The sequence below is a fragment of the Salvelinus fontinalis genome, chromosome 4 (genome assembly GCF_029448725.1).
Source record: "Salvelinus fontinalis isolate EN_2023a chromosome 4, ASM2944872v1, whole genome shotgun sequence".
Lineage (NCBI taxonomy): Eukaryota > Metazoa > Chordata > Actinopteri > Salmoniformes > Salmonidae > Salvelinus > Salvelinus fontinalis.
Window position 1 is genome coordinate 18,050,976 of NC_074668.1, and position 72,089 is coordinate 18,123,064.

Sequence of the window (72,089 nt, forward strand, 5' to 3'; positions counted from 1 at the left end):
TTTCCATGGCCAAGCAGCCGCACACAAGCCTAAGATCACCATGCGCAATGCCAAGCGTTGGCTGGAGTGATGTAAAGCTCGTCGCCATTGGACTCTGGAGCAGTGGAAACGCATTCTCTGGATTGACCATTTGGCAGTTCGACCAACAAATCTGGGTTTGGCGGATGCCAGAAGAACGCTACCTGCCCAATTGCATAGTGCCAACTGTACTGTTTGTTGGAGGAGGAATATGGTCTGGGGCTGTTTTTCATGGTTTGGGCCCCTTAGTTCCAGTGAAGGGAAATCTTAAAGCTACAGCATTCTAGACATTTCTATGCATCCAACTTTGTGGCAATAGTTTGGGGAGGGCCCTTTCCTGTTTCAGCATGACAATGCCCCCGTACACACAGCGAGGTCCATACAGAAATGGTTTGTAGAGATCGGTGTGGAAGGACTTGACTGGCCTGCACAGAGCCCTGACCTCCACCCCATCGAACACCTTTGGGATTAATTGGAACGACGACTGCAAATCAGGCCTAATCCCCCAACATCAGTGCCCGACCTCACTAATGCTCTTGTGGCTCAATGAAGCAAGTCCCTGCAGCAATGTTCCAACATCTAATGGAAAGCCTTCCCAGGAGAGTGTAGGCTGTTATAGCAGCAAAGGGGGGACCAACTCCATATTAATGCCCATGATTTTGGAATGAGCTGTTCAACAAGCAGGTGTCCACATACTTTTGGTCATGTGGTGTATATATCATTTCCTGATCATTCTTATGTATCTCAGATACAGGACAGACACTTCAAAACATACTTCCGTTTGATAATTTTTTTCTCTCTCTATTTTGCCATGTATGAGTCTGTTATTCAATGTGTTTCTATCAGCTAAGAGCAGTAAGGCCAAATTCAATATCTCATCAAAAACTTCATCAACGTTTTTATACCTACAGGGGTCCTACACTTCAAAATCAATTAGCTAAATGATCCTTGTTTAAACATCTTAAAACAATTCCATATGTTAAGTTAGTAGAAACTGTGCTCTGTGCCATTAGATAAAAGTCCAATGATGCAGTTTTTATGTCAATATCAAATCATTTCTGGGTTTCAAGAATTTTGCTAGAACTGTCTGGGAGTGTTTTGAGTGGGGAGCGGAAGCAGTACATTTGCTGTTATTGGCAGAGAGGTTTTGGAACATTCTTTCTTATTGGCCTATTAGATAATTTATGTCATGGTGATGTCACCATGGAAGGCCAAAACTCCCTCCCACCAAAACAGGCTGAAATTTCAGTTCTTACACTAAAAGGCTATTGTCATTATTTTCACAATTTCACAGTATTATTCCAACCTCATAGTGTGGAAATACTGTATATACTGAACAAAAATATAAACGCAACATGCAACAATTTAAAATATTTGACTATACAGTTTATATAAGGATATCAGTAAATTGAAATTAATTCTTTAGGCCCTAATCTATGGATTTCACATTACTGGGAATACAGATGTGCATATGTTGGTCACAGATACCTTGAAAGAAAGTAGAGGCATGAGTCAGGATACCAGTCAGTATCTAGTGTGACCACCATTTGCCTTATACAGCGCGACACTTCTCATTCACATAGAGTTTATCAGGCTGTTGATTGTGGCCTGTGGAATGTTGTCCCAATCCTCTTTAATGGCTGTGTGAAGTTGCTGGATACTGGCGGGAACTGGAACACGCTGTCGTACACGTTGATCCAGAGCATCCCAAACATGCTCAATGGGTGACATGTCTGGTGAGCATGCAGTCCATGGAAGAACTGGGACATTTTCAGCTTCCAGGAATTGTGTACAGATCCTTGCGACATTGGGCTGTGCATTATCATGCTAAAACATGAGGTGATGGTGACGGATGAATGGAACGACAATGGGCCTCAGGATCTCGTCACAGTATCTCTGTGCATTAAAATTGCCATCGATAAAATGCAATGTGTTCATTGTTCGTAGCTTATTCCTGCCAATACCATAACCACACCGCCTCCATGTGGCACTCTTTTCACAATGTGCACCTGTTTAATGATCATGCTGTTTAATCAGCTTCTTGGGATGCCACACCAGTCAGGTGGATGGATTATCTTGGCAAAGGAGAAATGCTCACTAACAGGGATGTTAACAAATTTGAGAAATTAGCTTTTTGTACATCTGGAACATTTGTGGGTCATTTTATTTCAGCTCATGAAACATGGGACCAACACTTTACATGCTGTGTTTATATTTTTGTTCAGTACATGTAAAACTCCCTGGAATGATAAATCCCTATTCTCTGATTGATAACACACCACACAGGCCCCTATCTTCATCAAGTCCTGCCCACCTCTAACCCTTACCTTTTGACCTCCACCCTATCAGAGGGATGCTTGACCAGAGACTTTTACAGGAGACCAATAACAAATCACTGGGGTACGCCCCAAAATCCTCTTACTGTCTGTTTCACAGGGGCAGCACTAAGCACTTTAATCTGGAGATAGCGACTATATGGATGTGGGTGGTGGGCATGGGTAGAAGAGCGGGGGCTCATGTTTTTAACCCCTTGCTCGCCCTCCTCTTTAATCCCAAGTCTAGCATGGGGATTAGAGGGCAGTGGGCCGCACCACTGTTTGACATAAAGCAGTGTTTCTTATGGCACATCTATAAGATTACGTCTATAAGCAGTTTACCCTTTCCGCACTGTGAGAATATTACAGTCAGCACGTGGCTAAGGCTAATGACTTTATATCAAATCAGAACATCCCTCCATACATCCACCATGCAGCATCGGGGCCTGGTGGATGTCTACAGAAGTGTGTGTGTATATGTGTGTATTTGTGTCAACAACAGGTGTGCCCATCAATGTGGCCCTGTCACTCACTCACTAGACTAGAGAATCTGGCTTCTCCCTTTTCATTCTCTCCGGCTCACTGGTAACCCCCCCTCACCTCCCCTACCAACACGCACACCCACCCCACCATGCAAATACGAACCACACCGTTAACTGCTGGGGGATGATTTGACATCTCTCTTGGTTTGGGCTGACGTAAAACTAGTCTGTTGGTCTATTCATCTGTAAGGATTAAGAAGTAACAACAATCCCCCATGGAGTGTGTGTGTGTGTGTGTGTGTGTGTGTGTGTGTGTGTGTGTGTGTGTGTGTGTGTGTGTGTGTGTGTGTGTGTGTGTGTGTGTGTGTGTGTGAATTTAATGACATTAGCAGATTTTTGTAGAAAAAAAACTAACTTGACATGATAAAATACATTTAGATAATATATATAGTAAGAATTAAGCCAGAAATTATGCTAAATATTTTTGTATTTCCAAATCAGTCCCAGGTTCATCAGCTCTGTCTTGGCATGAGATCTGATGTTAAGATTTGACCTCACACAACTCTTGATGTTGTTTCATTTACAGTATGTTGATCATCTGACCACACGGAGGATAAGTTCCTTAGTAAGACACAGTAATAAGGGTTTTGGGATCGCTAATGTGACAGAGTTTAAAATGAGAAGGGGACGCATCAGGGATTACATGATTGTTCTCTGGTATTACATACGCTTTGATGAGCATCTACTTAAGTCTTATGTGCTGCTGTCTGGAACACACACACACACACAAAGTACCCTGTTCCATTCACACATACAAACACCATTAGTACAGTCCAGCTGATACTCTCAATACACAGAAGAAAGGAGAAGAAACATGTCAAGTCTTTGTCTTCCTCTGTCTGGCTCATTCATTGTCTCGCTTATAGAAGGAAGGATGGGAAAGAAAAAGTGGACAGATTTATTCATTGAAGTTTATGGTTTTAAGTGGGAAACACTTGACTTTACATTGGCTATATTGAGCCATTTCATAAACAAATACACACCACTAGTATACTAGACGGACCTCAAGTATACTAGACGGACACAAATAAACCTTTGTTGTTATCATATTCATTTTGTTGTGCTGAAACACAATTACCATTGTATCAAATGCAGCTGCTCATCATGTAAGTAACATGTAACCTGCATTATAGACTTTTAACACGTTTTGGAATAATAGAATATTATGGTTTTCTAGATATCATTACAAAATAATTGTTGAAACTGTTTAGTTTCTCTATCAAGAATGTGGTAACACTTTACATCAACTGTAAAGTATGTGGAGGTCTCGCTCTAAACGGATTATAAACATGATTAAACACAGATTCACTTCCGGTTGAAAAGGTTTTTTCTCTCTCTCCACAGCATGGCGCGAGCACAATTGCAAGCTTGATTGGCTTCTAACACTGCAAGACAGTTGAGTGAGTTTTAATATCAAAGTCACAAGTCATAAGTATTTTGCTTATGAGGGGCAGTCTGAGATTCTGGGGATGTTCCAGAAAAGTTGCTATCTTCAAGAGACGATTTGCATGGAGCGATAGTTTTTAGATGCGGTGCTTCGAGAATTCACAAAACTTGTGCCACAAAGGCTCAATGCAATGCTCAATGCTCAACGCAATGCTCAATGCTCAACGCAATGCTCAATGCTCAACGCAATGCTCAATGCTCAATGCAATGCTCAACGCAATGCTCAACGCAATGCTCAATGCTCAACACAATGCTCAATGCTCAACGCAATGCTTGTTCATGGGAATTGCAAGGGAAATCGGTTATACCATCCAGGTAATATTATTTATCTCCCAGCCTCTGTTAATTTTAATGGTAACACCAGTGTGGCTTCAAGAACGCACTCGAAGTTCACAAAAAGCACACGCTAGGGTTTGTACAGAAGGGCAAGAATCTATTTAATTTATTGGCAATATATTTTAGGCGGGCATGAATCCAAACATTTATGGAAGGGTATGTTTTGTTTAGTCCATATGTGTAAATGATTTATGATTATATAGGCCCAAATGTATTCACAAAATATTAATTAATACATGAAGGAATACCATGTAATGATTTACTAACAGTTTAGGAATATTAACAAGTAATTTGATACTGGCATATTCCACAGGCACACCATCAAACTAAGTGTTACCAAAGATGCAAATTGCAAGGGTTTGACATACTGTATATAAACCATTTATGTATTTTCTATATAAATGTATTAATCTGTTACAAAAGATCTATAAAGTATCTATTCTTGCCTTTCAATAGTAACTACTGAACTACTGAACTGCTTACACCCTATCAAACCTTGATTGATACTTTAACAAGTGTTACCAAGGGGATTAACACAGGCATTCCTTTGAGTTGGGCTTTAGAATATTTTGTTACGCTGTTCAGTGACATAATGCTGTACGCACTCCAATCTGTCTTCTCCTGGGGTGTTTTTTCTTCTTCTGGGTTTTGTTCCACATACTTAACAATTTTTCTCATTTTGCTTCAGTGACTTCCATCTCTCCGCATGCCCTGCTATCCCCCTTTGGACCTCGTTCTGAATTATCCATACCGATCTCTCTTCTCTTCTTCATCCCCCTTTTTCCTGTCCTCATGCCTGCATGTCTACAGTACACCTCTCTCCCTCTCAGCCTCACATCCCCCATCTCACTTTACTCTCTCCTCCTCTCTCTGCTCTCTCTCTTCAGTTGCTCTCCATTTCCAACACTCTATCACAGCCCTTCCTCTGTCTCTCTCTCTCCTTTTCTCTCTCTCGCTCTCTCTCTCTCCTTTCCTCTCTCTGTCTCTCTCTCTCCCTTCCTCTATGTCTCTCTCTTCCTTCCTCTTTCTGTCTCTCTCTTCCTTCCTCTTTCTGTCTCTCTCTATCCCTTCATCTCTCTCTCTACCTTCCTCCCTCTCTCTCTCACCTCTCGGTCTCTCTGTCTCCCTTCCTCTCTGTGTCTCTCTGTCTCCCTTCCTCTCTCTGTCTCTCTCTCTCTCTGTCTCTCTCTCTCCCTGCCTCTCTCTCTCCCTGCCTCTCTCTCTCCCTTCCTCTCTCTGTCTCTCTCTCTCCCTGTCTATCTCTGTCTCTCTCTCTGTGTCTCTCAGTCTCGCTCCCTCTCTCTATCTGACTCTGACTCTCTCTCTCTGTGCGGGTGTGCAGTGTAACTGTAGGATATAGGTCAGCAGGGTGGCTTGGCTGGCTCGTGTCTAGACTCAACCTCAGTCTTGGGGGCATGCAGTCCCACAGTGAAGCACATTGACCAGCACAATCAGCAAAGCACAGAGCTGCTCCAATGCACACTCCACTGTGTGTGTGCATGTGTGTGTATGTGTCTGACAAGCATGAAACCTCACTTCCCTAACAGAAACAGGAGGGAGTACTAGACACGAATGCCAAAAACATCTGCACAAACATCTGCACAAACACATACACTCAGGCATTTAACACACACACACACAAACACATACACACTCAGGCATTTAACATTACATTACATTACATTTAAGTCATTTAGCAGACGCTCTTATCCAGAGCGACTTACAAATTGGTGCATTCACCTTATGACATCCAGTGGAACAGCCACTTTACAATAGTGCATCTAAATCTTTTAAGGGGGGGGGGGGGGTCAGAAGGATTGCTTTATCCTATCCTAGGTATTCCTTAAAGAGGTGGGGTTTCAGGTGTCTCCGGAAGGTGGTGATTGACTCCGCTGTCCTGGCGTCGTGAGGGAGTTTGTTCCACCATTGGGGTGCCAGAGCAGCGAACAGTTTTGACTGGGCTGAGCGGGAACTGTACTTCCTCAGTGGTAGGGAGGCGAGCAGGCCAGAGGTGGATGAACGCAGTGCCCTTGTTTGGGTGTAGGGCCTGATCAGAGCCTGAAGGTACTGAGGTGCCGTTCCGCTCACAGCTCCGTAGGCAAGCACCATGGTCTTGTAGCGGATGCAAGCTTCAACTGGAAGCCAGTGGAGAGAGCGGAGGAGCGGGGTGACGTGAGAGAACTTGGGAAGGTTGAACACCAGACGGGCTGCGGCGTTCTGGATGAGTTGTAGGGGTTTACTGGCACAGGCAGGGAGCCCAGCCAACAGCGAGTTGCAGTAATCCAGACGGGAGATGACAAGTGCCTGGATTAGGACCTGCGCCGCTTCCTGTGTGAGGCAGGGTCGTACTCTGCGGATGTTGTAGAGCATGAACCTACAGGAACGGGCCACCGCCTTGATGTTAGTTGAGAACGACAGGGTGTTGTCCAGGATCACGCCAAGGTTCTTAGCGCTCTGGAAGGAGAACACAACGGAGTTGTCAACCGTGATGGCGAGATCATGGAACGGGCAGTCCTTCCCCGGGAGGAAGAGCAGCTCCGTCTTGCCGAGGTTCAGCTTGAGGTGGTGATCCGTCATCCACACTGATATGTCTGCCAGACATGCAGAGATGCGATTCGCCACCTGGTCATCAGAAGGGGGAAAGGAGAAGATTAATTGTGTGTCGTCTGCATAGCAATGATAGGAGAGACCATGTGAAGTTATGACAGAGCCAAGTGACTTGGTGTATAGCGAGAATAGGAGAGGGCCTAGAACAGAGCCCTGGGGGACACCAGTGGTGAGAGCACGTGGTGAGGAGACTCTCGCCACGCCACCTGGTAGGAGCGACCTGTCAGGTAGGACGCAATCCAAGCGTGGGCCGCGCCGGAGATGCTCAACTCGGAGAGGGTGGAGAGGAGGATCTGATGGTTCACAGTATCGAAGGCAGCCGATAGGTCTAGAAGGATGAGAGCAGAGGAGAGAGAGTTAGCTTTAGCAGTGCGGAGCGCCTCCGTGATACAGAGAAGAGCAGTCTCAGTTGAATGACCAGTCTTGAAACCTGACTGATTTGGATCAAGAAGGTCATTCTGAGAGAGATAGCAGGAGAGCTGGCCAAGGACGGCACGTTCAAGAGTTTTGGAGAGAAAAGAAAGAAGGGATACTGGTCTGTAGTTGTTGACATCGGAGGGATCGAGTGTAGGTTTTTTCAGAAGGGGTGCAACTCTCGCTCTCTTGAAGACGGAAGGGACGTAGCCAGCGGTCAAGGATGAGTTGATGAGCGAGGTGAGGTAAGGGAGAAGGTCTCCGGAAATGGTCTGGAGAAGAGAGGAGGGGATAGGGTCAAGCGGGCAGGTTGTTGGGCGGCCGGCCGTCACAAGACGCGAGATTTCATCTGGAGAGAGAGGGGAGAAAGAGGTCAGAGCACAGGGTAGGGCAGTGTGAGCAGAACCAGCGGTGTCGTTTGACTTAGCAAACGAGGATCGGAAGTCGTCAACCTTCTTTTCAAAATGGTTGACGAAGTCATCTGCAGAGAGGGAGGAGGGGGGGGGGGGATTCAGGAGGGAGGAGAAGGTGGCAAAGAGCTTCCTAGGGTTAGAGGCAGATGCTTGCAATTTAGAGTGGTAGAAAGTGGCTTTAGCAGCAGAGACAGAAGAGGAAAATGTAGAGAGGAGGGAGTGAAAGGATGCCAGGTCCGCAGGGAGGCGAGTTTTCCTCCATTTCCGCTCGGCTGCCCGGAGCCCTGTTCTGTGAACTCGCAATGAGTCGTCGAGCCACGGAGCGGGAGGGGAGGACCGAGCCGGCCTGGAGGATAGGGGACATAAAGAGTCAAAGGATGCAGAAAGGGAGGAGAGGAGAGTTGAGGAGGCAGAATCAGGAGATAGGTTGGAGAAGGTTTGAGCAGAGGGAAGAGATGATAGGATGGAAGAGGAGAGAGTAGCGGGGGAGAGAGAGCGAAGGTTGGGACGGCGCGATACCATCCGAGTAGGGGCAGTGTGGGAAGTGTTGGATGAGAGCGAGAGGGAAAAGGATACAAGGTAGTGGTCGGAGACTTGGAGGGGAGTTGCAATGAGGTTAGTGGAAGAACAGCATCTAGTAAAGATGAGGTCAAGCGTATTGCCTGCCTTGTGAGTAGGGGGGGAGGTGAGAGGGTGAGGTCAAAAGAGGAGAGGAGTGGAAAGAAGGAGGCAGAGAGGAATGAGTCAAAGGTAGACGTGGGGAGGTTAAAGTCACCCAGGACTGTGAGAGGTGAGCCGTCCTCAGGAAAGGAGCTTATCAAGGCATCAAGCTCATTGATGAACTCTCCGAGGGAACCTGGAGGGCGATAAATGATAAGGTTGAAAGGGCTGGTAACTGTGACAGCATGGAATTCAAAGGAGGCGATAGACAGATGGGTAAGGGGAGAAAGAGAGAATGACCACTTGGGAGAGATGAGGATCCCGGTGCCACCACCCCGCTGACCAGAAGCTCTCGGGGTGTGCGAGAACACGTGGGCAGACGAAGAGAGAGCAGTAGGAGTAGCAGTGTTATCTGTGGTGATCCATGTTTCCGTCAGTGCCAAGAAGTCGAGGGACTGGAGGGAAGCATAGGCTGAGATGAACTCTGCCTTGTTGGCCGCAGATCGGCAGTTCCAGAGGCTACCGGAGACCTGGAACTCCACGTGGGTCGTGCGCGCTGGGACCACCAGGTTAGGGTGGCCACACACACACACACACACACACACACACACACACACACACACACACACACACACACACACACACACACACACACACACACACACACACACACACACACACACACACACACACACACACACACACACACACACACACACACACACACACACACACACAGGGCAATAGTGCTTGTTAGGAAGCCTCACAGCACACTGAGCATTACCAAAAACATTCACACCGTCTGCGAGGACAAAAATGTACCCAGTCAAATGTCAGTGAAATGCCATTAGTTGATATTTACATCAGGGCTAACTACAGGCAGTCTTTAAAGTGATATGAAATTCAAAGAATGCATCCATGCAAATCTACATATTCATGAATACAAAGTGTACATGTAAGCATACAGTGTTTTCCATTTTGTTTGAATGGCAATAGAAATAAAACCCAGCTATTTAAAATAAAACATTGAAATCTGCATGTCTACAGAACACATAGTATAATGTAAGATAATTGTATTGTAGGTGTGTGTGTGGGGGCATGGGGGGGGGGGGGGGGGAGCTATATGGCAGTGGGTGCTGCAGGGTGTAGGATGATGTGGGGAAGGGTAGAGGGGGGCAATGTGGAGGGGGGGCATGATTCATTAGCGTGAATCTAGCCATGTAACCCCATCCACTTTTCTTCCCTCGCCCCTTTAAATCTATATGTCCAGATGTGATCCCCCTGTGTGTGTGTGTGTGTGTGTGTGTGTATGTGTGTGTGTGTGTGTGTGTGTGTGTGTGTGTGAGTAGGTATTTTCTTTTGATATTGCCATTTATAAATTGTTCCCCATTTAATGTTATTTTTTTACATTTTGACTATAATCAGGGTGATGACAGGAGAAAATAAGTGATTCAGTCTAGCAACAGCAGTTTCCCCTTAATGTCATGCTGAAATATTGATAGGTGAATTATGAATGGAGTAGAGTGGAGGTGTGGGTGAAATGTGAGTGTGAGTGTGTGTGAAGGAGTGACTTTTTGCATGTATACTGGAGAAAGAGAAGTTACTGTATGTTGGTTGTAAGTACAGTATTATCCACTATACCACCACCACTACCACCACCACCACTACTACCCCCCCCCCCAACACCACTACTACTACTACCAACACCCCCCCACAACACCAACACTACTACCACCACCAACACCACATACATGCAACAACTCACTCCTTCACTGTATTATGATGCCAAGATCAATGATATGAAATCTTCTGCGCACTTTAAATGAAATTATGGGTAGAAAGATACATTCAAGTTCATCTTTCATCGAATCAGATGGCTTATTCATCACAACACCATTTGATGTTGCCAATTATTTTAATGATTACTTCATTGGCAAAGTGGGCAAACTTAAGCAGGAAATGCCAACAGCACACAGTGAGCCATCCTATTCATGCTTAAAAATAATAATAATGAAAGAAAAGTTTACATTTTGTAAAGTTAGTGTAGGACAGGTGGGAAATGATTGTTATCGATCAATAATGACAAACCTCCTGGCATTGACAACTTAGATGGAAAGCTACTGAGGATGGTAGCTGACTCTATGCTCACTACTATCTGACATCTTTAATCTGAGAGTAGAGGAAGGTGTTTGTCCTCAGGCTTGGAGGGAAGCCAAAGTTATTCCGCTACCCAAGAGTGGTAAAGCGGCCTTTATTGGTTCTAACAGCAGACCAATCAGTTTGCTGCCAGCTCTTGACAAAAGACGTTCAGCATGCTTATAGAGAAAGGTACTGCACTGACACAAATGAATGATGACTGATTGAAAGTAATTGATAAGAAGAAGATTGTGTGAGCTGTACTGTTAGATTTCTGTGCAGCCTTTGATATTATTGACCATAAGCTGTTGTTGAGAAAACATATGTTTTATTGCTTTTCAAGCTTTGCCATATCGTGGATTCAGAGCTATTGATCTAATAGATCTAATAGAACTCAGAGGTTTTCTTTAATGGAAGCTTCTCTAATGTCAAACATGTAGGGTGTGGTATACCGCAGGGCAGTTCTCTAGGCCCTCTACTTTTTATATTTTTACCAATGACATGCCACTGGCATTAAAAAAATCCTGTGTGTCCATTGATGCTGATGATTCAACCATATATGTGTCAGCAACCACAGCTAATGAAGTCACTGAAACCCTTATCAAGGAGTTGCAGTCCGTTTTGGAATGGGTGGCCAGTAATAAACGGGTCCTGAACATCTCTAAAACTATGAGACTAAGCATTTGGTGCAAAATCTTCCCTAAGCTCTAGAACTCAGCTGAATCTGGTGATGAATGGTGTGGCTGTTGTACGAGTTGAGGAGACTACATTACTTGGTTTTACTTTAGATTGTAAACTGTTATGGTCAAAACATATAGATTCAATGGTTGTAAAGATGTGGCGAGGTCTGTCCATAATAAAGAGATGTTCCGCTTTCTTGACTCCACACTCCACATAGCAAGTCCTGCAGGCTATAATTTTGCCTTATCTTGATTATTGTCCAGCCATGTGGTCAAGTGCTGTTAAAAACAACATAGTTAAGCTGCAGCTGGCCCAGAACAGAGCAGCACGTCTTTCTCTTCATTTTAATCAGAGGGCTAATATAAATACTATGCATGCTAGTCCATCTTGGTCCCTCTTGGCTGTGTCGTGACTTGACTTTAACCTGTCTAGGATCAGCGTGGCGCTAGCGGGACGTTTGACAAGAAAAAAAAAAAAAATGGCGGAATGTCATAATTATAAATATTTAGCTTTAATTAAATCAGAAGTGTTATACACAATATCAAATCTATACCTCTTGTTAATCTTGCCAATATGTCCGATTTCGAAAAGCTTCACTACAAAAGCGATTATCGATCAGTAAACAACACATTAGGTACAGTTACAACAAAGTACATTAGTCACAAAAGTCATAAATAGCAATGCAAAGCATCAATTACCTTAGGAAATTTTCTTCTTTTGGCAATCCTAAAGGTCACGACGAAACAATCAAGTGGCTTTTTGATCGATATAATCCATTTTTATAGCCTAAAACGAAACATTTTGTGAACGGCTTGTGTGGAAAATTCAGCGTCCATCAACTTTGGACGTAACATTCATTGTAATTACTCACTCTAAAGGGACGTTTATCAAGTCAAGTTCGGTTTCATTAGAATCCTCTGTTTGTTAGTAATACAACCAAACTTCGTGGTTCTTTTTCCGGGACATATTGACCGAAGAAATTCGATCTGAACACACCTACTAGCTACGTCATTACGCGCCAATCGATTGGCCTGTTCGTCTTTGATTGACTGTATCTCGGTCCAATGACCACTGATCTTTTTGAAATCTAGCTGGATAGATAGCCAATGAGCAGAGGTAAATAGGGATATCAAATGGTTCTACCCGGAAATAATAGGCATCTTTGTAAAGCCATGCGTGTTCGCAGCTATTCCCCATTGAAAATCAGAAAGTAAGGAGCTCACCGTTTTACGCGCCGCGAAAGTTTGTTTTGGAGCATTTTCAAGGATCAATCATGGCAAATAAATCAGCCAAATCAACGACCAAGACGAAGTACACAGATGTGCAAGATATAATTAGTGAAATTGACCGTGAAAGTGAAAATGAGCATCTAATTGATTCCAGCGAGGTTGAATCCGTTGATTCTGAATTCGAAGACATGTTTCTACACGGTGAAGACCCAGTTTTGGATCGGTGAGTAACGTTGTTTGGAATTAGTAATATCATATATAATTCATTTGAGTTGTTTGATATATTTGTATTTTATTTGCCTTATATAAAAATATGACTAGGGCATGAAATAAAGGCACATTGTGTATTTCTAATAGGTGCTATTTACACACACACATATTGCAGTAGCCATAAGCTCACCATGGTCACACATTGTGCATTTCTAATAGGTGCTATTTACACACACACATATTGCAGTAGCCATAAGCTCACCATGGTCACACATTGTGCATTTCTAATAGGTGCTATTTACACACACACATATTGCAGTAGCCATAAGCTCACCATGGTCACACATTGTGCATTTCTAATAGGTGCTATTTACACACACACATATTGCAGTAGCCATAAGCTCACCATGGTCACACATTGTGCATTTCTAATAGGTGCTATTTACACACACACATATTGCAGTAGCCATAAGCTCACCATGGTCACACATTGTGCATTTCTAATAGGTGCTATTTACACACACACATATTGCAGTAGCCATAAGCTCACCATGGTCACACATTGTGCATTTCTAATAGGTGCTATTTACACACACACATATTGCAGTAGCCATAAGCTCACCATGGTCACACATTGTGCATTTCTAATAGGTGCTATTTACACACACACATATTGCAGTAGCCATAAGCTCACCATGGTCACACATTGTGCATTTCTAATAGGTGCTATTTACACACACACATATTGCAGTAGCCATAAGCTCACCATGGTCACACATTGTGCATTTCTAATAGGTGCTATTTACACACACACATATTGCAGTAGCCATAAGCTCACCATGGTCACACATTGTGCATTTCTAATAGGTGCTATTTACACACACACATATTGCAGTAGCCATAAGCTCACCATGGTCACACATTGTGCATTTCTAATAGGTGTCTGTCTTTATTTCACAGTCGCAGCGATTCTGATTGGGAGCCAAGCTGCAAATCCCCCACTGAAGCTGGTCCATCCAGCTGGACCCCTGCTGTATCCGGCACCACACCTACTCCCGCCCGGCCATCAAGGGGTGGTAAGCCGGCGTCAAGGAAGCGGAGGAAGGGCAGCGTGGAACCGTCCAGCGTGGAACCTGCCAGAGCGGAGGAGGACCGTTGGCACACTGTTCTTGAGGAGGATGTGGCCCCACCAACTCCACTTTTCCGCCCAAAACGCCCAGTAGGCCCTCAATTGGACCTGACTTCCAAATACACCCCCATGCAACTTTTCCAGTTGTTCTTCACCTCGGCAGTTCTTGATACCCTGGTGATGAACACTAATAGATATGGGGCAAAGAAGCAGGAGAAATGGAAGGACATTTCCATTTCAGAACTGTTTTGCTACCTGTCCATGGTCATTTACATGGGGGTGGTGAAGCTGAAGAACCTCAAACACTACTGGAAAACTGCACCACTCTATCAACTGCCTTTCCCCTCAACGGTCATGTCTTGTACTAGGTTTCTGACAATTTCGCGGGCACTTCACATTAGTGACCCAGAGGTTGATAAGGACAACGAGGCGAAACGAGGCACAGCAGGGTTTGATAAGCTCTGCAAGATCAAACCTCTCTACCACGATATCGTTGAGGCATGCAAGACATATTTTCAGCCCGCCCAGAACCTTTCCATAGATGAGAGAATGGTAGCCTCAAAGGCCAGAATTGGCCTAAAACAGTACATGCGCAACAAACCCACAAAATGGGGTTACAAGCTGTTTGTTTTGGCCGATTCTGCGTGTGCATACACGTGCAATTTTTTTGTCTATGAGGGGAAGAACACTTGTGCGAGCGGTAAGGGACTCAGTTATGATTCTGTGATGCAGTTATTAGATTTCCAGCTGCTGGGGAAGGGCTACAAACTATTTGTAGACAACTTCTACACAAGCCCTACCCTGTTCACAGACCTGAGGAAGCTGGAGATGTGGGCCTGTGGCACCATTCGGACCAACCGAGTGGGTTTTCCAAAAACCAGGGTAAATGACATGCCTAAGCGGGCTGAGCGGGGTACCATGAGATGGATCCGTGAAGATGGTTTGCTGTTTGTGAAGTGGATGGACACTCGCGAAGTGGTGATGTGTTCCACTATTCACAAGTCGTTCGGTGGGGATCACGTTGTTCGCCGTTTGAAAGGTCCTACAGGCGCTTGGACTGCCAGAAATGTCCCCATTCCAGATGCTGTGAGGGATTACAACAAGAGCATGGGGGGTGTAGACCTATCCGATGCACTGATAGGATATTATAACGTCCTTCATAAAACCATGAAGTGGTACAAAACACTATTCTATCATTTCATTGACATTGCTGTGGTGAATTCCTTCATCCTCCAGAAGGAAATGGCCAAGAACTGTGGACAGCCCCCCATCTCACAGCTAGCCTTCAGGGAGCAGCTCATCCAGGAGCTTGCTAACTACAGCAAGAACACTGTAGCACCTTCTGTCCCCTCTACCTCTGTCCCTTCTGCTCCAACCAGCGGCACGCACATGCTGGATTTCATCATTGCAGGCAGGGATGTGCCTCGGGGGAAAAGGGGCACAGTAGGGCGGCTTCGTTGTGCCCTGTGCCACAAGAAGTCCCCTGTCACCTGCACCACCTGTGCTGTGACCCTCTGTTTCACACCAGAGAGAAACTGCTATGGGATATGGCATCGGGAGCGCAACATTGTGTAGAGGACAGAGTCTTCACATGATTGAACATTTGAAGTGTAAATAGTTCCCCTTGTTATTATTATTTTTTTTTTAAATATTCATTTTTTTCCTTGAATTTTTCAAATATATATTTTTGGGGGTATGTTACAATAATTGTTTTGTATTTTGTATATAGGTTTTGTATCATTGTATCATTGTACCAATTCGGCCACTTGGGTACATTTGGGAAACTTGTGAGGGACACCTGGTTGACCTCATGCTCAATGGCATGTACCTCACTCATTCCTGAATGTATCCATCTGAAATTTTGGTAAAATACTGTTGCCTACCTATGTTCTCATTTGAAATGATCCCCAGTATCATAACTGAATGTTTGGCCTTTCTTGTTGATTTTTAAAGATGCAACATCAGTAAAAGAACAAAAAACGTCTGTTGATTTCCTTGTATTTTCTTCTACCAGATCTATTGTGTTATATTCTCCTACATTCAATTCACATTTACACAAACTTCAGAATGTTTCCTTTCAAATGATACCAAGAATATGCATATCCTTCCTTCTAGGCCTGAGCTGCAAGCAGTTAGATTAGGGTATGTTTTCAGGCGGAAATTGAGAAAAAGGGGGTTCATCCCCAACAGGTTAACATTAATCTGAAGATTTATCTAATCAACTATTTTTTTTTTTTTTTACCCAATTAAATGAATCATGTAACAATGAACTCATTAGGATCTGGGGCACCACAAGATAGTATTTTAAAGAGTTACCATCTCCTGAATTAAACTCTAAAAGGTTTTTACTGATCACATCTTTAAACAGTCAATTTATTAAACATAACCTCATATCGTGTCATCATTCTGAACAGTCATAACCTCCTTGCATCTGCAAAAACCAGAGCCTTACTTATCATTCAGTACTACACAAATGTGTTAAATTATTTATTCACTAGCTAATTAATTGGTAACACAGGATAAACATACACACTTAATACGTTAAAAAAGGTCCCTAGCGGACTGACAACAATATGGCTGCTTCTTACAAAAGAGATGGAGAGGGCGAGAGAGAGAGGAACAGAGACACTTAACCTCTCTTGGGTACGTGAGGATGTCCCACCTCTTCAACAGCAAGTAAAACTGCTGGGCGCCAAATTCAAATACAGAAATACTCATTATAAAAATTCAGAAAACAAAACATAAACATAAAGATGAACTTCTTGTCAATCCAACCACGGTGTCAGATTTAAAAAATGCTTTGCGACGAAAGCATACCTTACGATTATTTGAGAACATAGCCCACTAGACAAATCATTACAAACAGTAACCAGCCAAGTAGAAGAGTTACACAAGTCAGAAATAGAGATTAAATTAATCCCTTTGAGGATCTTCATATGGTTGCACTCAGCAGACATTCATTTACTCAATAAATGTTCCTTTTGTTCGATAAAGTCTCTTTATATCCAAAAACCTCAGTTTTGTTCGCGCGTTTTGTTCAGTAATCCACAGGCTCGAAAGCAGTCAAAACAGGCAGACAAAAAAATCCAAATTGTATCCGTAAAGTTCATAGAAACATGTCAAATTATGTTTATTTTCAATCCTCTGGTTGTTTTTAGCCTAAATAATCGATAATATTTGAACCGGACACTAACGTCGTCAATTTAAAAGGTAAACAAGAAAGGCACTTTCTCGGTCTCGCGCATTAAAAAGCTCTGTGACACTTTAGGGTCCACTCATTCAGACTGCTCTTACTTCCTAATTTTTCAGAATACAAGGCTGAAAGAAGAGGCCTCCAGTGATGATCCATGGCACGAAGCCTCCAGTGATGATCCATGGCAAGAAGCCTCCAGTGATGATCCATGGCACGAAGCCTCCAGCGACGTTCTCCAGTCCGGAGCCTCCAGCGACGTTCTCAAGTCCGGAGCCTCCAGCGACGTTCTCAAGTCCGGAGCCTCCAGCGACAGTCTCCAGTCCGGAGCCTCCAGCGACGGTGTCCAGTCCGGAGCCTCCAGCGACGGTCTCCAGTCCGGAGCCTCCAGCGAGGGTCTCCAGTCCGGAGCCTCCAGTGACGGTGTCCAGTCCGGGGCCCGCAACGAGGGTGCTCAGTCTGGGGCCCGCAACGAGGGTGCCCAGTCCGGGGCCCGCAACGAGGGTGCCCAGTCCAAGGTCCGCAACGAGGGTGCCCAGTCCGGGGCCCGCAACGGATAGATGCCCACCCAGACCCTCCCCTATAGGTTTAGGTTTTGCGGCCGGAGTCCGCACCTTTGGGAGAGGGTACTGTCACGCCTTGACCTTAGAGATCTTTTTTTATGTCGCTATTTTGGTTTGGTCAGGGTGTGAGTTGGGGTGGGTATTCTATGTTCTATTATTTGTATTTCTATGTTTTGGCCGGGTAGGGTTCTCAATCAGGGACAGCTGTCTATCGTTGTCTCTGATTGAGAACCATACTTATGTAGCCCTTTTTCCCACCTGTCTTTGTAGGAAGTTGACTTTGTTTGTGGCACATAGCCTTAAGCTTCACGGTTCGTTTCGTATTGTTTATTGTTTTTCCGACGTCATTTCTAATTAATAACAAAATGTACGCTCACCACGCTGCACCTTGGTCCACTTCATTCAACAGCCGTGACAATAATTCACTGTATCACAATTCCAGTGGGTCAAAAGTTTACATACACTAAGGTGACTGTGCCTTTAAAAAGCTTGGAAAATTCCAAAAAATGATGTCATGGCTTTAGAAGCTTCTGATAGGCTAATTGACATCATCTGAGTCAATTGGAGGTGTACCTGTGGATGTGTTTCAAGGCCTACCTTCAAACTCAGTGCCTCTTTGCTTGACATCATGGGAAATTCAAAAGAAATCAGCCAAGACCTCAGAAAATAATTGCATACTTCAAGTCTGATTCATCCCTGGGAGCAATTTCCAAACGCCTGAAGGTACCACGTTCATCTGTACAAACAATAGTACGCAAGTATAAACACCATGGGACCACGCAGCCGTTATACCGCTCAGGAAGGAGATACGTTCTGTCTCCTAGAGATGAACGTACTTTGGTGCGAAAAGTGCAAATCAATCCCAGAACAACAGCAAAAGGACCTTGTGAAGATGCTGGAGGAAACAGGTACAAAAGTATCTATATCCAGGGTAAACGAGTCCCATATCAACATAACCTGAAAGGCCGCTCAGCAAGGAAGAAGCCACTGCTCCAAAACCACCATAAAAAAGCCAGACTATGGTTTGCAACTGCACATGGGGACAAAGATTGTATTTGTTGGAGAAATGTCCTCTGGTCTGATGAAACACAAATATAACTGTTTGGCCATAATGACCATCATTATGTTTGGAGGGGAAAGGGGGAGGCTTGCAAGTCGAAGAACACCATCCTAACCGTGAAGTACGGGGGTGGCAGCATCATGTTGTGGTGGTGCTTTGTTGCAGGAGGGACTGGTGCACTTCACAAAATAGATGGGAGATAAATTATGTCGATATATTGAAGCAACATCTCAAGACATCAGTTAGGAAGTTAAAGCTTGGTCGTCAATGGGTCTTTCAAATGGACAATGACCCCAAGCATACTTCTAAAGTTGTGGCAAAATGCTTAAGGACAACAAAGTCAAGGTATTGGAGTGGCCATCAGAAAGCCCTGACCTCAATCCCATAGAAAATTTATGGCCAGAACTGAAAAAGCGTGTGCGAGCAAGGAGGCCTACAAACCTGACTCAGTTACACCAGCTCTGTCAGGAGCAATGGGCCAAAATTCACCCAACTTATTGTGGGAAGCTTGTGGAAGGCTACCCAAAACGTTTGACCCAAGTTAAAGAGCAAAAGAGCAATGCTACCAAATACTAATTGAGTGAATGTAAACTTCTGATCCACTGGGAATGTGATGAAAGAAATATCCTAACTGACCTAAGACAGGGAATTTTTACTAGGATTAAATGTCAGGAATTGTGGAAAAACTGAGTTTAAATGTATTTGGCTAAGGTGTATATACATTTCCGACTTCAACTGTATTTATGTGAAATGCCTTAGTTCGCTGGATCTCTCTCGGTGGACAGTGCCGCCTTGGAAAGGGAGTTGGGCCTTTTCGCGTCACTCTGGTAAGACTCTGATTGTCCAAAAGGGTTCCAAGAAGTCTTCTACTGTTGTTCTTCTCTGTAGTTGTCCGGTATCTGGTGACTTGTCGTGTTGTCCGGAACAGAACTACAGAGTTTATTTTCCTTCCATTAGCTCTTTGAAGATAGGCTAGCCAGCTGTGTCGATGGTTCCCAGTGGGGTGATGAGAGTAGCGTAAAACAATGGTTTGAGTGGAGTAGTAGAATGGTCACACTTAAATTTGCTTTAGAAGATACTTTACTTAGGACAGCTAATCAGCCGTACCAGTGATTGTCCTGGAGGTGAGTTTATCGTTTCTTCGTCGTGTTAAGATTCAAAGTTCAGACCACTTTAAACGTGTGGCTGCAGCTTGACACTTTTCTGGTCTGCTGTGTTAATTACTTGACTCATAATTTATACAGTTTGTTTGAAAGGGACGGCTCCGTCAGGTTGACACGCTCTCCAACCTCACTCTGGGGCGGTGGCTACTGACTGTGCACAGTTATAAAAAAACAATATATCTTATATTCTCAAATCACATTCCTCTCTTAAAACTTCTCTAGGGTAGGGGGCAGCATTGGGAATTTTGGATGAAAAGCATGCCCAAATTAAACTGCCTGCTACTCAGCCATAAAAGCAAGAATATGCATATAATTAGTAGAGCTGGATAGAAAATACTCTGAAGTTTCTAAAACTGTTTTAATGATGTCTGTGAGTATAAAATAACTCATATGGCAGGCAAAAACCAGAGAAAAAATCCAACCAGGAAGTGGGAAATCTGAGGTTTGTAGTTTTTCAACTCTTTGCCTATTGAATACACAGCGTCTATGGGGTCATATTACACTTCCTAAGGCTTCCACTAGATGTCAACAGTCTTTAGAACCTTGTTTTATGCTTCTACTGTGAAGTGGGGGCAAATGAGAGGGGAATGAGTCAGAGATCTGCCACAGAGCCACGAGCTGGCCACGTGCGTTCACGTGATAGTTAGCTTGCGTTCCATTGCATTTCTGAAGACAAAGGAATTCTCCGGTTGGAACATTATTGAAGATTTATATTAAAAAGATCCTAAAGATTGATTCTATACATCGTTTGACATGTTTCTACGGCCTGTAACGGAACCTTTTGACTTTTCGTCTGCACCTAGTGATCGCGTGTCATGGATTTGTATTACTGGGCTAAACGCGCAAACAAAAAGGAGGTATTTGGACATAAATGATGGACATTATTGAACAAAACAAACATTTATTGTGGAACTGGGATTCCTGGGAGTGCATTCTGATGAAGATCATCAAAGGTAAGTGAATATTTATAATGCTATTTATGACTTCTGTTGACTACACAACATGGCGGATATCTGTTTGGGTTGTTTTGGTCTCTGAGCGCTGTACTCAGATTATTGCATGGTGTGATTTTTCCTCAAAGTTTTTTTGAAATCTGACACAGCGGTTGCATTAACCTGTTGGGGATGGGGGCGCTGTTTAGACTATTTATGCTAATTTGGTAATTTTTTAAACGGCTTCCCACAAAATCCTTGATCGTACAATATGCATATTATTATTATTATTGGATAGAAAACAGTCTATAGTTTCTATAGGAGTTGAAATTTTGTCTCTAAGTGGAACAGAGCCCATTCTACAGCAATTTCCCTGACATGGAGTCAGATTTGAGAAATGTTGGCCACTTTTCTGAAGTCAGTTAAAAGGGCACTGTCGTTGCTATGACTATACGGACACTTCTTACGTCTTCCCCTGGATGCCTTTACGTGATGACGATTCCAACGGGGTCGATTGCTCGTTCACAGGCCCTACAAATGAAAAAAACCTTTAGCTAGCAAGTCTTTTCTTGCTGCGTAACGCGCGTGGAAGACACCGACCCTCTCCTGTTCCAAGCGTTAGTTTAGCCTGTTATATTTCTCCGGTCATCTTTTCACTCGTTATAGGAGTTACAAACATCATAAAGTAGTTAATTTAAAGCGTTTTATAGCAATTTATATCCGTTTAGTGCGATTTTGGGACATTTATTTTTGCAACGATGTGAAAAGTTGGGCACGCTTTTCAGTTCATCCCGAACGCAGTTGACATTTCCACATGGCAAGAGGACAGCTTTCCACCAAAAGACGATTTCTCCCAAGAAAGGATCCTTTTCCCAAGATACTGATGGAAGAACAGCTCAAGGTAGGACATTTTTATTATGATAAATCGTGTTTCTGTCGAAACATTTTAGTGGCTTAGGACGCCATGTTTTTTGACGTAGCTTCGCTTGGCGCAAACTGTATTGAAAAGTAAGGATAAATTAAAAAATGTAATAACGCAATTGTATTAAGAATTAAATTGTCTATCAATCCCTGTCCACCCTATATTTTTTAGTCACGTTTATGAGTATTTATGTATAAGAGTAGATCACTGTCTAAGTGGCGCAAGGACAAATTCTGACCAGCTGAGTTACATTTCACATTGTCTTTATTTTGGTGGCTTATTTTGGTGGCTAAATATAAACATTTTCGATCAAACTGTATATGCATGTTGTAATGTGATGTTACAGGAGTGTCATCTGAAGAATTCTGAGAAGGTTAGTGAAAAAATTAATATCTTTTGGCGATGTTGACTTTTATCGCTCACTTTGGCTAGAATCAATGCTGGGCTGCTAATTGCTATGTGCTAAGCTAATATAACGATTTATTGTGTTTTCGCTGTAAGACACTTAGAAAATCTGAAATATTGTCTGTATTCACAGGATCTGTGTCTTTCGATTCGTGTATGCTGTGTATTTTTACGAAATGTTTGATGATTAGTAGTTAGGTAAACACGTTGCTCATTGTAATTATTCTAGTCCATTTGTGATGGTGGGTGCAATTGTAAACTATGCCATCTACCTGAAATATGCACTTTTTTCTAACAAAACCTATCCCATACCATAAATATGTTATCAGACTGTCATCTAATGAGTTTTTTTGTTGGTTAGGGGCTATAAATATCTTAGTTTAGCCGAATTGGTGATGGCTACTGGTGTTGGTGGACAAATAAAAGATGGTGGATTATGCTAATGTGTTTTTAGGTAATAGATGTACATCTTTACATATTGTGTCTTCCCTGTAAAACATTTTAAAAATCGGAAATGTTGACTGGATTCACAAGATCTGTGTCTTTCATTAGCTGTATTGGACTTTAATGTGTGAAAGTTAAATATTTAAAAAAAATATTTTTTTTGAATTTCGCGGCACTGGTTTTTCAGTGGGGGGGGGGGGGGTGTGCCGCTAGCGCCACGCTGATCCTAGACAGGTTAAGGAGAAGTGGATCTAAAATTCCATGCATAACAGTTGTATATTTTAGCAATGTTTATTATGAGTATTTCTGTAAATTGATGTGGCTCTCTGCAAAATCACCGGATGTTTTTGGAACTAGTGAATCTAACGCGCCAATGTAAACTCAGATTTTTTGTTATAAATATGAACTTTATCAAACAAAACATGCATGTATTGTGTAACATGAAGTCCTATGTGTCATCTGATGAAGATAATCAAAGGTTAGTGATTCATTTTATCTCTATTTCTGCTTTTTCTGACTGCTATCTTTCGCTGGAAAAATGGCTGTGCTTGTTGTGGTTTGATGGTGACCTAACATAATTGTTTGTAGTGCTTTCGCTGAAAAGCATATTTGAAATGGGACACTTTGGTGGGATTAACAGCAAGAATACCTTTAAAATGATATAAGTTCAATTTTAATTATGAGATTTCTGTTTTTTGAATTTGGCGCCCTGCACTTTATCTGGATGCTGTCATATCGATCCCGGTAGCGGGATGCAGCCATAAGAAGTAAACTAACCTACAAACGAGTTTCAATGCCATACAACACTACTTCTGTGGCCTCCAACTGCTCATAAAGGTAATGACTAAACAATTCCACCCTGAAACGTAATTATGACATCATGAATAATTAGACAAATGTAACTATTAGTAATCATTCGATTCTGTAACATCTGTAATGAATTAGAATGGTAAACCTCAGTGTGACTAAGAAGAGACCGAGATCCATTGAACTATGTATGACCTGACCTGGCTAGAAATCTGAGAAACTTACGATAGGACGGGGAGTCCTTTCAAGGTTCCTCTAATCTTGGGGGAATGGAACTGCCGGCTTGGTAGTGATAAACAGTGGATACAACTCACCTACTGTTCGTGTGTATGTATGTGTGTAGGATATCTGCTGTTTGTGTGGAGGTATGTGCGTAAGTAGGGAGTGAGTTATAAAATGGATGTCTTTGTATTATGGACTTCAGCACGTTCTCGTGAATAAACTGTACTAACCTTTTGCATAAGCTGAGTCTTTGCTTGATTATTATTAAACCCAGGGTCTTACAAACCTCTGGGATTGGTCAAAGCTTATTGATTGTTAGTTATTATCATTGGGATTGAAAATTCTCGTGACAGCGCTCCAGCAGGTATATCTCACTGGTCATCCCCAAAGCCAACACCTCCTTTGGCCGCCTTTCCTTCCAGTTCTCTGCTGCCAGTGACTGGATCGAATTGCAAAAATTGCTGAAGCTGGAGACTTACATTTCCCTCATTAACTTTAAACATCAGCTATCTGAGCAGCTAACCGATCGCTGCAGCTGTACATAGTCCATCTGTAAATAGCCCACCCAATCTACCTACCTCATCCCCATATTGTTTTTATTTACTTTGCTGCTCTTTTGCACACCAGTATCACTACTTACACACCATCATCTGCTCATCATCATTTGCTCATCTATCACTCCAGTGTTAATCTGCTAAATTGTAATTACTTTGCTACTATGGCCTATTTATTGCCTTACCTCCTCATGCCATTTGCACACACTGTATATAGACTTTCTATTTTTTCTATTGTGTGATTGACTGTACGCTTGTTTATTCCATGTGTAACTCTGTGTTGTTGTTTCTGTCGCACTGCTTTGCTTTATCTGGGCCAGGTCGCAGTTGTAAATGAGAACTTGTTCTCAACTAGCTTACCTGTTTAAATAAAGGTGAAATAAAAATGTAAAAAATTTAAATGCCTCTCCCCTATTTGACCTAGATATTTTGTGTGTATGTATTGTTATGTAGGCTACGTGTGCCATTTTTAAATGTATGGAGCTGTCTTTGAGCTGTTCTTTATTATGTCATGTTTCATGTTCTGTGTGGACCCCAGGAAGAGTAGCTGCTGCTTTCGCAACAGCTAATGGTGATCCTAATAAAATACCAAATTCCCCCAACACCACCACCAACACCACTACTAACACCACCCAACAATACCACCACCACCAACACCACTACAACCTTCCACCGACCCCACCAACACCACCACCACCCATCAACATCACCACCACCTTTACCAACACCACTACCTCCAACACCACCCACCACCAACATCACTACCAACACCAACACCACCACCAAAACCTCCTCCTCCACCTCCACCACCAACAGCTCCACCACCATCAACACCTCCACCACTACCAACACCACCACCTCCACCAACACCTCCACCACCACTATCACCTCTACCAACACTGACAACACCACCACCTCTACCACCTCTACCACCAACACCTCTACCTCTACCAACACCTCTACCAACACCAACACCACTACCTCCACCAACACCAACACCACTATCTCCACCTTCACTACCTCCACCTCCCCTACCTCCACCAACACCACTACCTCCACCTCCACTACCTCCACCAACACCCCTACCTCCACCTCCACTACCTCCACCAACACCAACACCAACAACACATCCACACAAGCACTCTGCTTTATTGTAGACTCCCCTCGAATTGTGGCCTAAGGCAAACTATTAGCATCCATCACTGAGACACACACACATTCTCTCTCTCTCTGTCTTTCTCTGTCTCTCTCTCTCTCTCTCTGTCTTTCTCTGTCTCCCTCCCTCTCTCTGTCTCTCTCTCCCTCTCCCTCTCTCTCTGTCTCTCTCTCTCTCTCTCCCTCTCTCTCTCTCTCTCTCTCTCTCTCTCTCCCTCTCTCTCTCTGTCTCTCTCTCTCCCTCTTATTTATATTTTATTTATGTAACACAAAGAGTTTGTTCTGTGCTAATGGAGTAAACCTGCCCTGAACTCTGACTTCCCTCTACAATGGACAACACAATAGTAAAATACCCATCAACCCACCTCAATGTAGAGACTCTCACCTACGCACGCACGCACGCACGCACGCACGCACGCACCCACCACGCACGCACGCATGCACACCACACACACACACTGATCCTGTAGAAATTGGATTGTCTGTTAGAGGATAACCTCAGTTCATTTCCCTATTTAGCGTAAGATAATTATCCTTTTTCATTAAAAATGATCTTGGTTAAATGTTTATCTGTCCATTATGTCCACTTGTCAATCAGATCTCTGGACCTCAGACAGCCCCCTTAGCTTATACATGCTCAGATGACTGAACATCTCCTTATGGGGCATTAAAACACGGAGGGGCATTTTGATTACTCTGCAACAGTGGATTATCTCTCAAATCTATCAACCGTGACACAAGAGGACATTGTGTTCAAATCAAATCAAAGTTTATTGGTCACATGCGCCGAATACAACAGGTGTAGACCTTACAGTAAAATGCTTACTTACAGGCTCTAACCAATAGTGCAAAAAAGGTATTAGGTGATCACATGGTAAGTAAAGAAATAAAAACAACAGTAAAAAGACAGTGAAAAACAGTAGCGAGGCTATATTGTGTTGTCTTGTGCACAGTGCAATCAACAATACAGTATACGTGAATCATTTTCCTACTCTTAAAGTATGGACAGCTTGACATTCAGTACACAATATCAGACTGGCCTCTAGTGTGTTTGTGTGTGTTTGGTATCAAATGATCAAGGCATACTATATGTGCATTCCTTCCAACAGGGAAGTTTAATGAAAGCGAAGCAAAGATAAAAACAATAACAACACAATATGTTAAACAATAAAAATGTATTTGCAATGTTGAATAAAATTAAATAAACTCAAAGAATAAGACCAAACCAAAATCTGTTGCAATGCAGGTAGCACAGTATGGAACAAAATGTAAAAATTTACTATTTTCCCATGTCTGTAAATTCAAAATACCCATGATAAAGGTAGTCATCTATATCTTGTGTTGTGTTATTATGACAAAAAAAACGACAAATATGAAAATGTATGCACTCACTACTCTACCTCGCTCTCGATAAGAGGGTCTTCTAAATTAGCAAAATGTCAATGTAAATGTTACTGCCTGGGATCTGGTTCAGGAGTGGCCAGTTTGATCCACAAACGGTACCAGAAGGCAGACTGCAGGGCCGGTTCCTGAGGCCAGTCCTGAGGCCAGTCCAGGTAGGTCCTGGTGGTGGGCACACAGCTGGCGAGGAGGGATGTCCTCCAAGAAGACCAGGATAAGGATGTCCCTGTGCTCCACCAACAGACGCAGGGTGGCCAGTCGTAGCTCCAGGGAGCACCAGTTACTGCGCAGGTAGTGACGACTCACCACACACAGAGTGTGGCGGCTGCTGTAGAGGCTGTCTGTGATGTTGTCCACAATGTCCTTCCCCAGCTGGAAGTCCCTGCTATGCAGACAGAGACGCAGGTAGGGAGGCCCCCTCTGCTCCAAGCCCGGCAGCAGCTGCTCCACCACCCAGCGCTCGTCTCTACCGCTGTACGACACAAACACATCATAGCAGTGGCGCCCTCTGGGGTTGGGCCTCCGCACGGCCTCCTCCAGCCAGCCACGGAGGATGTGGCAGAAGGCCAGCAGGTAGTCACCAGCCAGCTGATAGAGCACCGTCACCAGCATGAAGAGGAGCAGGCCCAGGGAGGTGCAGAAGAGCAGGACAAAGCCCACATCCAGGGAACAGTTGGCCTCTGAGTACCTGGCAAAGTTTTGGATACCGGTCTCATCTTTGCAGGTCAGATCAGCCTCATTGGGGTGCCAGATGATGATCAGGATATGCTTCTGACCCCTGGCCCAGTTGTCCAGCCAGGTGTTGTCACAGCTACAGTGCAGCCAAGGTTTGTAGAACAACAGGTAACTCAGGCTGGTCAGGGGCTTTGGGAAGGTCTCTAACATACTGAACTCCTCTTGGACTTTGATTGACAGCTGCACAAGGGAGTGCAGGTCTCTGCTCAGCTCCTCCTCCAGAGTGAGGATCCTACAGGAGATGAGGTTCAGGCTCTCCAGTTTGGTCAGATTGTGGAACACCATGGCCAGCCCCGGTTGCAGGAAAAGGTCAACTCTCATCAGCTTAAGATACCTCAGCTGCACAAGTGTGTTCAGGTCAGTCATATCTACAAACTCTGCATAGAGCGTAGACTGGAAGTCAAAATACTCCAGGGAGGGGAAGTACTTTGCAGCAAAATGAGATCCACACAGGAGGTGCTCCGTTATAGCTGTGAGGCTGACGACGGACTTGAAGAACGGCCTCCAGCAGTCCTGGAAAGACACATTTTGGGCACCGACCTGAAGGGCCAAGCCTAGTTATGGGGTGCTGTTGCTGCCGATGATGATGTTGATACAATCGAAAAAGGAGGTAATGTTCATGTACATCAATCCCGGAGGGAAGACCCCAAATATGTGTGTCAGATTTAAAGTCGCACGCTTCTCCCACTGGCTGGCTGGATGGTGAATGTCCCCTAAATCTACATTCTTCAGTGAAGTGAGGTGAATGAACGCAAAAGCTTCAATGTGTACAAGTGGGTTTAGTTCCAGTGTTAGGGTCTCTAAGTTGTCCAGGCCAAATAAACTGTTCTTTGTAATCTGAGAGATATTGTTACCCCTTAAATTTAGGATCCTCAATTTACCAAGTCCGTTAAATGTAAAGTCCGAAATATTGTTAATGTTGCTGGATTCTAGATTCAGATGTTCCAGATTTTTCAATCAACTGAACTGCTCTGAGGTGATACTTGGCATGTGTAGGGTCAAGGAAAGTCTCTTCAGCCAAGTGATTGGGCCCTGAGTGTGAGTGTCACAAAGCTCAATGCACTCAGGTTTAACGTCCCAGTGTCTTAACACTGACACATCAGTGAGATTCTTCAAATAATGGATTAAGTTGACTCTAACATTATCACTATGACAGATGCTGAGTCTGAGCACCTCGATCCCCTGACAATTTCTTATTGCGGACTCTGAGTAGTTCTCAGTTTTATGATCACGTATATGAACTTGTCTGATTGATAGTTTAAATACAGTCTCACAAACAGATTCAAAAGATTGTTATTGTTGAACACAAAATGACGCAGCCTGCTGATAGCTGCAGAAGCTGTCTGGTATCAAAAAAGAGATTAAATGTTTTCAAAGCATTTTAATGCTCTTTTTTCTAAACGGTGGGCATTAGGGAAGTTAAGAAACACCTCTTGAAGACGGTAGAAATAAGGAAGCTCAAGAACAGCTCCGTTGGTGTCCGAACAGTTTGGGTGCCTTAAAATGACTATCCCATCTGAAGTAAAGTCCAGGGCTGTCAATGACTGTGACATATTGACTATCCCACATAGCAAATCAGAGAGTTCCTCTGTACAACTATCAACTGTGAGTTTCTTCAGAAGAGGTATCCCTCCTAATGCGTCCGGTGCCATCACAGAAATCCTGTAGTTCTCAATGGACAATTCCTCAAGATTAGTCAGGTCACTGAATGTGTTAGGTAGAAGTGAGGAATTGTAACACTGTCCCATACACAACAGTGAGTTTCTTCACATGGGACAGCCCCTTGAAGGTTCCAGGGAGAATCGTGGACAGACATATGTCTGTGAATGGTCTCAAGGACGGAGAATCGAGAGAGAGCGCCAGACTGCATCACAGACCCACTCCTGATCTCGAGACAGAGAGCCTGGTAGTTTGACGGAACAATGGAAAGGTTGAGTTTGAGATCAGATAAATCCCAGCAAACGGCAGTTAGGTTGCTGTGAGGGCAGGAACTGGAGTGAATGGATAGCCAGTAATTACATTTATTGTCATAGAGGACACATTTATTACTTAACCAACCCCAGGAGCCGATGATCCAAACCACCAATAGTCCAAACTGAGCATAGACCAGCCTCGTCTTTCTTTTGAAGTAGACACTGGTCTGCTAGGATGATGTGAAGCCGTCCGTAGGAAATCACTTTCAGCATCCTGTTTCTTATCCAGTTGAGATTTTGTCATATAGTGTAGGTCGATTAACAAATCTGTCTGGGATTGTAGATTGATAATCAGAATACTCCTCTATCCTCTGGGATGAGGCGTCGGTGGGATAGCTTGTCCATTGGACTGAAGACCTGGTGTTCTTCCACTGCTGTGTCTGTTAACTGAGTTGTATCTGTGTGCATCTCCTCTTGATATTTTGACTATATATGGCTTTTGCATCTCTGCAATCTCTTCCTGGTCTATTTTTAATCAACTGTTAGATACTTTGAGAAAGGCTGTAGGTTACAGATAAGATTATTCTTACCACCTCTTTCTCGCTTCCTCGTAGCTTCAACACAAGAGGTAGTGGTTAGCACTGTCTTTTACTTCTTAGTTTGTCTTCAGTCCCAAGACCCGAGACAAATCAGCTTTTCATTTATCTGACATTCATTTATCTGACATTCATTTATCTGACATTCATTTGTCTGACATTCATTTGTCTGACATTAATTTCTGACATTCATTTGTCTGACATTCATTTGTCTGACATTCATTTATCTGACATTCATTTATCTGACATTCATTTGTCTGACATTCATTTGTCTGACATTCATTTGTCTGACATTCATTTATCTGACATTCATTTATCTGCATATCCTGCCCTTATATTTAGCCTCCAATTAAATGTTTTACCATGTTCTTTTCAGGACAACCAGGGCTACAAGTAGAACACAAAAGTATTTTACATAAACAGTTGAGTTCATGAGTTTTATTGACAAATGTCAATAAAAAAACAAGGTCAGCCAAAGTACAGAAATTGTTTGCTCAGTAGGAAATTAATATCCAACTATTCAGTGATAACTGTGTGGAGTTTGGAGTTTGTGACAGCGACTATGTGAGTTTATTACAGTATTATAGACACTATGTCCAGGGATTTCCTAAGATTTTTTATGTAGAAGAACCCCTTACCTTCTAACGACTCTTGTGTAGATTGTGAGCATCATAGCGCAAAACATGTTACATGAGTGTGTTCGTGAGAGTCTCAGCTTTTTTGGGAAAAGACCCAGCCCGGACAACTTGGGGGCCCTTGTCTCACAAACACCACTGTAGCTCAGCCCCCGTTAATCAAACTAATCACATAAATGCAGAAGAAATGGCTGGGGTGTTGTCTTGTCTGCCATTGTGTCAGACATGCCATGTTTTTGTGGTCCATCACTGTGGGTTACTAACAGAGAACCTCCTGCTCTACTCTCTGGATGGATGAAGAGATGCAGTATGTGCATGTGGACAGGTTTGGGTGTGTGTGTTTTTAAAGGTGTGTGTGTGTGTGTCTGTGTCTGTGTTTGTGTGTATTTCTAAGTGTGTGTGTGTATGCTGTGTGTGTGATGAAGCAGCATGGCTCACCCCTCCTGGCCCCCTCTATTAGACCCCGCCCTCTCCGTGGCTGCACCAGGCGCTAATGTCACTTCCCATCATGCCGTGGGAGCGCTGCGTTGCTAAGAAAGCACTCTCTAGATGTACGCTTCAAAGTGGATGGAACAGGGTCATATTTCAGACATGTATTTTATTACATGGATTATTATTTGATGATTATTGCTAATGAACTTGGCAACTTGAAAGCGTGTTCATGCCCAGAACTTTCTCCTCTTTTCCCCATTCAGCTTTCTGCACTTGTGTGAAAACAACATTGTGTCAACATTTGCATAAACCCCTGTGTAGTCAATATGATAAGAGCGCTGCAAAGCACAAAAGCACATTGATTCCTTTACTTCTCACTTCCAGCTCAACAGCAAACCCCCAGCTGTTTCCAATCAATGAAAGTCAATTTGCCATCCGTCCATCTGCCCATGCGCCGATCCATTCATCCATCCATCCCTTAATCCATACCTCCACCCATCCCTTTATCCATACCTCCATCCATGCCATTATCCATTCATCCATCCATCCATTTATCTATACCTCCATCTATTCAACCCTCTACACTATGTGATTCTGTGTGTAGTAGTATGGAACCCGTGCTCCTGTATTGTCGCCTGTCTCCTTGCCCTGGAAGTCAGAGTATTACAGCCTGGCTCAGACCATCCATATTTCATACAGCATTTTGCAAACAACAGATGAATAAAATATGCTGTAAAAATGGCCCCCTGCATCAGCATATCACCATGGCCTATTTCTCATTTTTTTTGAATGGGTGCACGTTGGTGTGTGTGGGTGTGTGTTTTCAGCGTGACTGGGCCGGTGTTGTGTCTCTGTTGTGTGTGTGAGAGAGAGAGACTGATATGCTGCACTGCCAGCTATCTCCACTGTCCTGTAACGTTATTACTTCCATAAAGAGGTAGTTACATTTGTCCATCCATTAACGGCTGCCATAACAAAAGAGAGAAATGTAATTACCAGCATGAATAACACTTCCTATTTTCCTGTTAAGAGAGGGAAGGAGAGAATTGGAAAGACAGAAAGAGCGAGTGTAGGAGAGATAGAGATTAAGGCGGGAGAGGATAACTGAAAAGGAGGAAGAGAAGAGCAAGGGGAAAGAGTGGCAAGAGATGGGTGTAGATAGATAAACCCTCTGTGTGTGAACCTGAATGCGTGTGTGTGTGTGTGTGTGTGTGTGGGTGTGGGTACACGTGTACAGGAAAGGTTATGACCCCATGGTTATCTGGGTTATCTTGATGATATACACATGCAGTACTAGAATAAACGTAAATAACTGTAATTATGGTAATATGTTCTTTGTTCTGAAGTAAAGAGAGAGGGCGGCAGTGCTTGGTGCCATGTTGTTGAAGCAAAGTCATGTCTCAATGAAACCTGCCAACGAGGCTAGTGGCAAAGACACACGGTTACTGTGTGTGTGTGTGTGTGTATGCGTGTGTGTGTGTGCGTGTGCGTGTATGTGTGGGTGTGAGGACGTGTTCTTATGAGTAAAACATGCCAGTGGCAAAGACAAAAAAAGCACAACGCCAGTTGATGTCTCCAGGAGAGAGAAGGACTGACAGAAGACCTCTCTATGTCCTCCAGTAAGAGAGCTGGTGTGTGTGTGTATTTGTGTCAATGTTTGTTTGTATGTTTGTCTTTCTCTGTGTGTGTATGTGTGCATGTTCATTTGCGTCACTGCATTTGAAAGCATCTGTATTTCACAAATAACCCAATGAACAGCGTTAACCTTAATGGTTCAACCTACATGTGTTTGTCAATATGATATAGGTATGAGTCATTTCTCAGTTATCCTGAGTGTGTCATGCCTCAGATGGTGTGTGTGTGTGTGTGTTTCAAGTTCTTATTGAGTGCACAAATACAGTGAAATGGCTTTTTTGCTTGCTCTTTCCCAACAATACAGTAATGAATATCAGTAGTACTATAAAAAAAAGTTAAGTACAACAAAAGCACACTAGAAATAGAAATACGAAGAACACGAGAAAGTATATAAAGGGTCAGTTCCAGGGTCAGTTCCAATGCCATAAATATTATTTACAATGTGCAGGGATACTGGAGTGTTAGGGGTAGGTATATATAAGAGTAAGGTGACTAGGCATCATATGTTAGCCACGGCTAGTGATCTTCACCTTTTTCTCGGTCACCAGCCAGCCTTACGTCGGACAATATCTACCAGTCTGCACAGCGCGATATCAACCCAGTGCATATTGGACTGCTTCTCTCTACCACATCACCTGATTCCTGCCGCTCTGGATCATTACACCGGATCATCGCAGCTAGCTAGCTGCAAACAAGTGGCTACTGTTAGCTAACGCCTTTGTCCCGAAGCAAGCACCAGTTAGCCTTGAGTTGGCCTTGAGCTAGGCCCATATACCAGCTAATTCTAGGGCTACAATACCTCTTTTGCCAATTGGTCTGGACCCTTTATTGTCGACACGGAGCCCCGCCAATCCATCACGACTGGACTGCTGACGTGATCGCCCGATGTGGTCTCAACAGGCTATTCTGTTACGATGTCGCAGAAGAACCATCTGCTATCCCCGGCCCGCTAGCTTTCTGAACGCTGTGTCCCCTGCTCGCCTAGCGTAGTAGTGACTACCGAACGGCACCCTGACTCACCTATTGCTGCTCTTTTGACCCTATGATCACACAGGTGATGCGCCCTGGACTGTTTCAATAACACGGTACCTCATTTTGTTTACCTGACGGCCCCAGCCTCGAACTCAGCTCCTGTATGTACCTAACCGACCCGCTCTGCCCATTCATCACCATTTACCCGTTGTTGTCTTTGCAACCTGTGATTGCTTTATGCCTCTCTCTAATGTCAATATGCCTTGAGTACTGCTGTCTTGGGTAGTTCTTATTGTTTTATTTCACTGTAGAGCCCTCAGTCCCGCTAAACATTCCTTAGATAGCTCTTTTGTCCCACTGCACACACACGCAGAGACCTCACCTGGCTTAACTGGTGCCTCCAGATACAAAACCTCTCTCATCGTCACTCAACGCCTAGGTTTACCTACACTGTATTCATATCCTAACATACCCTTGTCTGTACATAATGCCCTGAATCTATTCTACCACGCCCAGAAATCTACTCCTTTTATTCTCTGTTCCCAACGCACTAGACGACCAGTTCTTATAGCCTTTAGCCGTACCCTTATCCTCTCCTCCTCTGTTCCTCTGGTGATGTAGAGGTTAACCCAGGCCCTGTAGCTCCCAGTTCCATTCCTATTCCCCAGGCACTATCATTTGTTGACTTCAGTAACCGTAAAAGCCTTCATGCATGTTAACATCAGAAGCCTCCTCCCTAAGTTTGTTTAATTCACTGCTTTAGCACACTCCGCCAACCTTGTTGTCCTAGCCGTGTCTGAATCCTGGCTTAGGAAGGCCACCAAAAATTCAAAAATTTCCATCCCCATTCTCCGCCAAGAAATAACTGCCAAAGGGGAGTTGCAATCTACTGCAGAGATAGGCTGCAGAGTTTTGTCATGCTGTCCAGGTCTGTGCCCAAACAGTTCTACTTTGAAAAATCCACCTTTCCAGAAATAAGTCTCTCACTGTTGCCACTTGTTAGGGACCCCCCCAGCCCCCAGATGTGCCCTGGACACCATATGTGATTTATTTGCCCCCCATTTATCTTCAGAGTTCGTACTGTTAAGTGACCTAAACTGGGATATGCTTAACACCCCGGCCGTCCTACAATCTAAGCTAGATGCCCTCAATCTCACACAAATGATCAAGGAACCAACCAGGTACAACCCTAAATCCGTGAACACGGGCACCCTCATAGATATCATCCTGACCAACCTGCCCCCTAAATACACCTCTGCTGTCTTCAACCAGGATCTCAGCGATCACTGCCTCATTGCCTGCATCCATAATGGATCCGTAGTCAAACGACCATCCCTCATCTGTCACGCCCTGACCTTAGAGAGCCTTATTATTTCTCTATTTGGTTAGGTCACGGTGTGATTTGGGTGGGCATTCTAGTTTGTCTATTTCTTTGTTGGCCGAGTATGGTTCCCAATCAGAGGCAGCTGTCTATCTTTGTCTCTGATTGGGGATCATACTTAGGCAGCCCTTTTTCCCACCTTCAGTTGTGGGATCTTGTTTGTGTGTAGTTGCTCTCTGCAATGCATATAGCTTTACGTTCGTTTTTGTATTTTGTTGTTTTTCGGTGTCATTTTGAATAAAGAAAAATGTACGCCTACCACGCTGCACCTTGGTCTCATTCTAACGACGGACATAACAGAAGATCCCACCACAAACGGACCAAGCAGCGTGGCCAGGAGGATCAGACATCCTGGACATGGGAGGAGATCCTGGACGGGAAGGGATCCTGGACATGGGAGGAGATCCTGGCTGGAAAGGATCGCCTTCCATGGGAGCAGATGGAGGCAGCAAGGGAGAAATAACGACGACACCGGGGTTCGCAATCAAGACGCAAGCACGAGAGGCAGCCCCATAACATTTTTTTGGGGGGGCACACGGGGTGGTTGGCGGAGCCAGGTTTCAGACCAGAGCCAACTTCCCGCACTCGCTTTAAGGAGCGTGTGACCGTTCAGGCACCATGTTTTGCGGAGATACGCAATGTGTCTCCAGTGCGCATCCACAGCCCGGTGCGTTCTGTGCCAGTTCCTCGCATTTGCTGTGTGAAAGTGAGCATACAACCCGGACGGGTTGTGCCGGCTCAGCGCTCCTGGTCTCCAGTACGCCTCCTCGGTCCAGGATATCCTGCGCCGGCTCTACGCACTGTGTCGCCAGTGCCTTCACAGCCCAGTGCGTCCTGTGCCAGCGCCCCGCACTTGCCAGGCTAAAGTGAGCATCCAGCCAGGACGGATTGTGCCAGCTCCATGCACCCGGCCTCCAGTGCGTGTCTCCAGCCTAGTACGTCTTGTGCCTGCTCCACACACAAAGCCTCCAGTGATGATCCATGGCCCGAAGCCTCCAGTGATGATCCATGGCACGAAGCCTCCAGTGATGATCCATGGCACGAAGCCTCCAGTGATGATCCATGGCCCGAAGCCTCCAGTGATGATCCATGGCCCAAAGCCTCCAGTGAAGATCCATGGCACGAAGCCTCCAGTGATGATCCATGGCACGAAGCCTCCAGTGATGATCGATGGCACGAAGCCTGCAGTGATGATCCATGGCCCGGAGCCTCCAGTGATGATCCATGGCACGAAGCCTCCAGTGATGATCCATGGCCCGAAGCCTCAAGTGATGATCCATGGCACGAAGCCTCCAGTGGTGATCCATGGCCTGGAGCCTCCAGTGATGATCCATGGCCCGAATCCGCCAGTGATGATCCATGGCACGAAGCCTCCAGTGATGATCCATGGCCCGAAGCCTCCAGTGACGATCCATGGCCCGAAGCCTCCGGTGACGATCCAAGGCGCGGAACCTCCTGAGACGGTCCACGGTCCGGAACCTCCTGAGACGGTCCACGGTTCGGAACCTCCTGAGACGGTCCACTGTCCGGAACCTCCTGAGACGGTCCGCGGTCCGGAACCTCCTGAGACGGTCCGCGGTCCGGAACCTCCTGAGATGATCCGCAGTATGGAACCTCCTGAGACGGTCTGCAGTCTGGAACCTCCAGCGACGGTCTGCAGTCCGGAGTCTCCAGCGACAGTCTGCAGTCCAGAGTCTCCAGCGACGGTCTGCAGTCCAGAGTCTCCAGCGGCGGTCGGCAGTCCAGAGCCTCCAGCGGCGGTCGGCAGTCCAGAGCCTCCAGCAGGGGTTCCCAGTCCAGAGCCGATCCACGGTTCGGTTCTTCCGGCAACGATCCACGGTCCGGAACCTCCGGCGACAATCCACGGTCCGGTTCCACGGAAGCGGATGGATCAGCGTGCGGAGCAGGGGCTGCGGAGCGGGGGCTACGTCCCGAACCGGAGCTGCCACCGAGGATGGATGCCCGCCCGGACCCTCCCCTATAGAGTCAGGTTTTGCGGCCGGAGTCCGCACCTTTGGGGGGGGGGGGGGGGGGGGGGGGGTACTGTCATGCCCTGACCTTAGAGAGCCTTATTATTTCTCGATTTGTTTAGGTCAGGGTGTGATTTGGGTGGGCATTCTAGTTTGTCTATTTCTTTGTTGGCCGGGTATGGTTCTCAATCAGAGGCAGCTGTCTATCGTCTATCGCTGATTGGGGATCATACTTAGGCAGCCCTTTTTCCCACCTTCAGTTGTGGGATCTTGTTTGTGTGTAGTTGCTTTCTGCACTGCATATAGCTTTACTTTCGTTTTTGTATTTTGTTGTTTTTCTGTGTCATTTTGAATAAAGAAAAATGTACGCCTACCACGCTGCACCTTGGTCTCATTCTAACGACGGACGTAAGGAAGGATGGAAGGATATTGACCTCATTCCGTTAGTAGAGGATGCCTGGTTATTCTCTAAAAGTGCTACCCTCACCATCTTAAATAAGCATGCCTCATTCAAAAAATGTAGAACTAAGAACAGATAAAGCCCTTGGTTCAACTCCAGACTTGACTGCCCTTGACCAGCACAAAAACATCCTGTGGCGTAATGCATTAGCATCAAATAGCCCCCGTGATATGCAACTTTCAGGGAAGTTAGGAACCAATATACACAGGCAGTTAGGAAAGCAAAGGCTAGCTTTTTCAAACAGAAATTTGCATTCTTTAGCACCAACTCAAAAAAGTTCTGGAACACTGTAAAGTCCATGGAGAATAAGAGTACCTCCTCCCAGCTGCCCACTGCACTGAGGCTAGGAAACACTGTTACCACCGATAAATCTACGATAATCGAGAATTTCAATAAGCATTTTTCTACGGCTGGCCATCTTTCCACCTGGCTACCCCTACCCCGGCCAACAGCTCTGCACCCTCCACAGCAACTAGCCCAAGCCTCCGCCACTTCTCCTTCACCCAAATCCAGACAGCTGATGTTTTGAAAGAGCTGCAAAATCTGGACCCTCTCTTTCTAAAATTATCCGCTGCAATTGTTGCAACCCCTATTACTAGCCTGTTTAACCTCTCTTTCGTATCGTCTGAGATCCCTAAAGATTGGAAAGCTGCTGCGGTCATCCCCCTTTTCAAAGGGGGAGACACTCTAGACACAAACTGTTACAGACCTATATCTATCCTACCTTGCCTTTCTAAAGTCTTTGAAAGCCAAGTTAACAAACAGATCACCGACCACTTATGCTGCTAAACATACCCTCGTAAAACTGAATAACCTACCAATCCTTGACTTCGGCGATGTCATTTACAAAATAGCCTACAACACTCTACTCAGCAAATTGGATGTAGTCTATCACAGTGACATCCGTTTTGTCACCAAAGCCCCACATATTACCCACTACTGCGACTCGTATGCTCTCGTTGGCTGGCCCTCGCTTCATATTCGTCGCCAAACCCACTGGCTCCAGGTCATCTATAAGTCTTTGTTAGGTACAGCAGCGCCTTATCTCAGCTCACTGGTCACCATAGCAACAACCACCCATAGCACGCGCTTCAGCAGGTATATTTCACTGGTCATCCCCAAAGCCAACTCCTCTTTGGCCACCTTTTCTTCCAGTTCTCTGCTTCCAATGACTGGAACGAATTGCAAAAATCACTGAAGCTGAAGACTTATATCTCCCTCACTAACTTTAAGCATCAGCTGTCAGAGCAGCTTACCGATCATTGCACCTGTATACAGCCCATCTGTAAATAGCCCATCCAGCTTCCTCATCCCCATATTGTTATTTTTTTCTCTCCTTTGCACCCCAGTATCTCTACTTGCACATCATCTTCTGCACATCTATCACTCCAATTTTAATGCTAAATTGTAATTATTCCGCCATTATGGCCTATTTATTGCCTTTCCTCCCCAATCTTACTATATTTGCACACACTGTATATGTGTGTGTAGAGTCAGTATAAATGTGTGTGCGTGTTATGTGTATGTGAGCAAATGAAGTGTGTGTGTGAGTGAGTGTGTAGAGTGAGCATAGAGAGTGTGTGTGTGTGTTTGTGTGTGTGTGTGTGTGTGTGTGTGTGTGTGTGTGTATGTGTGTGTGTGTGTGTGTGTGTGTGTGTGTGTGTGTGTGTGTGTGTGTGTGTGTGTGTGTGTGTGTGTGTGTGTGTGTGTGTGTGTTGGAGTGTGAGTGTGTAGAGTGCGCATAGATTGAGTGTGCATAGAGACTGCAAAAATCGAAATACAATAGAGGGGTCCGTGTAGGCATTTTGTTAACTATTTAGCAGTATTATGGCTTGGGGATAGAAGCTGTTCAGGAGCCTGTTTCAGATTTGTTTCTCCAGGTACCACTTGAAAGGAATTTAAAAAAGTCTCCCTGTATTAATTACATAATAACCAAAGCTTCAATAAAAGGTAAGTGAAGCAGTTTTTTTTAACCAATGGCTTATTGGTGGTTTATTGGCAAAAGTATTATTGTACACCGAATGTGTATTGGTTTTAATGACTGACATGTGAGCAGAGAAAATATGTAATTTAAAGTTGTTAATTCCACTTTTAAAGTTGGTCATTTTGTTTGTGTATTGGAAAAGGATCAGTTGAAGATCTCTGTTTTGGAGCGCTTTTGAGGTGTAGGTGTGAGGGAGACTGAGGAAAGGCAGGCATCTGGTTATTTCTGGCCCTGCTGACAGCTGTTGATTTATGACCGTGTGTTGGAGGGGAGAGAGGCTGATAAAGGTCTCAACTGGTGACTTGGCTGGCTGAGGGCCTGTTTGAAATAGAAAAAAACAGTTTATGAATTAGGAAAATATGAAAAATACATTGACGTCTAGGGGGCCACTAGAGGGTGCTGAAGCAGGATCAGGGTAAACAGCTTCATTTTGGCTTCAGTGCGCTGTTGAGTCTTCACATACGAATGAATGGTGTCACGTGATCGATGGCTTTGTCCATTCACATATACAGTCATTTAGCGGCAGTGTTCCGTTCCCTTCTCAAAGAGTTCCCAAAGATGAAATTGTTAAAAAATATATCTATACAGTTCCTTCGGAAAGTATTCAGACCCCTTAACTTTTTCCACATTTTGTTACTTTACAGTCTTATTCTAAAATAGATTAAATACTTTTTTCCCTCATCAATCTACACACAATACCCATAATGACAAACCAAATTTATATTAAAAAAACAACTGAAATATCACATTTACATAAGTATTCAGACCCTTTACTCAGTACTTTGTTGAAGCACCTTTGGCAGCAATTACAGTCTCGATTCTTCTTGGCTATGACATTACAAGCTTGGCACACATGTATTTGCATAGTTTCTCCCATTATTCTCTGCAGATCCTCAAGCTCTGTCAGGTTGAATGGGAAGCGTCGCTGCACAGCTATTTTCAGGTCTCTTCAGAGATGTTCGTTCGGTTCATGTCCGAGCTCTGGCTGGGCCACTCAAGCACATTCAGAGACTTGTCCCGAAGCCACTCCTGCGTTTTCTTGACTGTGTGCTTAAGGTTGATGTCTTGTTGGAAGGTGAACCTTTGCCCCAGTCTGAGGTCCTTAGCGCTCTGGAGCAGGTTTTCATGAAGGATCTCTCTGTACATTGCTCCGTTCATCTTTCCCTCGATCCTGACTAGTATCCCAATCCCTGCCGCTGAAAAACATCCCCACAGCATGATGCTGCCACTACCATGCTTCACTGTAGGGATGGTGTCAGGTTTCCTCCAGACAGGATTCTTGGCATTCAGGCCAAAGAGTTTAATCTTAGTTTTATCAGACCAGAGAATCTTGTTTCTAATGGTCTTAGAGTCTTTTAGGTGCTATTTGGCAAACTCCAAGTGGTCTGTCATGTGCCTTTTACTGAGGAGTGGATTCCGTCTGGCCACTCTTCCATAAAGGCCTGATTGGTGGAGTGCTGCAGAGATGGTTGTCCTTCTGGAAGGTTCTCCCATCTCCACAGAGGAACTTCGGAGCTCTGTCAGACTGACCATCGGGTTCTTGGTCACCTCCCTATCCTAGGCCCTTCTCCCCCGATTGCTCAGTTTGGCCGGACGGCCAGCACCAAGAGTCTTGGTGGTTTCAAACTTCTTCCATTTAAGAATGATGGAGGCCTCTGTGTTGTTGGGGACCTTCAATGCTGCAGACATGTTTTGATACCCTTCTCCGGATCTGTGCCTCGACACAATCCTGTCTTAGAGCTCTTCGTACAATTCCTTCGACCTCATGGCTTGGTTTTTGCTCTGACATGCACTGTCAACTGTGGGACCTTATAATGACAGGTGTGTGCCCTTTCAAATCATGTCCAATCAACTGAATTCAGCACAGGTGGACTCTAATCAAGTTGTAGAAACACCTCAAGGATGAGCAATGGAAACAGGATTCACCTGAGCTCAATTTCAAGTCTCATAGCAAACTGTCTGAATACTTATGTAAATAAGGTATTTCTGTTTTCCTTTGTTATTATAGGGTATTGTGTGTAGATTGATGAGGAAAATAATGCAATACATTTTTTAAAGGCTGTAACGTAACAACATGTGGAAAAGTGAAGGTGTATGAATAATTTCTGAATGCACTGAACGTCCATATCATTTGCCTATTTCTAAATCCGAAACGGAATCTGAATCCTTTTCAAAAAATGACTTTTCTTCCTCTATTTGAATGTAAATTGAGTAGTGTAGTTGTGTGCTGGGTGTTAGCGTAGCTTGTTAGCACTGTATAATACTCCTGGCTTTATATATCTAACTAACATGGAAATAAACATTTATTAGCTTTAGCTGGAGCAGACTGCGCATTGTAAATGCAGAATTACAGATTTGATGTAAACAGTAAGCCTATGTGGAGTCTCAGTGAGGAGGAAGGAGGAGAGAGCTAGGATGGTGCCTCTCACTCAAAAACAGATCATGATTATCATGTTGGCAGGATCTGAAAGATTAGAAACATCAATAGTTGATGACTCTCTACAGAGTTGCACTCAATTCCCACATCTATAAATTACTAAATAAGGACATTTACATCACAGCGCCACAGCAACTTTTGTCTCTTCTCCCTTTTCTTTCTGTTCTGTTTTGTGAAAAAGTATCTGACCCTTTTGAGAGAGAACACAATGCGCTGAGTAAGAAAAAAATCAATCAAAAAAGAACGAGGGATAGAGGAAGAGAAAGAAGTTGTTGTAATGTACCTCTTTTTGTTGTTTTGAGTCAGCGAGTGAGAGAGAGAAAGACATGGTAAAGACGTGAGCACCTAAAAAGAAAGACATCATTAATAAATGCGGCATGCTGATACACATGAATAATGTAACTTTTATATTGAAGAAAATTACAAACACAACCCATTGGGAGAGAATGGAAGGAATCATTACCCGCAAACTAGAACCTTTGTAAAATGCAGCAAACTTTTAATAATTAATCTGCATAAACAAATAACACATGAATAAAGAACATTAAAAAAGCCACCCAAGCCACAGGAGTTGCGCAAACTTCTAGTGCAACTTTTAGCATCTGGAGAGAGGGAGGAATAAAGGAATAAAACAAGTTTTCACAGAGCAGTATTCAAATGAAGACAGTTTGCTAAGTTTGCTCATCATTTTTTCACTTGTGCAGTTTGCTGCCGATCAGTTTCCGAACTTTTAGATTTTATCCTCTGCTTTTAGAGACGAGGTTTTCAGGAAAAAAATAGGCCTCAAAAGGTTCTAACGACATCAAAACCCATTGCAACTTTGTGATATATAAACCTTGAACCAGAAGTAACAATGTGGGATTTGGTTTTATTATGCATGGCAATGTGTGATCTATAATCTAGCGCTGGACAGCGACAATTGGCCTTTCATGGGCAATTTTCCAGACGTTTGCGAATATCACATTCACGGATAATGCTACACGTGTCGGTTCAAGGGTCAACTACCTATTAAAAGTCCAATACAATGTACTTCTCTATAAACCGTATTATATTTACTCCTGGCTACATTTCTCCAGACCCATTCCTCAGCTTCATGCCTTTCAGAGTGATGTACCTGTCTAACAGGGGCTAAAACACACATTAAGGATTGTGGCTATATGCCTGACAAGAGACAGAAGACGGACCCAGAATTATTGCAAAATGGAGTAGAGAGTGTAATGTTTTTTGTGCGCATGTGTGGATGTGACCTTCTCACAGTAACACCCTGGAAATCAAGGTGATATGTTGCTGTTAACAAGGACACACACAATTTACGATTTGGGTTTAACACATGCATGCGCGTACACACCAGTGGAGGCTGCTGAGGGGAGGACGGCATGGAGTTTAATGGCTGGAATGGAATGAATGAAATGAAAACCATGTTTGACATCATTCCAATCACTCCATTCCGGCCATTATTATGAGCCGTCCTCCCCCCAGCAGCCTCCAGTGGCACACACGCACGCACGCACGCACGCACGCACACACACACACACACACACACACACACACACACACACACACACACACACACACACACACACACCATTATCAAAAAGACAAACAGACTCACACCCAGTCAGAAAAATAGAGATACTGTACATTCTAGTTTACAGCATGGTTTTCCTCTCTCATATCCTGACTCTCATCCTTTGGTCAGCTCAACTGACTCTCTCTCTCTCTCTCTCTCTCTCTAATATATCTCTCTCTCTCTAATCTCTCTCTCTTTATCTCCCTCTCTCAACAGACTGTTAGCTGCATTTATGTGAACACGTCTTTCTACTGTACACAGTCACTGGTTCACTTCAGGCAATAAGGCATGGTGTTTTTTTCTTTTCCTGTTCAAAGCTCAAACCAGTCAAAACACAAACACAAAGTTACTCTGAAAACTGGGACAGTTATGGTCTACATTTGTCTGTTTACATTTGTCTGTTTATTCATTCTGCAACAATTATACATAGATCACCTTGTGCTTTAGAGAGTTAACAACACAATGACACGCACACACGCCACAGACAGTAGTTTAATGTGGGCTATATTGGGATTATTTTTACTCACAGCTGGAGGCCATTCTATTAAAATGAAACGGTTCATGCTTATCTACGTCTATACCGGGTCCCATCGCTCTTCCCCTCTTTGTCTTTGTTATAACTCTCTCTTCCTCAATCTTTATCTAAATTTTCCTCTTTTTGACTCTGTAGTTGACTCTGGTCACTGTTTCTGTCATTATCACGCTGACACTGTTTCCCTTTCTCTGTCTTCTTCTCTCTCTCTGTATCTCTCTGTATCTGTATCTCTCTCTATCTCTGTATCTCTCTGTATCTGTATCTCTCTCTATCTGTATCGCACTTTATCTCTGTATCTCTCTGTATCTGTATCTCTCCTTATCTTTGTATCTCTCTGTATCTGTATCTCTCTCTATCTCTGTATTTCTCTGTATCTGTATCTCTATCTCTGTATCTCTCTGTATCTGTATCTCTCTGTATCTGTATCTCTCTCTATCTCTGTATTTCTCTGTATCTGTATCTCTCTCTATCTCTGTATCTCTCTGTATCTGTATCTCTCTCTATCTCTGTATCTCTCTCTATCTGTATCACTCTGTATCTGTATCTCTCTTTATCTCTGTATCGCTGTATCTCTCTCTAAATTCAATTCAATTCAAGGGGCTTTATTGGCATGGGAAACATGTGTTAACATTGCCAAAGCAAGTGAGGTAGATAATATACAAAAGTGAAATAAACAATAAAAATTAACAGTAAACATTACACATACAGAAGATTCAAAACAATAAAGACATTACAAATGTCATATTATGTATATATACAGTGTTGTAACAATGTACAAATTGTTAAAGTACACAAGGGAAAAATAAATAAGCATAAAAATGGGTTGTATTTACAATGGTGTTTGTTCTTCACTGGTTGCCCTTTTCTTGTGGCAACAGGTCACAAATCTTGCTGCTGTGATGGCACACTGTGGAATTTCACCTAGTAGATTTGGGAGTTTATCAAAATTAGGTTTGTTTTCAAATTCTTTGTGGATCTGTGTAATCTGAGGGAAATATTTGTCTCTAATATGGTCATACATTGGGCAGGAGTTTAGGAAGTGCAGCTCAGTTTCCACCTCATTTTGTGGGCAGTGTGCACATAGCCTGTCTTCTCTTGAGAGCCATGTCTGCCTACGGTGGCCTTTCTCAATAGCAAGGCTATGCTCACTGAGTCTGTACATAGTCAAAGCTTTTCTTAAGTTTGGGTCAGTCACAGTGGTCAGGTATTCTGTCACTGTGTACTCTCTGTTTATGGCCAAATAGCAGTCTAGTTTGCTCTGTTTTTTTGTTAATTCTTTCCAATGTGTCAAGTAATTAACTTTTTTGTTTTCTCATGATTTGCTTGGGTCTAATTTTGCTGCTGTCCTGGGGCTCTGTGGGGTGTGTTTATGTTTGTGAACAGAGCCCCAGGACCAGCTTGCTTAGGGGACTCTTCTCCAGGTTCATCTCTCTGTAGGTGATGGCTTTGTTATGGAAGGTTTGGGAATCGCTTCCTTTTAGGTGGTTGTAGAATTGAACAGCTCTTTTCTGGATTTTGAAAATTTGCAGGTTTTGGTCTATTTCTGCTCCTTATGCATTATTTGGTGTTTTACGTTGTACATGGAGGATATTTTTGCAGAATTCTACATGCAGATTCTCAATTTGGTGTTTGTCCCATTTTGTGAATTCTTGGTTGGTGAGCGGACCCCAGACCTCACAACCATAAAGGGCAATGGGTTCTATATCTGATTCAAGTATTTTTAAGCCAGATACTAATTGGTATGTCAAATTTTATGTTCCTTTTGATGGCATAGAAGGCCCTCCTTGCCTTGTCTTTCAGATTGTTTACAGCTTTGTGGAAGTTACCTGTGGCGCTGATGTTTAGGCCAAGGTATGAATAGTTTTTTGTGTGCTCTAGGGCAACGGTGTCTAGATGGAATTTGTATTCATGGTTCTGGCAACTGGACCTTTTTTGGAACACCATTATTGTTGTGTTAATGAGATTTACTGTCAAGGCCCAGGTCTGACAGAATCTGTGCAGAAGATCTAGGTGCTTCTGCAGGCCGTCCTTGGTTGGGGACAAAAGCACCAGATCATCAGCAAACAGTAGACATTTGACTTCAGATTTTAGTAGGGTGAGGCCGGGTGCTGCAGACTGTTCTAGTGCCCTCGCCAATTCGTTGATATATATGTTGAAGAACGTGGGGCTTAATCTGCATCCTTTTATCACCCCCCGGCCCTGTGGAAAGAAATGTGTGTTTTTTGCCAATTTTAACCACACACTTGTTATTTGTGTACATGATTTTATAATGTTGTATTTTTCTCCCAACAGGCCAAATTGAGTCAATAGTTTTTTAAAAATCAACAAAGCATGAGAAGACTTTTCCTTTGTTTTGGTTTGTTTGTTTGTCAATTAGGGTGTGCAGGGTGAATACGTGGTCTGTTGTACTGTCATTTGGTAAAAAGCCAATTTGACATTTGCTCAGTACGTTGTTTTCCCTTAGGAAATGTACCAGTCTGCTGTTAATGATAATGCAGAGGATTTTCCCAAGGTTGCCGCATATCCCACGGAAGTTATTGGGCTAAAATTTGTCTCCACTTTTGTGTATTGGGGTGATCAGTCCTTGGTTCCAAATATTGGGGAGGAGGCCAGAGCTGAGGATGATGTTAAAGAGTTTAAGTATAGCCAATTTGAATTTGTGGTCTGTATGTTTTATTATTTCATTATGAATACCATCAACCCCACAGGCCTTTTTGGGTTGGAGGGTTTGTATTTTGTCCTGTAGTTCATTCAATGTAATTGGAGAATCCAGTGGGTTCTGGTAGTCTTTAAAGGTTGATTCTAAGATTTGTATTTGATCATGTATATGGTTTTGCTGTTTGTTCTTTGTTATAGAGCCAAAACGTTTGGAGAAGTGGTTTATCCATACATCTCCGTTTTGGATCAATAACTCTTCATGTTGTTGTTTGTTTTCTAATTTTCACAGAAGTGTAATCTTCAATTACATTGAGCTGATTTCTGACGTGCCATTCCTTCTTTTTCCGTAGTGTATTTCTGTATTGTTTTAGTGATTCACTAAAGTGAAGGTTTGATGGGTTTCTCAATTTCTTTCTTAGGTTTTTGCATTCTTCATTAAACTATTGGTCATTGTTGTTAATTGTCTTAGGTAGTCTGCTTGACATTTTTTGATTTGATAGGGAAGCTGAGAGGTCAAATTTACTGTTTAGATTTTCTACTGCCAAGTTCACTATTACAGTGAAACCCTTTGTCCAGGACGTTGTCTTAAAGGGATTGAATGAATTGTTGCCTAATTGTTTTTTGGTAGATTTCCACACTATTTTCCTTCCATCTATAGCATTTCTTAATATTATTCAGTTCCTTTGGATTTGATGCCTCATGATTGAGTATTGCTCTGTTCAAGTAGACTGTGGTTTTGCTCTGATCTTAGAGGGATGTCAGTGGACTGACTGTGAATGCTCTAAAAGACTCTGGGTTGAGGTCAGTGATAAAGTAGTCTACAGTACTACTGCCAAGAGTTGAGCTATATGTGTACCTACCATACAAGTCCCCTCGAAGCCTACCATTGACTATACACATACCCAGTGTTCGACAGAGCTGCAGGAGTTGTGACCCGTTTTTGTTGGATATGTTGAAGTAGTTGTGTCTAGGGGGGGATATGGGGGAGGGAAGGCTGTCACCTCCAGGTAAATGTTTGTCCCCCTGTGTGCTGAGGGTGTCGGGTTCTTGTCCAGTTCCGGCATTAAGGTCGCCACAGACTAGTTCTTGGTCCTGAGCCTGTAAATTGTTGATTTCCCCCTCTAGGATGGAGAAGCTGTCATCTTTAAAGTATGGAGATTCTAGTGGGGGGGTATAGGTAGCACACATGAGGACATTTTTCTCTGTTGAGATCATTTCCTCATTCATTTCTAGACAGATATAAAATGTTCCTGTTTTGACCGATTTAATAGAGTGGGTTAGGTCTGCTCTATACCAAATTAGTATACCCCCTGAGTCTCTTCCCTGTTTCACAGCTAGTAGTTTGGTGGATGGGACTATCAGCTCTCTGTAACTTAGAGAGCAACCAGTGGGTCCGTCTCCTTTATACCATGTTAGGATGATAATGTCTGTATTTCCAATTTCTTTGATGAAGTCTGGGTTCCTGCTCTTTAGGCCAAAGGCAGATGACCTCAGACCTTGTGTATTCCAGGATGAGATAGTAAAAGCTTTGTGTTCCACAGTGTCTAGTGTTGTTTTTGTGTGGTTTTGGCACAGACCATCACAGTACGTGTGAGCAGAGCATGTTGAGCATCTAATACATACCTCTTAGGTCACAGGATGGGGCTTGGGCGGATGTAATAGTGAGGGTTGGATCTGTTGCTCTGCTCACGACTTGGGCATCTCTCTCTCTCTGTATCTCTCTCTCTCACTGTATCTCTCTCTCTCACTGTATCTCTCTCTCTCTGTATCTCCCTCTCTATCTCTCTCTTGATCTCTCTCACTGTATCTCTCTCTCTCGCTCTCTCATTCTCTCTGTATCTCTGTCTGTATCTCCCTCCCTCTCTCTCTCTCTGTATCTCTCTGTATCTCTTTCTCTGTATCTCTCTCTCTGTGTAGTTATATATCTCTCTCTCTCTCTCTCTCTCTCTCTCTGTATTTCTCTCTCTCTCTATGTCTTTGTATCTATCTCTCTTTCTTTATCCCTCTCTGTATCTCTCTCTCTATATATATATATCTCTCTATCTCTCTCTCTCTGTATCTCTTTCTCACTGTATCTCTCACTGTATCTCTCTCTCTATATATCTTTCTTTATCCCTCTCTGTATCTCTCTCTCTCTATATATATATATCTCTCTATCTCTCTCTGTATCTCTCTCTCACTGTATCTCTCACTGTATCTCTCTCTATATATATATCTCTCTCTCTGTATCTCTCTCTCTCTGTATCTCTCTCTCACTGTATCGCTCACTGTATCTCTCTCTCTGTATCTCTCTCTCTCTCTGTATCGCTCTCTCTCGCCTCTTTTCAGTTCGCTGCAGCTAGAGACTTGAGCGAGCTGCAACAATCACGCAAACTGGACAGTTTTATCTCAATCTCTTTATTCAAAGACTCAGTCATTGACACTTACTGACAGTTGTGGCTGCTTTGTGTGATGTATTGTTGTCTCTACCTTCTTGCCCTTTGTGCTGTTGACTGTGCCCAATAATATTTGTACCATGTTTTGTGCTGCCACCATGTTGTGTTGCTACCATGTTGTTGTTATGTTGTGTTGCTACCATGCTGTGTTGTATGTGTTGCTACCTTGCTATGTTGTTGTCTTAGGTCTCTCTTTATGAAGTGTTGTGTTGTCTCTCTTGTTGTGATGTGTGTTTTGTCCTACATTTGTAGTGTACAGTTGTGGCCAACATATTCATTTCTACAAAGTTTGCTGCTTCAGTGTCTAGATATTTTTGTCAGATGTTACTATGGAATACTGAAGTATAATTATAAGCATTTCATAAGTGTCAAAGGCTTTTATTGACAATTACATGAAGTTGATGCAAAGAGTCAATATTTGCAGTGTTGACCCTTCTTTTTCAAGACCTCTACAATACGCCCTGGCATGCTGTCAATTAACTTCTGGGCCACATCCTGAATGATGGCAGCCCATTCTTGCATAATCAATGCTTGGAGTTTGTCAGAATTTATGGGGTTTTGTTTGTCCACCCTCCTCTTGAGGATTGACCACAAGTTTTCAATGGGATTAAGGTCTGGGGAGTTTCCTTGACATGGACCCAAAATATCAATGTTTTGTTCGCCGAGCCACTTAGTTATCACTTTTGTCTTATTTTACATTTTAGTCATTTTAGCAGACGCTCTTATCCATAGCGACTTACAGTAGAGTGCATACATGTTATTACATTTTTACATACTGAGACAAGGATATCCCTACCGGCCAAACCCTCCCTAACCCGGACGACGCTATGCCAATTGTGCGTCGCCCCACGGACCGACGCACAATTGGCAAGGTGCTATGGCAAGGTGCTCCATCATGCTGGAAAAGGCATTGTTCGTCACCAAACTGTTCCTGGATGGTTGGGAGAAGTTGCTCTCGGAGGATATGTTGGTACCATTCTTTATTCATGTTTGTGTTCTTAGGCAAAATTGTGAGTGAGCCCACTCCCTTGGCTGAGAAGCAACTCCACACATGAATGATCTCAGGATGCTTTACTGTTGGCATGACACAGGACTGATGGTAGCGCTCACCTTGTCTTCTCCGGACAAGCTTTTTTCCAGATGCCCCAAACAATCGGAAAGGGGATTCATCAGAGAAAATGACTTTACCCCAGTCCTCAGCAGTCCAATCATGGACCTTTTTCAGAATATCAGTCTGTCCCGATGCTTTTCCTGGAGAGAAGTGGCTTCTTTGCTGCCCTTCTTGACACCAGGCCATCCTCCAAAAGTCTTCGCCTCACTGTGCGTGCAGATGCACTCACACCTGCCTGCTGCCATTCCTGAGCAAGCTCTGTACTGGTGGTGCCCCGATCCCGCAGCTGAATCAACTTTAGGAGATGGTCCTGGCGCTTGCTGTACTTTCTTGGGTGCCCTGAAGCCTTCTTCACAACAATTGAACCGCTCTCCTTGAAGTTCTTGATGATCCGATAAATGGTTGATTTAGGTGCAATCTTACTGGCAGCAATATCCTTGCCTGTGAAGCCCTTTTTGTGCAAAGCAATGATGACGGCACGTGTTTCCTTGCAGGTAACCATGGTTGACAGAGGAAGAACAATGATTCCAAGCAACACCCTCCTTTTGAAGCTTCCAGTCTGTTATTCAAACTCAATCAGCATGACAGTGATCTCCAGCCTTGTCCTTGTCAACACTCACACCTGTGTTAACGATAGAATCACTGACATTATGTCAGCTGGTCCTTTTGTGGCAGATCTGAAATGCGGTGGGAATGTTTTTTTGTTGGATTCAGTTCATTTGCATGGCAAAGAGGGACCTTGCAATTAATTGCAATTCATCTGATCACTCTTCACAACATTCTGGAGTATATATAAATTGCCATCATACAAACTGAGGCAGCAGACTTTCTGAAAATTAATATTTGTGTCATTCTCAAAACTTTTGGCCACGACTGTATATACATATTTTAAATTTTTAATCACAGGCCCCCAGCCCCGCAGGAGGGCTTTTGCCTTTTGGTAGGGCGTCATTGTAAATAAGAATTTGTTCTTAACTGACTTGCCTAGTTAAATAAAATAAAACATCTCTCTCTCTCTGTATCTCTCCCTCTGTATCTCTCTCTCTGTATCTCTCTCTCTGTATCTCTCTCTCTGTATCTCTCTCTCTCCCACTCCCTCTGTCTCTCTGTCTGTATCTCCCTCTCTCTATGTCGCTGTTTCTCTCTCTGTATCTTTCTCTCTCTCTCTGTATCTCTATCTTTATGTCTCTATCTCTCTCTGTATCTCTCTCTCTCTCTGTATATCTCTCTGTATCTCTCTCTCTCTCTCTCTGTATCTCGTTCTCTCTCTGTATCTTTCTCTAGTTCTTTCTCTCTCTCTCTCTCTTTCTCTCTCTCTCTCTCTCTCTCTTTCTCTCTCTCTCTGTGTATATCTCTCTGTATATCTCTCTCTCAATAGGTCTAAGACAGAGTGGATGTGCGCTGTGTCATTAGAATGGCTGGTAATTGTTTCATTACGGTAACATTTACCAATTACCCATAATTACCTGATACACACTGTATGCTCCCTGACTGGGAAAAACCATTAACCTCTGCCAGAACTCGGGCGTACTCCCTCTCCATTCTCCATCCTCTGAATATCAGAATGTTCAACCTGTCTGGGAGCGGGCCGGCACTCCGATAGCATGTAAGAACACAAGCGGGAGCCTCTGGTGGGATTTCCGTGGGGACCCGGGGTCATTTGGCTCCTAATTGCTGTGTGCCACAGAGGCCTCGTGAGCCAATCACACAGGCAATCTCCAAAGACACCCGCCCGGTAATATGTTAACAATACTCCCATTTCTCTCTTTCTCCCTCTGTATCTCTCTCTCTCTCTCTCTGTATATCTCTCTCTTTATCTCTCTCTCTGTATCTCTCTCCCCAGTGTTCGCTTGCTGTCCCAGCAGTGTGTAATGACCTTGCTCAGGGTAGAGGTGTTGATGAGAGACAGTCAGAGGCACTGACAGGATAGGGCCACTCCTCAGTAGAACAGGAGATATTTGTGTTAGTTATTATGTGTATCTATTTGTCCATCTAACTCTGTACTTATCTGTGTCTGTGTGCTTAGGTGTGTGTTAGATACACACCTCATGGAGCGTGAGAGCAGAGCAACTGTGGTCAGACAGTGAACACAGGAATTTGGCAGCCTGTTCTGTTTGTGTGTGTGTATCTCAGTGTATCTCAGCTTCAAAAGGCAGTACCTTTCACTCTACAAAGTCATCTCTCTGTGTGAGAATACCAAATGTAATACCTTGAGACTTGACTTGGAACTGGTGACTCAAGACTCGGGACTCGACTTTGACTTGAGACTTTGACTTGAACGTGTCTGGCCAGGTTTTGTAACATTTTGTCACTCATTTTGTGGCACAGAGTCTCCGTGGATTACTCTACACGCAGCCAGAGACAGTAGCCGCAGCAAAAAAAACATGCAACAGATTGGCTAATGAAACAAGCGCACACTCGGCTCTCTGATTGGATTAGCAAACTGTCAATAAACACAAGTCGGGTGAGCTAGCGAACAGATTGATTTGCTGTACAGCTATAGGATCGGGTGCAGTGCAAACGTCAAAATATAGGGAGAAAGGATTGGCATAAATAAATATGCAGCCTCAAAAATAGTTTAACTGTTTACTTTGCAAGCTCTCTGATGATGGGGCATCAAGCTATAATTACTAGCATAGGCCTACTGGACTTTTGGTATGTCAACATTTTTGGTATGTCAAAAATGTATAATTTACTTAAGCTTGCATTTAGAATTTGTTGTTAAAATGAATTATTACACAATAAAAATATTTTGTAGACAAAGGTCTGTCTGGTATCCTCAATAAATAAACAAAGATTTGTAGTTGAACAAGTCATTGCAGGTATAGATTTTTATTTTACTTGACTTGAAAAAACTTGTGACTCGACTTGACCTGCTCTTAGAATGCATGACTTGGGCTTGACTCGAGACTCAACCCGTTCTACTTGGGACTCAACTTGGGACTTGCTTGTGATTCGAATAATAGTTACCACCTCTGGAGAACACACACCTCTCTCTTAAAACACGCTACTCTCATGATTAAGTGATATGTTGTTGTGTAATGCTGGCACAGCAGTGAGTAGCTCCCCACTGGGAGGGAGGGAAAGTAAGGAAAGAAGACTTTATTTGTTTTAATTCCAGATAATCTGCTGGTGTTGTACCTCAAGCAATAGTTTTTAAATACACACCCCCACGCAGACATCGAGAGACATGCAAACACACAGACACACACACACACGCATACACACACACACACACACACACACACACACACACACACACACACACACACACACACACACACACACACACACACACACACACACACACACACACACACACACACACACACACACACACACACACACACACACACACACACACACACACACAGATCTCTCAGTCCTTTGATAAGTACAAGAAGGTATAGCGAATGTCAATTACACACATTTTTGTTGGATGCTAGTTACACACAGTTGTATGATAAAACTGTCAAGCAACTCAATCTTTCAGAAGGTTAGTCACAAACAGATACAGATGATCTTTTTCATGATAGCTATTTTGATTATAGCTCCATCTTGATAGCTTCTGAAATGACCACTTTTAATCGGTTGTCACCTTGGGAGAAAAGAACGTTGCCTTCAATCATAGTCTAATTGGATCTCAGAAAGATTAAATTAGATATTCATCTTATTAGGTGACAATAATGGCTGAATACAGTAAAACACACACACACACACATACTTGTCCCAACACATGCACACACGCATGCACATACATGTCTCAACACTCACACGGTTGCACAACAATGTATCATGTATCAAGTCAGAGGGCTCGTTGTCTATAATATTTCATCACTTTACCATGTAGCGCTGAAATAAGGCGCACAAAGAAAGATAAAGAATATAACTACAGAAAGTTTAGATGGGGCTAAACCATATGCCTTTGGAGAGACATTATATAACTTGTTAATATAGCACAGAATGTTTATTTTTTTCTCAGATCAAATACCCAGTCACTAATGACACCATGTCACTGTGGACATGTCCCAAGCTCTCCCTTTTGACCTCTGAGGTGGAACATGTCAGCCTCCATTGTTAGAACTCACGGAGGGGGTCAGTGGTCAGCCCATTGTTTCATGTCAGATGGCGTCACTTTTCCACAACGTTCGTCCCTCAACTGATCTATCTTGTAGAATGTGGAACTAATATACACATTTTAATATTGAGCATCCACCATTCAAAAAAGGAAAATATAGTTCCAAATTTCACAATATCAATGCACTCTCGTATGACTCATCATGAAATATGCAGAATAACTAGCTAGCTAAATTAATACAAACATTGTGACAGTGATTTAACAGTTTGCAATTGTGAGAAAATAAAAACAAACTGGTAGCTATCTCTTGCACAAATTCTGTGCATGGAGATTGGTCTCCAGTGCAGTGACTTTATCAGCTGTGTACTAACTGTTATAGCTAGCTAGCTTATAGGCACAGTTAGCTAGCTAGTTAGTTAGCTCTTCCTTCACTGACAAAAAAAGCTTGCTTAGCCTGTTTAAATTACCCTGAAGTTGGAGACATGCAGCCCCACAATTAAGAGGAACCGACAGTTATCCGAAATCAGTCCGTAGATCAACATGTTTCTCAGTGATGAGCACAGTCAGCAGCTGACTTGTGGCAGAACAGATGCTTCATGAAAACTCATAATAATATAAGCATTAGCACTACTAGCTTGCTATCTAGCTTTTGTTGGAAGGTTCAATTCTGTGTAGGTAGCTGGTTGGTTAGCAGCATCGTTTCAGTCAAAGATGATTTCAGTGACTGGCTCAGCTGACGTTAGCTTTAATGTTGGACAAATGTATGCTATATTTTGTGCCAATGTCAAACTTCAGAAATTCTGCTCATTGAAGCACAATCCTTCTTAGCTAAATGTAAAATGGGGCGACTAAGATTTCCTCACCAAAAAAGCATCAACATTATTGAAATATTTATTGTTTTATTTTAGATCAATTCAGACACTTTTAGCCATTCAGCAGATTATGTCACCTAGGTAATATTTTCGAAAGTTGGACAACACATTATAGCAGAACTACTTTTGAGCTATCCGATTACCCTTTGCGAGATACGAGACAGATAAGGGGAAGGGGGAATCAACGCGCTATCTGACATAAGACAATGGGGTCACCAGGGTTAAGGCTGACATCATAGGTCTCCTGTAGTGTCAATTCTAAAAAAGTATTTCTACACTTTGTTGTGGATGGGCCTCTGGACGTCATCGACAAGACAAGAAAAAAATGTGTTTTTCTCGAGAAGAGACACCTTTCCTTTTACAGCTAAAAGAACGAAGAATAGTGTATTACTGAATACACTACTGAGTACTTGTATGTGTCCCCACATAATGACCATTTGAATCTGATTCAACCTGACATCTGAATTTCAGTATTTTTATCTGCTAAGCAAACATTAGAGCCCCCCGCTGAAGACCTAGGGTGAAGACCTACTCCCATTGCAGTGCCTGTAATGTTAAACTAACATTAGGACGGGTGGAGTGGGCAGGGGTGGGCAAGGCTGGCAGCACCAACACCAACACACACTAATGAGGGGTTTCACTGCTTATGAATGCCGTTCCCGTTAGTGTTGACGACCACAAACACATCGCACCGTGACGATGAGCAGGAGGAATGCCCCGAGAAGCAGACGATATTGTTCAGCAGCGTCCACCCGAGCATCCACCCCCTGTCTCTTGCCCCTTTGCCCCCCCGACCCCCCTCCCACCAGGCTATCCCATGCCCCCTCCCACCAGGCAGGCTGGGCTCTCTCTCGTCCCAGACCCCCTGGAACCCCCCAGAGCCCCATGGAAGCCCCCAGACTCAGGCCCCGGCTGACCAGGGGGAGCAGGCCGTTGGTTCCCAGGCTGGGCACGCACTTGTCATGTAAATGAAGAAATCACAACCAATTAGAGTCATTGCAGCGCATCGCCTTGTCTTCGCTACGGAGTCGAGACTTGTGGAGAGAGAGGGAGGAAGGGAGGGAGGGAGAAAATGGGAGGCAGGGGGATGAGTTGAGAAGGGGTGTTAAGGTTCCCAGTCTCACATTTCCTGTCCCTTCTTGCAGGGGAGCTTTTTTGTGTGTGTTTCTACATTCTTATTTATTTGTCTGTTTTCCATTGTGTGTATGTATGTTTGTTTGTGTGTGTGAGCACTTAAGGACGGGGATGGGGGGGTCACAGCAGGTGGTAGGGCTAATGGAATCCCCCATGGCCTGGGGGGGTAGGGTGATGGGGGGGCCGTGATGTATCTTTACTGACAGAGCTGTTGTAGTTTGCAATAACCCCCCTCCACTGTAAGCGAGAGAGAGAGAGTGATAGAGCAAGAGCAAAAGATAGAAGTATGTAAATAGATGTAAGCCTATAGTGGCAGAGAAGGAGGCAAAAAGAGGTGAGAGAGGTAGGGCCGACATGGAGCAAATAAACGAGAGAGAGAGAGGAGTAAAGCGCCTGGGGGGGGGGGGGGGTCAATCTGTAACACACCGTGGTCAGTCAGCATGGACTATAATGCTTCTCATATATCCATTCACTGGCCCTTTCCAACTGATCACTGTGTCTATATATTACTGCACAGGGCCTGGGGGTGGCTATATAGATCTTACAAAAACATAGCATGGGTAATCAAATCAAGCTTTATTCATACAGCACATTTCAGACATGGAATGCAACGTAATGTGCTTCACAGAGTTTTTCTTTATTTTTATTACTTTCTACATTGTAGAATAATAGTGAAGACATCAAAACTATAAAAGACCACTTATGTAATCATGTAATAACCAAAAAAACTGTTAAACAAATCAAAATATATTTTATATTTGAGATTCTTCAAATAGCCACCCTTTGAGAGAATGCCAAGAGTGTGCAAAGCTGTCATCAAGGCAAAGGATGGCTATTTGAAGAAGCTCAAATATAAAATATATTTGTATTTGTTTAACACTTTTTTGGTTACTACATAACTCCATATATGTTATTTCATAGTTTTGATGTCTTCACTATTATTCTACAATGTAGAAAATAGTAAAAATAAAGAAAAACGCTTGAATGAGTAGATGTTCTAAAACTTTTGACCGGTAGTGTATGTCCACTGTTTCGCCCCCCCCCGCCCCCCCCGCCCCCCTTGGTCAGTCGATACCCGTGTCACAGCGTTCTGTATGTTTGCAGTTGATCAATTGCTTTCTTGGGTAAACCAGACAGGAGAATAAAAGCATGGATGAGTCTCTCTGTATCAGTCTGAGAGAAACCGCTGCATCTTGGCAATGTTCCCACAGTATAGCACATACGCATCTAGACAAAAAACATACAGTATATACACATCTCTCTCTCTCTCTTTCTCTGGTAATCCACCGGTTTTGTCTATGAAGACTAGTGGTTTATTGTGGGTTCTTGATTCCAAGTCCGAGTTTTGAAGCGCAGTCTCTGAGGCATAAGGGACAGACATGAGTTTCCGCTGGTGTTGTGGGTCCGGTTGTGCGGGAATGACTCTTTGCTCTGGCTACAGTTTGACGGTTGTTTCTGTCTCGCTCTAAGTTGTGTACTGTTTTTGGAGTGCCAGATGGATCGGATAGAGGCGATGTCTCTGAGTTAGCTGGGCTGGATATTGCAGAACTTGAGGTTGTGTTTAACATTGTCTTTGAAGCGCTTTCGGGGTCGGCCTGTCTTCAGCTGCCCCTGCTGCAGCTCGCCAAAGAAGATCCTTTTTGGCAGACATTGTTGGGGCATCCTGATGGTGTGGCCGGTCCATCAGACTTGTGCCTTATTAATGATCTTAGCCTCAAGGCTGGTGCTGTTAGCTTTCTGTAGTACCTCCAGGTTGGATACCTTGTCTTGCCCCCGGATACCCATAATAGATGTTAGAGATTGTGTATGGAATATCTCCAGCTGTTTGAAGCGGCGACTATACAGGATCCAAGTTTCACAGCCATACAACACAGTTGTAATGACTAACGCAGTGCAGATCTTCATCTTTCTGGAAAGAGTGATGGTGTGATGGTTTAGTATCCTGTTCCTCAGTCTTCCCAATGACTTCCTTGCTTTCTGGATTCTGCTAGTTTTTTCTTCGTCCTTAGAGATGGTGCTCCCCAGATATCAAATCAATATCAAATCAAACGTATTTATAAAGCCCTTTTTGCATCAGCAAATGTCACAAAGTGCTTATACAGAAACCCAGCCTACAACCCCAAACAGCAAGCAATGCAGATTTACTGTAGAAACATGGTGGCTAGGAAAAATTAGGCAGGAACCTAGGAAGAGACTTAAAGAGGAACCAGGGTCTGAGGGGTGGCCAGTCCTCTTCTGGCTGTGCCGGGTGGTGATTATAAAAGTACATGGCCATTAAAGGCAGATTGTTCTTTAAGATGTTCAAACGTTTATAGATGGCCAGCAGGCAGAACAGTTGAAACTGGAGCAGCATCATGACCAGGTTGATTGGGGACAGCCAGGAGTCATCAAGCCAGGTAATCCTGAGGCATGGTCCTAGGGCTCAGGTCCTCCGAGAAGGGTAGGGAGAGAGGGAGATAATTAAAGGGAGCATACTTAAATTCATACAGGATACCAGATAAGACAGGATAATTACACCAGATATAACAGACTGATATGTGAAGTGATCGATATATGAAGTGGTTCACATTCTGGAGCTCAGATCCACTTAGGTAGATGCTGGGGACCACTGGGTTAGACAGAGGTGATGGTTGACTGAGGACTACAGTTTGTTAAAGCTGATGGTAAGACCGAAAATCTTGCAAGCTTCATCAAAGTTGTCCGCCAAAGACTGGAGATCTGCCTCTGTGTGTGCGAGTAGGGCACAGTCATCAGCAAAGAGGGCCTCACGGACAAGATGTTCTTGTGTTTTGGTCTTTGCTCTGAGCCTGCGCAGGTCGTAGATTGAACCATCATCCCTGTATCTAATGTTGATGTCTTTGTTAATTAAGGTCCATTGTGTCGTGGTTGAGGACGGCAGTGAAAAAGAGTTTGAACAGCAACAGGCCCAAGATACATCTTTTCTGGATGCCATTGGAGATGAGCGAGGCTTCAGATATATCACCACCACAGCGGATCTGGACTTGCATTCCGTCAAGGAGTAAACGGATAATGTTTTAATTTAATTTAGTTTATTAATTCGACCATTTAAAAAAACAAGCAAACATAAAACATGAAAAGCCATACACGCACAGGAGTAAAATAATTGAGGATATCACACAATAAAGTCTGGGACTTATTTCCATTGTTGTCCTCTTGAGACAAGATGGCTAGGCAAGATCCAACACGGTTGCACACAGTATGACAGTGAGAAGAACATCTATCTCATCACTGCAGTTGTATTGTAGGGTACATTCAAATGGGAACAGAAGACATCAAACAGTTTTTTACTTTATTTTTAAAGCTGCCCAGAGAGGACGTTGTTTTTATGGGCAGAGGCAACACAAGAAAGTACCTTTCCCAGCATTACTCCTGAACCTGTATAAGCATACATTAGCAACACCTGATCTGGTGCTGTGATTGTGTGCATCCCTAACATGGGGAACGTAATCAGTTAGATATCTGGGCGCAGACCCATAAATACTCCGACAAACCAAACCCAGTCTAATATGGGACACCCTAGCCTCAACAGGCAGCCAGTTGAGTTCCTGAAAGAAGCTCCTGCCTATGTGAGTACGTGGACTTACCTTCAATACTACCCTGATCAGCTTCTGGGCTACCTGGAGCTTCCCCTTCATAAGTTTAGATAAGCCCACAAACCAGGATGTACTAGCATAGTCAAAATGGCATTGGACGAGAGCAGTGGATAGCACACCCATAGAGTCCTTATCAAGCAGCTTGGACTTTCTAGCCAAAAACTTAGTTCTGGCATTAATCTTCCCTAGCACCTAGCCATGCTCACACCTTCCAAGCTTCCATCAAGGATGCATAAAAGGTAGCTAACAGAGGTTTTAGTAGTCACCACCTCACCCCCTAACTCCACTCTGATTTCAGACGAACTACACAATTTAGGTCTGGACCCCAAAATAATTGCCTCCGTTTTACCTAAGTTCAGAGATAGCTTATTATCTCCAAGCCATTTGCTAATGTTAGTAAGCTTTGTGCTAAGTATGCTCTCCAACATAGTTTTACTTTTATGAGACACCAGAAGTGTAGAGTCATCTGCATAAAGGAAAAGATGTTAAGGACAAGCATCTTTCATAACGTTAAAATATACAGAAAAAACAGTAGAGGCCCAAGCACTCCCCAAGTAAAGTAATCACAACTTTACTTGAACCATTAATCTCTACCACTTGCTCCCTACCTGACAAGTAGGACTTTACCCAGCCTAGAGGGATACTGCTTAAAGGCACAGTCATCTTAGTGTATGTAAACTTCTGACCCACTGGAATTGTGATACAGTGAATTATAAGTGAAATAATCTGTCTGTAAACAATTGTTGGAAAAATGACTTGTGTCATGCGCAAAGTAGATGTCCTAACCGACTTGCCAAAACTATAATTTGTTAACAAGAAAATTGTGGAGTGGTCAAAAAATGTATTTTAATGACTCCAACCTAAGTGTATGTAAACTTCCGACTTCAACTGTAGGTATAACTTTAGCTTGTTTCATGTCCCTGGGGAAGATGCCTTGTTCAAGATTTGAGATTAACGATATATGGAATACAAGTGTCAATGTGCTCAGCAGAATCTCTAATTTACCTTGCAGGAATATTATCCAGGCCTGTGGCTTTGGAGCATTTAAGCTCTGCTAGCATACTGGCTACTTTGGCTGTTGCTACCTTTGTAACAAAAAAAAGAGTTTGGCTGAACCCCTAACTCTGCATATTACTTATTGACTTGGTAATTTCTATACAATCCAGAACTGGTGGGCAGCTTGCTAACCAGCTTGCTGGCAACAGAAGTAAAAAAAAAAGAGTTGAATTCATTGGCAACCTCTTCTTTTTCATATAATATCTCCCTCCTGAGTTCAGTCCAATATTGTTTATTTTGTTTTTGATAGTACTCAGTGCTTAATTTGTAAATCGGGAGGTGCTGTAATAAAAAGTGAGTGCGAGAGGCGGGTGACCTAGAACGCATGAGAAAAAAATCACCTTAATAATAAAGTATTGCATGCATATCATCACATTTGCGTAGAGGCATAGAGTAGTAGAGTAGAGGGAACCGGGAACTCAGAGCTGGGAAATCTCAGTCTTCCGACTTCAGTGCATTCAAGACAACTGGGAAATCTGGGAAAAACGAGCTCCGACTGGGAAAATTAGTTTTGAACAGTTATCCAACTCGGAATTCCAAATGGGGAACTGGCCTCTTTCTAGAGCTCTGACTTTCCGACCTGAAGATCACTGACGTCATTATTCAACCTCGTTTTCCCCCAGTTGTCTTGAAAGCACCATAATACCGTACAAATGATCAAAATGACAGGCTAATTTGACACTGACAAACTGAGAATCTGAGATCAATGAAAATAAACTTTTCTGGACTCCATCAATAGCCTAGGCCTAGGTGTGTGGAGACATATTGTTTGCTACTATATGAGGAGGAAATGATAGTCCTAAAAAGGCTTTAAAGTTTCACTGACTCACCCAATGAAATGCAGGTCACTCGCTGGTGATGGTATATGCCTTTGTCCCAAAAGCCACTCTCTCTCTCGTTTTACTTTTTAAAAGAATATGGATGTTGATAAAATATTTTGATAGCCTTCAGCTAACAGATTAGAGTCTTCTCTTTTCAGCAGGAGCCATTTGCTTTCCAACCTGTGTTTTCCCACGATTGTAGACTGTTTGAAATATTGCGAAAGGCCAGTTTTGTCTGCAGGCTGTTTGTTCACTGACAGATTTGCCGCGCGTTCCCGACTGTAGGCTATGCTTTTTTATTATGCTACGCTCCACAGCTAGGCTATTTTTAAATAAGCTATTTATCCTGTGTCAAAATTAATCTTTCTCATGGTGTAGTAGGCTATTCTGAATTATTTCATATCTTTCTGAACAGACAGCAGTAACACTATAACTTTGGCAAATGTATTTTAAATTATCAGGTGTGCTGCAGCTCCTCCAGAATGCTTTGCGCGGCTATATAAGGAAATAAATTATGAAGTGCAATGCTGGAGAGACGAGAGTTGCAGGCTCATGTTTATCAGAGCAGAGAGAGGGAGATAGATCATAGAAAGTGAATCTCATTCTTGTTCCTTAAATGATTTCCAAAGCTTTTTGGGTCGTTTTTGTTCTCAATGATTTTATCAGCAAAGTAACCCCTCTTAGCTTCATCCATCCTGCTCTGTGCTTCATTTCTGTGACGTTTATATAGGACAAAATCAGGCTGCTCTTGAGAGTTCTTACATTTCTTAAAGGCCTTATTCCTTGCTTTGATAGATTCTAGAATCTCATGATTAAACCAAGGGCTAGATCTCTGCTTTACCCTGACCCGTCTAATGGGAGCCATCACATTCACCACCTCAAGGAATCTATATTTAATGGCTTCCCAGGCACTGTTAACCCCTATACTATCCAGCACAGTGGACCTGTCAATTTTACCCACTTGCTCCCTTTTTTCATCAGTTTTGTGACACTTGAATATATTTTAGAAAACCCTCCTTGTGCAAAATGTAACAAAAATGATCACTGATTCCATAGACTATTACTTCACTCTGCGATATTTTGGATTTATCAGACACCAATATTTGGTAAATTGTACTTTGCACTGTTTCACATACCCTGGTGGGATCTTTTATCATTTATCATTCATCAGAGCAAATGATCTACAGAAATGCATAAATACATTGTGGGTTGGGCTATCCCTTTTGCAGACATCAGTATTGAAATATCCTAACAAAATGATTTCCTTCACCAGGGAATCATTACAGTTTCGAGACCTTCATAGAATGAGTTCTGATTGTAGAGGCCTGTAACACGCCCCCAACAAAATCGGCTTGGTTTTGGGAAGGCAGATATCCAGCCAGACAATCTCCAGATCGATTAAATCCGATCTGAAGTTATAAGCAATGTCGGATCTGACGAAGGCACATATCCCCCCACCGTTCCAATTCCGTACTGACAATAGAGTAATTGCCTATCTCAATGTTTGAGTCACAAACAGATGAATCCAACCATGTCTCTGTAAAACATAAGACACCCACCTCTGATTTGCGAACCAACAGGTGTATCTCATCAATCTTTGGCAGTAAGCTTCAATCATTTAAGTGCACAAAATGTAAACTTTCTTCCCAAAGGCCTTGCTGAATTCCCGATCCACTCCCCTCCCGCTGCACTGCTATCTACCCACTGCACTGCCTCTGGTGACCTCTCTGCTGCTATGGAGCAACCCTCCCCAGGTGCACGCATTGCCAGCTCACCTTCCGCTGCACCGTCGTCCTCACCACCACATCCCCCTCTCTCATCTCTCGTGGCCTCTGTGGTGCTGTGGAGCTCCCCTCCTCTAGTGTGCTCTCCGTCCTAGGTGAGTCCTCTGGTCTCACTTCACCCTTGATGCTCACACCCCCTGCGGGTACAGCACACTGACAGCAAAGGTACGTTTCAATGACCCCATGCCCAAAGCTTGGATCGCTGCATTTTAGATGAACCAACTGCACGCATTCCTAACATACCAGAGCTTTGCTGTTACTCTTAACCCATCGCTCGCAGGAGGTGTGAGCAGACACATTTGTGGAGCATCGTCCATAACCTCTCCATGTTCACCGTGTCAAAAGCAAATGCACATTTGTGGCCTGCTGGAGGTCATTTTGCAGGGCTCTGGCAGTGCTCCTCCTTGCACAAAGGCAGAGGTAGCGGTCCTGCTGCTGGGTTGTTGCCCTCCTACGGCCTCCTCCACGTCTCCTGATGTACTGGCCTGTCTCCTGGTAGCGCCTCCATGCTCTGGACACTATGCTGACAGACACAGCAAACCTTCTTGCCACAGCTCGCATTGATGTGCCATCCTGGATGAGCTGCACTACCTGAGCCACTTGTGTGGGTTGTAGACTCCGTCTCATGCTACCACTAGAGTGAAAGCACCGCCAGCATTCAAAAGTGACCAAAACATCAACCAGGAAGCATAGGAACTGAGAAGTGGTCTGTGGTCACCACCTGCAGAACCACTCCTTTATTGGGGGTGTCTTGCTAATTGCCTATAATTTCCACCTTTTGTCTATTCCATTTGCACAACAGCATGTGTAATTTATTGTCAATCAGTGTTGCTTCCTAAGTGGACAGTTTGATTTCACAGAAGTGTGATTGACTTGGAGTTACATTGTGTTGTTTAACTTCTTATGGCTGCAGCCCGGCGTCGGTACACTTATGACAACAGCCACTTCAAGTGCAGGGCGCGAAATTCAAAAGATATTTTTTTTAAATATTTAACTTTCACACATTAACAAGTCCAATATAGCATATGAAAGGTACACATCTTGTGAATCCAGCCAACATATCCGATTTTTAAAATGTTTTACAGGGAAGAAACAATATGTAAATCTATTAGCTAACCACGTTAGCAAAAGACACCACTTTTTTTACTCCACCAGTTTTTTACTCCATCAGTAGCTATCACAAATTCGACCAAATAAAGATATAAATAGCCACTAACCAAGAAACAACTTCATCAGATGACAGTCTGATAACATATTTATTGTATAGCATATGTTTTGTTAGAAAAATGTGCATTTCAGGTATAAATCATAGTTTACATTGCAGCTACAATCAGAAATTGCACCGAAAGCAGCCATAATAATTACAGGCACCAACGTTAAATACCTAATTACTCATCATAAAACATTTCTGAAAAATACATAGTGTACAGCAAATGAAAGACATGCATCTTGTGATTCCAGCAAATATTTCCGATTTCTTAAGTGTTTTACAGTGAAAACACAATATAGCGTTATATTAGCTTACCACAATAGCCAGAAACACAAGCCATTTCCCAGCAGTAAAAGTTAGCGATCGTGACACACCAGCAAAAGATATATAATTTTTGACTAACCTTGATAAGGTTCATCAGATGACAGTCCTATAACATCAGGTTATACATACACTTATGTTTTGTTCGAAAATGTGCATATTTAGAGCTGAAATCAGTGGTTATACATTGTGCTAACGTAGCTACTTTTCCCCAAAACGTCCGGATTTTTTTCTGACACTTTTTCTGACACACATATTCTGACCAAATAGCTATTCATAAACATAACTAAAAAATACATGTTGTATAGGAAATGATAGATACACTAGTTCTTAATGCAATCACCGTGTTAGAATTCTAAAAATAACTTCATTACCACATAAGGCTTACGTTATGTTGACCGAGTGCCCAAAACCTGGGCGCAAAACTAATAGTACACAGTTTCGACAGATATATGAAATAACATCATAAAATGGGTCCTACTTTTGCTGATCTTCCATCAGAATGTTGTACAAGGTGTCCTTTGTCAAGAACAATCATTGTTTGGATTTAGAACGTCCATTTTCCCTCTTGAATTAGCAAGCGCACTAGCCAAGTGGCGCGAAGCTCTCCTTTCTGAACAAAGGCACACAACGCAACACGCCTAACGTCCCGAATAAATTTAAAAAATCTAATACAACTATATTGAAAAAACATACTTTACGATGATATTGTCACATGTATCAAATAAAATCAAAGCCGGAGATAATAGTCGCCTATAACGAAAGCTATTCAGAAGGCAAATCCAGGTCCAACGTCGCACCTTCCTGAAAACAGGAAATGGGTGACACGTCATTCCAAGAGGACGTATTCCATCTCAGACCAAGATAAACACTCCATTTCTTCTCTCACTGCATCTTGACATCCAGGGGAAGGTGTATGACGTGCATGTATACTAATAGGTATCATGCCCATTTATAGGCAGGACCCAGAAGAGAGCATCGATTTCAGATTTTCCACTTCCTGGTCAGGAAGTTTGTGCCAAATGAGTTCTGTTTTACTCACAGATATAATTCAAACGGTTTTAGAAACTAGAGAGTGTTTTCTATCCAATAGGAATAATAATATGCATATTGTACGAGCAAGAATTGAGTACGAGGCCGTTTAAATTGGGCACGTTTTTCCCCCAAAGTGAAAACAGCGCCCTCTGTCCTCATCAGGTTAAGAACAAATCCTTGTTTACAATGACGGCTTACACCGGCCAAACCTGGACAACACTGGGCCAATTGTGCACCGCCCTATGGGACTCCCAATCACGGCCGGATGTGATACAGCCTGGATGGCAAACCTTAATAAGTTCAGGAGTAAAAATGTGCTTAACAAGTCACATAATAAGTTGCATGGACTCACTCTGTGTGCAATAATAATGTTTAACATTATTTTTTAATGACTACCTCAGCTCTGTACAATTATCTGTAAGGGCCCTAAGTCAAGCAGAGATTTTCAAACACAGACTCAACCACAAAGACCAGGGAACTTTTCCAATGCCTCGCAAAAAAGGGTACCGGTTGGTAGATGGGTAAAAATAAAATAAATCAGACATTGAATATCTTTTTGAGCATGGGGAAGTTATTCATTTCAGTTTGGATGATGTACCAATACACCCAGTCACTACAAAGATACAGGCGTCCTTCTTAACTCAGTTGCCGGAGAGGAAGGAAACCGCTCAGGGATTTCACCATGAGGCCAATGGTGACTTTAAAATAGCTACAGAGTTTAACGTTTGTGATAGGAAAAAACTGAGGATGAATCAACAACATTGTAGTTACTCCACAATACTAACCCAATTGACAGAGTGAAAAGAAGGAAGCCTGTACAGAATAAAAATACTCCAAAACATGCATCCTGTTTGCAACAAGGCACTAAAGTAATACTGCAAAAAATGAGGCAAAGCAAGTCACTTTTTGTCCTGAATACGTCAGTGTTATGTTTGTGGCAAATCAAATACAACACATTACTGAATACCACTCTCCATATTTTCAAGTATAGTGGTGGCTGCATCATGTTATGGGTATGCTTGTAATTGTATGGACTGGGGAGTTTTTCAAGATAAAAAATGTACGGAATGGAGCTAAGCACACGTAAAATCCTTTCCACCAGACTATGGGAGATTAATTAAACTTTCAGCAGAACAATAACCTAAAACACAAGGTCAAGTCTACACTTCAGTTGCTAACCAAAAAGAAAGTGAATGTTTTTGAGTTACAGTTTTGGCTTAAATTTTCTTGAAAATCTACGGCAAGACTTGAAAATGGGTTGTCTAGCAATGATCAACAATCAATTTGACAGAGCTTGAAGAATTTTTAAAAGAATAATGTGCAAAGCTCTTAGTATCCAGAAAGACTCACATATGTGTCTGTTACTTGAACTCTGTGAAACATTTATTTGGGCTGCCATTTCTAATGAACTTATCCTCTGCAGTAGAGGTAACTTTGGGTCTTCCTTTCCTGTGGTGGGTGGTCCTCATGAGAGCCAGTTTCATCATACCGCGTGATAGTTTTTGCGACTGTACTTGAAGAAACCTTCAAAGTTTATTTGAGTTTAATGTTTATAATCTTTATTTGAGCTTTTCTTGACATAATATGGACTTGGTGTTTTACCCAACAGGGCTATCTTCTGTATACCACCCCTACCTTGTCACAACACAACTGATTGGCTCAAACACATTAAGAAGGAAATAAATTCCACAAATGAACTTTTAACAACCTACATCTGTTCATTGAAATGCATTCCATTGAAATGCATTCAGCTGGTTGAGAATGCCAAGAGTGTGCAAAGCTGTCATCAAGGCAAAGGGTATTTTGATTTATTTCGAACACTTTTTTGGTTACTATATGATTCCATATGTGTTATATCATAGTTTTGATGTCTTCACTATTATTCTACAATGTAGAAAATAGTAAAAATAAAGAAAAACTCTTGAATAAGTAGGTGTGTCCAAACTTTTGACTGGTACTGTATGTCAGTCAGGTGGATATCTGCCGGCAGAGACTTCTATTGCAATAACGTTGAGGGGGTCTGGCTAGTATTACTTAGACACCTAGAAGGATGAAGTAAGAAGCTAACGTTAAACAGAGCCTATTTCAGCAGGAGCAAAAAATACACTACTAAGTTCTCATAATAACTTTGCTTTACAGTGAATAGACTACTGAGACAGACAGTGATGTGGCACTCAGTGGTGAGGCTGAGGCAGTTTGCAATATTAATGCAGGAGGAAACAGAAGACTGAGAGAGACCGGAAGCAAGCAGAGAGAGAGAGAAGTTAGTACAGCGGTTCCCAAACTTGGGGTAGGTGCCAAGTTCTGCTCTTCCCCTCCCTCTGCCAGGACTGACCATCAGATGAAGGTAGCCTACAATCAGTCCAGTAAAGCAAATTATTTCAATTTATGGTCAGCTATGACTTGTAAGTAACTGATCTATTTTGTTTTCATAGAGTTTTACAATATAATATGGTCTAAGAAGAACAGTATTGGCAGGCCAATCATAGCCAATTTAATGTGATAATGTATTAGGCCTAATCCAAAAATGGATTTTATTAGGTTAATGTTGTATAGCCTTACAAGTCAAGTTAAAAAAATTATCTGAGTGGTAGATCTAGGCTTGCATTTGACTCTGAAAGTGATCTTGACTTAGAAAAGTTTGGTAACCACGGATCTAAAGGATTGCCTGAATACTCATATAACTGCTTGTGTTTTTGGTGCTGCTGTCCTGTCCCCCTCCCTGTCAGCTTGTTTTGGGTTTCACCATACAGCAGAGCAATACCAGCCCAGCATAGGAGTGTATATGCTTCTCCAGTTATGAATTATGAAAAGAGTTAGCTCTTTTGTTTATGAATTATTACTGATCCGCTTGCCTCAACAGAAAATAAGCTGGAAAAAAAAGATTTTACAACGTAAAGCCAACCAATATTGTTCTTTTTAAAAAATGTGTTTTTATCTGAATTACTATTTGAGAGGCTCTACACCAATGGGGTCAAACAAAAACAAAGCATACAACTCATTTTGAAAGGAGAATTCATTTGGAGAGAAGAAACAGTGTTTTTCACATGCCATAGCTTTGTATGAAGTTATGAATAAATATATCCACATGCATTTTGATTGTGTCTACAGTAAATAACAAAAACAGCAGCTACACAGACACATTAAAGAGATCCCATGGAACTGATCTTCTTCATTGTATAGGGCCGGTATTGATTCAAAGCGCGTTCTACATCTGCAAAAGTGAGTTCTACCACTGCACGCTGAACTACCCACAATGTGCTTTTTAAAGGGAATTTTCCCAACGTTCGCGGAGATTATCATTCATGGTAGATGCTGCGGATGTCGGTTCAAGTGTAAATTACCTTTAAAAAGGCACCTTCGACATCTACTAAACAAGAGCGATGCGTTCCTCGGTTAATTTGTTTTCAGATTGAATCCCGGCCTAGACTTCCATTGGCTGCCACTGAAGAAGAACATTTGAAACCAGGGAACTGCTAAGTTCTCCCTCTTGAATGTGAACTCATGTAAACTCATTTGTTTGAATTATTTTATTTTAATGAGCAGTTTGTTCTTTCATCTTGAAATAGGAATGTCTACTATTATATTTGATGTTGATATGACTTGTTTTCAAGAAGCAAACATATAATGCTATGTGTTCAAATGGATGGAAGAGAAAATGAACGGGTGAGTAAGGGATAGAACATCAGAAAGGAAAGCAAAACAAAAACAAAGAGGTCATGAATATGCAACGGCGATTTCCATATTATTTAAATATTCATGACAGGACGATTAGTATGTCATAACGCAATTATCTGATACAACACAGAAACAAAAAACTCTGGCTTGATTGATCTCATCACAATATAATCAATAATGGATTCCTCCAATCATAGTTCTGGGAACACACACAAACACACACATGCACAGACACACACACACACACACACATGCAAGCATGCACACATGTTTGCACAGTCACACAAACGCAAGTATGCATGAGATCAAACAGCAGCTACAGAGACACATTACACATGTACACACTCGCTCATGCTTGCATGGTCTTGCGAACCCATTAACGTACACAAACACACACGCACGCACGCACACACACATGCACACACACAAGCAACCATTCATACGTTTGCACAGTCACAAACGCATGCATGCAGATACACACGTACATACTTACTCATGCTTGCATGGTCTTGCACACCCATTAACGTACACAAACACACACGCATGCACGCACACACACACAAATGCTATACACACCTTTTCTATTTACATACTGTCCATATCTAAGCTTACCTCTTGAGCTGTCTATATTCTCCTGACTGGTGGCTATTTTTTTAAATAAATTAAATATGCTCCTCTGCAGCTCTGGTAAAATATTTAAAGGAATGTGAGTCTTATTCAGTACTTTTAGTAGTTGCTTGCTTTTCTGAAGTCTACCAACCTTGCCAGCACACATGCTAGCTAAGATAGTTAGACAAGCTAGCTACTCTAACTTGATTGATAGCCTGAAATGGCTTCTTGATAGCTAGTTATGAGGTTGGGAGATTGGGAAGCTAAAGCCAACTTCATAAAGTTGCTAGGTGTCTAGTAGTAATATAACAGAGAAACAACAACAACAACAAAATGTAAACGGGACAAATCTGAGGGGGCACATGCACGGAAGCAACATTTATGCAGTTCAATCCATTTTACCATGAGGTTCTGTACAGTGTATTTAAATACTGTATTGTAACATACTAACATTCTATTAGTTTTACTACTGTACATTGCATTTTAGTTACACTGTTTATATACTTTGCATATTTATTTATATACTGTATTCTTGACATAGCTCACATTAATATACAGTGTATTCAGAAAGTATTCAGACCACTTGACTTTTCCCCCATTTTGTTATGTTACGGCCTTATTCTAAAATGGTTCAAATTTATTTTATTCCTCATCAATCTTCACACAATATCCCATAATGACAAAGGTTTAACAGGTACATTTGTTTGCACATTTATTCAATATAAAAAACAGAAATATCTTATTTACATAAGTATTCAGACAGTTTGCTATGAGACAGTTTGCTATGAGGTGAATCCTGTTTTCATTGCTCATCCTTGAGATGTTTCTACAACTTGATTGGAGTTAAATTGATTAATTAAATTGGTTGGACATGTTTTGGAAAGGCACACACCTGTCTTTATATGGTCCCACAGTTGACAGTGCATGTCAGAGCAAAAACCAAGCCATGCGGTCGAAGGAAGCACAACCATCTTTGCAGCACTCCACCAATCAGGCCTTTATGGTAGAGTGGCCAAACAGAAGTCATTCCTCAGTAAAAGGCACATGACTATCCCACTTGGAGTTTTCTAAAAGGCACCTGAAGGACTTTCAGACCATGAGAAACAAGATTCTCTGGTCTGATGAAACCAAGATCGAATGCCAAACGTCACATCTGGAGGAAACCAGGCACTGCTCATCATCTGGCCAATACCATTCCTATGTGAAACATCATGCTGTGGGGATGTTTTTCAGTGACAGGGACTGGGAGACTAGTCAGGATCGAGGGAAAGATGAATGGAGCAAAGTACAGAGCGATTCTTGATGAAAACCTGCTCCAGAGCGCTCAGGACCTCAGACTGGGGCAAAGGTTCACCTTCCAACAGAACAACAACCCTAAGCACACAGCCAAGACAACGTAGGAGTGGCTTTGGGATAAATCTCTGAATGTCCTTAAGTGGCCCAGCCAGAGCCCGGACTTGAACC

At 43.0% G+C, this 72,089-nt stretch overlaps 2 pseudogenes; both read right to left on the reverse strand.

Moving 5' to 3' along the window:
* Positions 1-26,335: 26,335 nt before the first annotated feature.
* LOC129852767 (toll-like receptor 13) lies at positions 26,336-28,305 on the reverse strand (annotated as a pseudogene).
* Positions 28,306-28,407: 102 nt separating this feature from the next.
* LOC129852808 (toll-like receptor 12) lies at positions 28,408-52,073 on the reverse strand (annotated as a pseudogene).
* Positions 52,074-72,089: the final 20,016 nt, after the last annotated feature.